This window comes from Rutidosis leptorrhynchoides, chromosome 5 (assembly GCF_046630445.1).
Source record: "Rutidosis leptorrhynchoides isolate AG116_Rl617_1_P2 chromosome 5, CSIRO_AGI_Rlap_v1, whole genome shotgun sequence".
In the NCBI taxonomy this organism is placed as follows: Eukaryota; Viridiplantae; Streptophyta; class Magnoliopsida; order Asterales; family Asteraceae; genus Rutidosis; species Rutidosis leptorrhynchoides.
In genome coordinates this window covers 45,120,846-45,192,934 of record NC_092337.1, presented here as the reverse complement: position 1 = coordinate 45,192,934, position 72,089 = coordinate 45,120,846, and the positions used below count along the sequence as shown (strand labels likewise).

The following is a 72,089-nucleotide window of genomic DNA, read 5'->3' as shown; positions in this document are numbered from 1 at the left end:
CTCCACCACACCCTTTAGATACTACTTATTCCATCGAAGTGGCCGACGGAAAACTCTTAAGTGCCGACACATATTACCGGGGGTGTACTTTGAACATTTTGGGTAAAGAATTTGAAATTGACTTGATACCCATGGAATTAGGGAGTTTTGATGTAATAATCGGTATGAATTGGATGGTCAAAAATAAATCTCACATTCTTTGCGATCTTCACGCAATCCGAATTCCTATCGAGAATGGTGAACCATTGATTGTCTATGGCGACAAAAATTGCACCGGACTCAATCTCGTTTCGTGCCTTAAAGTTCGAAAGCTACTTCGCAAGGGTTGTTTCGCGATTCTTGCTCACGTTAAGAAAGTCGAGGCCGACGAAAAGCGTATCGAAGATGTGCCAATTGTTAGTGACTTTTCCGATGTATTTCCCGACGAATTACCGGGTCTTCCACCTCATCGACCGGTTGAATTTCAAATCGATCTTATTCCAGGAGCCGCACCCGTAGCGCGTGCACCGTATAGACTCGCTCCATCCGAATTACAAGAATTACAAAGTCAAATCCAAGAGTTACTTGACCGTGGTTTCATTCAACCTAGCCATTCACCATGGGGCGCTCCGATTTTGTTCGTCAAGAAGAAAGACGGATCCCTACGAATGTGCATTGATTATCGTGAACTAAACAAATTGACGGTTAAGAACCGATATCCTCTTCCTCGCATTGATGACCTTTTTGATCAACTACAAGGTTCTCGTGTATACTCAAAAATCGATCTCCGTTCGGGTTATCATCAACTAAGGGTTAAAGGGGAAGATGTCTCCAAAACCGCTTTCCGGACTCGTTATGGTAGTTATGAATTCCTTGTCATGCCTTTCGGTCTCACTAACGCACCGGCGGTGTTCATGGATCTCTGAACCGCGTGTGCAAACCTTACCTCGACAAATTCGTTATCGTGTTCATCGATGATATTTTGATCTATTCTAAAAACAAAGAGGAACACAAAGAACATCTCCGACTCGTGCTCGAGCTCTTGAGAAAAGAGCAACTATATGCCAAGTTCTCCAAGTGTGAATTTTGGTTAAAGGAAGTTCAATTTCTTGGTCATGTTGTAAGTGATCAAGGCATTAAAGTCGATCCCGCAAAAATCGAAGCCATTAGTAAATGGGAGACTCCTACTACTCCTACTCAAATTCGTCAATTCTTGGGTCTCGCCGGATACTATCGTAAATTCATCAAGGATTTCTCCCTAATCGCTCGTCCTTTAACCGCGTTAACTCACAAGGAACGAAAATTCGTTTGGACATCCGAACAAGAAACCGCTTTTCAAATCTTGAAAACTAAGCTAACCACCGCTCCTATCTTGTCACTTCCCGAAGGCAATGATGATTTTGTTGTATATTGTGATGCCTCGAAAAACGGTTATGGATGCGTATTAATGCAACGAAAGAAAGTCATTGCTTATGCCTCTCGACAACTCAAAGTCCACGAACGAAACTACACGACGCATGATCTCGAACTCGGAGCCGTCGTCTTTGCACTTAAAATGTGGAGACACTATCTTTATGGAACCAAGAGTACTATCTTTACCGATCACAAAAGTCTCCAACATATCTTCGATCAAAAGCAACTAAACATGAGACAACGAAGGTGGATTGAGACCTTGAACGATTATAATTGCGAGCTTCGTTACCACCCCGGGAAGGCAAATGTAGTGGCCGATGCCTTAAGTCGAAAGGAAAGAGCGGTGCCTCTTCGTGTCCGAGCTTTGAATATCACTATCCACTCCAACCTTAATAGCCAAATTCGGGTAGCCCAAGATGAAGCTCTTAAGGACAACAACATCGCACGCGAACTTTTAAACATTCTCGTCTCCCGATTCGAAGTTAAGGAGACCGGACTTCGATATTACGCCGGAAGAATTTGGGTGCCTAGATATGGCGACTTACGAAACCTCATCCTAGACGAAGCCCACAAATCGCGATACTCGATTCATCCCGGCGCCAATAAGATGTACCATGACCTTAAAGAACGATATTGGTGGCCGAACATCAAAAAGGAAGTCGCTACTTACGTTGCCAAATGTTTGACTTGCGCTAAAGTCAAAGCCGAACACCAAAGACCGTCCGGGTTACTTCAACAACCCGAGATCCCGCAATGGAAGTGGGAAAGGATCACGATGGATTTTATCACCAAACTACCAAAAACGTCGGGCGGTTATGATACTATTTGGGTCATTGTCGATCGCCTCACCAAATCCACGCACTTTCTCGCCATGAAAGAGACCGACAAAATGGAGAAACTTGCACGACTATACATTAAGGAGATTGTAGCCCGACACGATGTACCTTTATCGATTATCTCCGACCGAGATGGTCGTTTCGTTTCTAGATTTTGGCGTACGTTACAAGAAGCGTTGGGAACGCGTTTGGACATGAGCACTGCATATCATCCCCAAACCGATGGGCAAAGTGAACGTACAATACAAACCTTAGAGGATATGTTACGAGCCTGCGTTGTTGATTTTGGGAAAGCTTGGGACAATCACTTACCTCTCGCCGAATTCTCTTACAATAATAGTTATCACGCGAGTATTAAGGCCGCACCTTTTGAAGCGTTATATGGTCGAAAATGTCGCTCTCCTCTTTGTTGGGCCGAAGTGGGTGACGTGCAAATTTCCGGGCCCGATCTCATTCACGAAACCACCGAGAAGATTCTTCAAATCCGAGATAGGCTTCGGACGGCCCGGAGTCGTCAAAAATGCTATACCGACAAAAGACGCAAAGACCTCGAATTTCAAGTCGGTGACCGCGTCATGTTAAAAGTCGCACCTTGGAAAGGTGTCATCCGTTTTGGGAAACGAGGGAAACTAAATCCGCGGTACGTTGGTCCTTTCGAAATCTTAGAACGTGTTGGAACCGTTGCGTATCGTTTGGACCTTCCGCCTCAACTAAGCTCCGTCCATCCTACTTTTCATGTATCTAACTTGAAGAAATGTCTTGCCGAGCCCAATATCGTCGTTCCTCTCGAGGAACTTACTATTAATGACAAACTTCATTTTGTGGAGGAACCGGTTGAAATTGTGGACTACGTCGAGAAGGAATTGAAACAAAGCCGAATCCCGATTGTTAAAGTCCGTTGGAATGCCAAAAGGGGACCCGAGTTTACTTGGGAAAGATAAGATCAAATGCAAAGGAAGTATCCTCATCTATTCGTGAATTCGGAAACGCAAGATCTCGAGGAAGAAACAACGACTACTACGCCTACTTAAATTTCGGGACGAAATTTCTTTTAAGGAGTAGGTAATGTAACATCCCGCCTCTTTCCGTTTTCTTTTCCGTTATACTAATTTAAACTCCGTTATATGTTTATAACATCTCCCGTTAATACGCGTTTTAAAATATTCCGTTTAGGTATTTTCCGCACCCGACTACAAACTCGAGGGACTAAAATTGACACGGGGCAAACTAGTTGACTAGGTCACCTAGTCTACCCCAATCACCACCATTCAACCATCTCTCTCTCTCTCTCTCTCTCTTTCTCTCTAGCAAGAACACACCCAATTTCCAAATTCATTCAATCATCATCTAAATTCGATCTAGGAGGCTTACAACAAAATAAATTACATATTCGTGATCCTCTATTCATCCTCTTCGTTTTGGTACCAACTTCACCTCATTTGGGTAACATTTCTAAAACACTAGATTTCTTTAAATTCGTGTTCTTGACTTATAAAGTTGTTAATTAGCGTCTATGGCTCATTGTGATGTCGTGTATGTAATTTGTATGCTCGATTCGTTGTTTTTGGTGTAACTAGTTCAATATGAAAATTACTTGCTAAATCCTTGATTTTGGATGATCAAATGTTGTTAGATTGTTAAAGTGCATGTTTTAATTGTGTTTCTAGTGTTACTAGCTTCATTATGATGTATAGTTCGATTAATGAAACCTCCTAAACTTGATTATGAAATTTGGTGAATTTAGGTTAAGGTTTCACGAACTTAAAATGGACTTTTAATGATTTGAATGACATGGAATGTTAGTTGTAAGTGTTAGGTTGTGTTGTATGCTTAATTACCTTCGAAACGGCATATTGTTCATGTAATTCGGTTGCCCGAATCATGAAATGCATATTTGGAACTTGAACTTTGATTATGGACGTTTAAATGCGGTTTGGGGTGTGTAAGTGTTGAATTGCTTGATGAAATGTGTCTAGGTGTTTTCCTCGTCAAATTACCTTTTCGGTGATATAAAATACATGTTCTAATTGTTTGCGGTTTGTAATTTGGGTTGGTTTGATTGTTGGTTCGTGCACTTAGAGTTGCAGCAAACAGGGCCTGGAAACCAACCAGGACGCCGTCCAGAAACTCAGGACGCCATCCCACTTCTAATACCTGGACGCCGTCTAGGATATCAGGACGCCGTCCCAACCTTCATTTTGGGACGCCGTCTAGCAACTTGGGACGCCGTCCCGTTTGCCTAAAACTGGCTGTTTGCTTGACCTTTTGACGAAAAATGTTTGGCATGTTCTAGACCTCTAATTTACATGTAACTTGTTTTAAAATGCTTATATATGAATAACTAGCATAGAAAATTTGTCCGAGACCCGACCCGACCATGTTGACTTTTCCGTTGACTTTGACCCGACCAAGTTTGACTTTTTGTCAAACTTAACCAAATACTTATACAACCTTTCTAACATGATTATTTACTTGTATCTTGCATGAAACTTGACTAGTTGATCCACATGCTAATATAATCGAGTCGTAACGAGCCATAGGACTAATTGAACATCTTTACCCTTCGTGACTATCGTTATTGATACAACCTATTTGTTTAGGTCAAGACTAGCATTGTTCTTTGCACACGTTACTTGTCGAAGTACTTTTTGGTTCGTGCATACAAGGTGAGATCATAGTCCCACTTTTACTCTTTTAAACTTACTTTTGGGATGAGAAAACATAAACGATTCTTTTGAACTAAGTGAACACAAGAACGGGAAAACAAACATTCTACATACGAGTTTAGAACGAAAATCCTCAATCCGATTATCATTAGTTACATCAGATGGTGTAAGCGAGAACTTATGTTATATGGCCATATGGGTTGACAACCCTCATCTTTGACGGTTCGCTACCGTCTACGGATGAAATATATTTTCGGGAAACAGTGTTGTTCTAGCACTAATTTATGGGGTATTCAACGGACGGAATGTTAAGCTTTGATAATTGGGTGCTCGTGAATATTAACTTTTAGAATGTACTATGACTTTATCAATATTGCAACTCTTGTGGTTCAGCTTGCTTTTACTCATTTACTTATTTAAACCTATGATTTCACCAACGTTTTCGTTGACAGATTTTCTATGTTTTTCTCAGGTCCTTGAACTTAGGTGATACATGCTTCCGCACATACTTTTTGATACTTGCATTGGATGTCGAGTATACTTGCATACGTGGAGCGTCTTTTTGGCTATTTTAAACTATGTCGCACGTGTTTCATATGAACAATAACTTTTGTTATGTACTTGTCTTGGGAATTACTTTTGTAAACATTGAAACATCCTTTATGAAATGTATGCGACATATTTTCGGTCAAACTTTGTTATAAATACTTATAACCATGAAATGGGACCATACGTAGACGACGCCGTCACTTGACGATTTGTCGGGGTCGCTACAATGGTTCCCACATGTGTTAGGTGACTCACATGGGCTGCTAAGAGCTGATCATTGGAGTGTATATACCAATAGTACATACATCTAAAAGCTGTGTATTGTATGAGTACGAATACGGGTGCATACGAGTAGAATTGTTGATGAAACTGAACGAGGATGTAATTGTAAGCATTTTTGTTAAGTAGAAGTATTTTGATAAGTGTCTTGAAGTCTTTCAAAAGTGTATGAATACATTAAAACACTACATGTATATACATTTTAACTGAGTCGTTAAGTCATCGTTAGTCGTTACATGTAAATGTTGTTTTGAAACCTTTAGGTTAACGATCTTGTTAAATGTTGTTAACCCAATGTTTATAATATCAAAAGAGATTTTAAATTATTAAATTATCATGATATTATGATGTACGAATATCTCTTAATATGATATATATACATTAAATGTAGTTACAACGATAATCGTTACATATATGTCTCGTTTCAAAATCATTAAGTTAGTAGTCTTGTTTTTACATATGTAGTTCATTGTTAATATACTTAATGATATGTTTACTTATCATAATATCATGTTAACTATATATATAACCATATATATGTCATCATATAGTTTTTACAAGTTTTAACGTTCGTGAATCACCGGTCAACTTGGGTAGTCAATTGTCTATATGAAACCTATTTCAATTAATCAAGTCTTAACAAGTTTGATTGCTTAATATGTTGGAAACATTTAATCATGTAAATATCAATCTCAATTAATATATATAAACATGGAAAAGTTCGGGTCACTACAGTACCTACCAGTTAAATAAATTTCGTCCCGAAATTTTAAGCTGTTGAAGGTGTTGACGAATCTTCTGGAAATAGATGCGGGTATTTCTTCTTCATCTGATCTTCACGCTCCCAGGTGAACTCGGGTCCTCTACGAGCATTCCATCGAACCTTAACAATTGGTATCTTGTTTTGCTTAAGTCTTTTAACCTCACGATCCATTATTTCGACGGGTTCTTCGATGAATTGAAGTTTTTCGTTGATTTGGATTTCATCTAACGGAATAGTGAGATCTTCTTTAGCAAAACATTTCTTCAAATTCGAGACGTGGAAAGTGTTATGTACAGCCGCGAGTTGTTGAGGTAACTCAAGTCGGTAAGCTACTGGTCCGACACGATCAATAATCTTGAATGGTCCAATATACCTTGGATTTAATTTCCCTCGTTTACTAAATCGAACAACGCCTTTCCAAGGTGCAACTTTAAGCATGACCATCTCTCCAATTTCAAATTCTATATCTTTTCTTTTAATGTCAGCGTAGCTCTTTTGTCGACTTTGGGCGGTTTTCAACCGTTGTTGAATTTGGATGATCTTCTCGGTAGTTTCTTGTATAATCTCCGGACCCGTAATCTGTCTATCCCCCACTTCACTCCAACAAATCGGAGACCTGCACTTTCTACCATAAAGTGCTTCAAACGGCGCCATCTCAATGCTTGAATGGTAGCTGTTGTTGTAGGAAAATTCTGCTAACGGTAGATGTCGATCCCAACTGTTTCCGAAATCAATAACACATGCTCGTAGCATGTATTCAAGCGTTTGTATCGTCCTTTCGCTCTGCCCATCAGTTTGTGGATGATAGGCAGTACTCATGTCTAGACGAGTTCCTAATGCTTGCTGTAATGTCTGCCAGAATCTTGAAATAAATCTACCATCCCTATCAGAGATAATAGAGATTGGTATTCCATGTCTGGAGACGACTTCCTTCAAATACAGTCGTGCTAACTTCTCCATCTTGTCATCTTCTCTTATTGGCAGGAAGTGTGCTGATTTGGTGAGACGATCAACTATTACCCAAATAGTATCAAAACCACTTGCAGTCCTTGGCAATTTAGTGATGAAATCCATGGTAATGTTTTCCCATTTCCATTCCGGGATTTCGGGTTATTGAAGTAGACCTGATGGTTTCTGATGCTCAGCTTTGACCTTAGAACACGTCAAACATTCTCCTACGTATTTAGCAACATCGGCTTTCATACCCGGCCACCAAAAATGTTTCTTGAGATCCTTGTACATCTTCCCCGTTCCAGGATGTATTGAGTATCTGGTTTTATGAGCTTCTCTAAGTACCATTTCTCTCATATCTCCAAATTTTGGTACCCAAATCCTTTCAGCCCTATACCGGGTTCCGTCTTCCCGAATATTAAGATGCTTCTCCGATCCTTTGGGTATTTCATCCTTTAAATTTCCCTCTTTTAAAACTCCTTGTTGCGCCTCCTTTATTTGAGTAGTAATGTTATTATGAATCATTATATTCATAGATTTTACTCGAATGGGTTCTCTGTCCTTCCTGCTCAAGGCATCGGCTACCACATTTGCCTTTCCCGGGTGGTAACGAATCTCAAAGTCGTAATCATTCAATAATTCAATCCACCTACGCTGCCTCATATTCAGTTGTTTCTGATTAAATATGTGTTGAAGACTTTTGTGGTCGGTATATATAATACTTTTGACCCCATATAAGTAGTGCCTCCAAGTCTTTAATGCAAAAACAACCGCGCCTAATTCCAAATCATGCGTCGTATAATTTTGTTCGTGAATCTTCAATTGTCTAGACGCATAAGCAATCACCTTCGTTCGTTGCATTAATACACAACCGAGACCTTGCTTTGATGCATCACAATAAATCACAAAATCATCATTCCCTTCAGGCAATGACAATATAGGTGCCGTAGTTAGCTTTTTCTTCAATAACTGAAACGCTTTCTCTTGTTCATCATTCCATTCAAATTTCTTCCCTTTATGCGTTAATGCAGTCAAGGGTTTTGCTATTCTGGAAAAGTCTTGGATGAACCTTCTGTAGTAACCAGCTAGTCCTAAAAACTGGCGTATGTGTTTCGGAGTTTTCGGGGTTTCCCACTTTTCAACAGTTTCTATCTTTGCCGGATCCACCTTAATACCTTCTTTGTTCACTATGTGACCGAGGAATTGAACTTCTTCCAACCAAAATGCACACTTTGAAAACTTAGCGTACAATTCTTCCTTCCTCAATACTTCTAACACCTTTCTCAAATGTTCACCGTGTTCTTGGTCATTCTTTGAGTAAATAAGTATGTCATCAATGAAAACAATGACAAACTTGTCAAGGTATGGTCCACACACTCGGTTCATAAGGTCCATGAACACAGCTGGTGCATTAGTTAAACCAAACGGCATGACCATAAACTCGTAATGACCGTAACGTGTTCTGAAAGCAGTCTTTGGAATATCATCTTCTTTCACCCGCATTTGATGATACCCGGAACATAAGTCAATCTTTGAATAAACAGACGAGCCTTGTAGTTGATCAAATAAGTCATCGATTCTCGGTAGTGGGTAGCGGTTTTTGATGGTAAGTTTGTTCAACTCTCGATAGTCGATACACAACCTGAATGTACCATCTTTCTTCTTGACAAACAAAACAGGAGCTCCCCACGGTGATGTGCTTGGTCGAATGAAACCACGCTCTAAAAGTTCTTGTAATTGGCTTTGCAGTTCTTTCATCTCGCTGGGTGCGAGTCTGTAAGGAGCACGAGCTATTGGTGCAGCTCCTGGTACAAGATCTATTTGAAATTCAACGGATCGATGTGGGGGTAATCCCGGTAATTCTTTCGGAAATACATCGGGAAATTCTTTTGCGACGGGAACATCATTGATGCTCTTTTCTTCAGTTTGTACTTTCTCGACGCGTGCTAGAACAGCATAGCAACCTTTTCTTATTAGTTTTTGTGCCTTCAAATTACTAATAAGATGTAGCTTCGTGTTGCCCTTTTCTCCGTACACCATTAAGGGTTTTCCTTTTTCTCGTATAATGCGAATTGCATTTTTGTAACAAACGATCTCCGCTTTCACTTCTTTCAACCAGTCCATACCGATTATCACATCAAAACTCCCTAACTCTACTGGTATCAAATCAATCTTAAATGTTTCGCTAACCAGTTTAATTTCTCGATTCCGACATATATTATCTGCTGAAATTAATTTACCATTTGCTAATTCGAGTAAAAATTTACTATCCAAAGGCGTCAATGGACAACTTAATTTAGCACAAAAATCTCTACTCATATAGCTTCTATCCGCCCCCGAATCAAATAAAACGTAAGCAGATTTATTGTCAATAAGAAACGTACCCGTAACAAGCTCCGGGTCTTCCTGTGCCTCTGCCGCATTAATATTGAAAACTCTTCCGCGGCCTTGTCCATTCGTGTTCTCCTGGTTCGGGCAATTTCTAATAATGTGGCCCGGTTTTCCACATTTATAACAAACTACATTGGCATAACTTGCTCCGACACTACTTGCTCCGCCATTACTCGTTCCGACACCATTTGTTCCTTTTGTTCTATTAACCCCTGGTCCATAGACCTCACACTTCGCCGCGCTATGACCATTTCTTTTACACTTGTTGCAAAATTTGGTGCAGAACCCCGAGTGATTCTTTTCACACCTTTGGCATAGCTGCTTCTGATTGTTGTTGTTGTTGCGGTTATTATTGTTGTTGGGATGATTGTTGTAGTTGTTGTTGTTGTTGTTGTTGTTGTTGTTGTTGTTGGGCCATTTGTTGTAGTTGCGATTGATGTTGCGATTGTTGGGATAATTGTTGCGATTATTGTTGTAATTGCTGTTGTTGTTGTATTGGTGATTCTTATCACCGTTTTCCTCCCACTTTCTTTTGACTTGCTTCACATTGGCCTCTTCAGCAGTCTGTTCTTTAATTCTTACTTCAATCTGGTTCACTAGTTTGTGAGCCATTCTACATGCCTGTTGTATGGAGGCGGGCTCGTGTGAACTTATATCTTCTTGGATTCTTTCCGGTAATCCTTTCACAAACGCGTCGATCTTCTCTTCCTCATCTTCGAATGCTCCCGGACACAATAGGCACAATTCTGTGAATCGTCTTTCGTACGTGGTAATATCAAATCCTTGGGTTCGTAACCCTCTAAGTTCTGTCTTGAGCTTATTGACCTCGGTTCTGGGACGGTACTTCTCGTTCATCAAGTGCTTGAATGCTGACCACGGTAGTGCGTACGCATCGTCTTGTCCCACTTGCTCTAGATAGGTATTCTACCATGTTAACGCAGAACCTGTGAAGGTATGCGTAGCGTACTTCACTTTGTCCTCTTCAGTACACTTACTTATGGCAAACACCGATTCGACCTTCTCGGTCCACCGTTTCAATCCGATCGGTCCTTCGGTTCCATCAAATTCCAAAGGTTTGCAGGCAGTGAATTCTTTGTAGGTGCATCCTACACGATTTCCTGTACTGCTAGATCCAAGGTTATTGTTGGTATGTAGCGCAGCCTGTACTGCGGCTATGTTTGAAGCTAGAAAATTACGGAATTCCTCTTCATTCATATTCACGGTGTGTCGAGTGGTCGGTGCCATTTCCTTCAAAATAGTCAAATGGAACAAGTTAATCATACAGAATATTAAGAGTAGTTAATAGTATTTCGTAGCATAATATGAACTCATTTATAAAAGCTTTTTCTTCATATTAGCGTTTTATAAGTTTAAATTCGGGTAGTACCTACCCGTTAAGTTCATACTTAGTAGCTAATATACAATTCAACTACTACAATTCTATATGAAAAACTGATTATAATAATATTTCGCGTTCAAACTTTTATACAATATTTTACAAACTTACAATACCGCTTATTTTACATAAAGCATTAAATATAGCACACAATAACTTTGATACAAGATAGTTGTGAAGATAATTCTAGCTAGTACACAAGTCATTCAGCAAAGGCAATAAAGACACGTAATTCATACGTCCAGAAACAAGTCATGCATTCTGGTTTTACTAGGACTACTTCCCATCCTTGGTCTTGTGCAACATAACCGTTATGGCCGTTGATAAGACAGCGTGTTGTAACGTCGTCAAAGGGACGAGGGTTACGTAATGTCCAACAGTCCCGTAACAATCTAAAAACCTCATTTCTTACTCCAATTACCGACTCCGTCACTTGTGGGAACGTTTTGTTTAATAGTTGTAGCCCGATGTTCTTGTTCTCACTTTGGTGAGAAGCAAACATTACTAATCCGTAAGCATAACATGCTTCTTTATGTTGCATGTTAGCCGCTTTTTCTAAATCACGAAGTCCAATATTCGGATATATTGAGTCAAAATAATTTCTTAACCCGTTGCGTAAAATAGCATTTGGGTTCCCCGCAATATATGCGTCAAAGTAAACACATCGTAACTTATGGGTTTCCCAATGTGATATCCCCCATCTTTCAAACGAAAGTCTCTTATAAACCAAGACATTCTTGGAACGTTCTTCGAATGTCTTACAAACTGATCTCGCCTTAAATAGTTGTGCCGAAGAATTCTGACCGACTCTAGACAAGATTTCATCAATCATGTCTCCGGGTAGGTTTCTTAAAATATTGGGTTGTCTATCCATTTTGTGTTTTTATACTGTAAAATAGAAAAGAGTTAGATTCATAAAAAAAATACTTATTAATACAAGCAATTTTTACATATATCATAAAGCATAAGCATACTATATTACATATATTACACCACACGAATACAACTATCTTATTCCGACTCGCTTGTTTCTTCTTCTTCGGTTTTGGTTCGTTTTGCCAAGTTTCTAGGGATATATGATGTTCCCCTAATACGAGCCGTCGTTTTCCACATTGGTTTAGAAAAACCTGGTGGTTTAGAGGTTCCCGGGTCATTGTTACAACTTAAGGACTTCGGGGGTTGACGATACATATAAAGTTCATCGGGGTTGGAATTAGATTTCTCTATTTTTATGCCCTTTCCCTTATTATTTTCTTTTGCCTTTTTAAATTCAGTTGGGGTAATTTCTATAACATCATCGGAATTCTCGTCGGAATCCGATTCATCGGAGAATTGGTAATCCTCCCAATATTTTGCTTCCTTGGCGGAAACACCATTGACCATAATTAACCTTGGTCGGTTGGTTGAGGATTCTCTTTTACTTAACCGTTTTATTATTTCCCCCACCGGTTCTATTTCTTCTTCCGGTTCCGATTCTTCTTCCGGTTCCGATTCTTCTTCCGGTTCCGACTCCTCTTCCGGTTCCTCTTCGGGAACTTGTGAATCAGTCCACGAATCATTCCAATTTACATTTAACTCTTCATTATTATTAGGTGAGTCAATGGGACTTGTTCTAGAGGTAGACATCTATCACATAATATCAAACACGTTAAGAGATTAATATATCACATAATATTCATATGTTAAAAATATATAGTTTCCAACAAAAATGTTAAGCAATCATTTTTAAAGAAAACACGGTCGAAGTCCAGAATCACTAATGCATCCTAACAAACTCGATAAGACACACTAATGCAAATTTTCTGGTTCTCTAAGACCAACGCTCGGATACCAACTGAAATGTCCCGTTCTTATTGATTAAAAACGTTCCATATTAATTGATTTCGTTGCGAGGTTTTGACCTCTATATGAGACGTTTTTCAAAGACTGCATTCATTTTAAAGCAAACCATAACCTTTATTTCATCAATAAAGGTTTAAAAAGCTTTACGTAGATTATCAAATAATGATAATCTAAAATATCCTGTTTACACACGACCATTACATAATGGTTTACAATACAAATATGTTACAACAAAATAAGTTTCTTGAATGCAGTTTTTACACAATATCATACAAGCATGGACTCCAAATCTTGTCCTTATTTAAGTATGCGACAGCGGAAGCTCTTAATAATCACCTGAGAATAAACATGCTTAAAACGTCAACAAAAATGTTGGTGAGTTATAGGTTTAACCTATATATATCAAATCATAATAATAGACCACAAGATTTCATATTTCAATACACATCCCATACATAGAGATAAAAATCATTCATATGGTGAATACCTGGTAACCGACATTAACAAGATGCATATATAAGAATATCCCCATCATTCCGGGACACCCTTCGGATATGATATAAATTTCGAAGTACTAAAGCATCCGGTACTTTGGATGGGGTTTGTTAGGCCCAATAGATCTATCTTTAGGATTCGCGTCAATTAGGGTGTCTGTTCCCTAATTCATAGATTACCAGACTTAATAAAAAGGGGCATATTCGATTTCGATAATTCAACCATAGAATGTAGTTTCACGTACGTGTGTCTATTTTGTAAATCATTTATAAAACCTGCATGTATTCTCATCCCAAAAATATTAGATTTTAAAAGTGGGACTATAACTCACTTTCACAGATTTTTACTTCGTCGGGAAGTAAGACTTGGCCACTGGTTGATTCACGAACCTATAACAATATATACATATATATCAAAGTATGTTCAAAATATATTTACAACACTTTTAATATATTTTGATGTTTTAAGTTTATTAAGTCAGCTGTCCTCGTTAGTAACCTACAACTAGTTGTCCACAGTTAGATGTACAGAAATAAATCGATAAATATTATCTTGAATCAATCCACGACCCAGTGTATACGTATCTCAGTATTGATCACAACTCAAACTATATATATTTTGGAATCAACCTCAACCCTGTATAGCTAACTCCAACATTCACATATAGAGTGTCTATGGTTGTTCCGAAATATATATAGATGTGTCGACATGATAGGTCGAAACATTGTATACGTGTCTATGGTATCTCAAGATTACATAATATACAATACAAGTTGATTAAGTTATGGTTGGAATAGATTTGTTACCAATTTTCACGTAGCTAAAATGAGAAAAATTATCCAATCTTGTTTTACCCATAACTTCTTCATTTTAAATCCGTTTTGAGTGAATCAAATTGCTATGGTTTCATATTGAACTCTATTTTATGAATCTAAACAGAAAAAGTATAGGTTTATAGTCGAAAAAATAAGTTACAAGTCGTTTTTGTAAAGGTAGTCATTTCAGTCGAAAGAACGACGTCTAGATGACCATTTTAGAAAACATACTTCCACTTTGAGTTTAACCATAATTTTTGGATATAGTTTCATGTTCATAATAAAAATAATTTTCTCAAAATAACAACTTTTAAATCAAAGTTTATCATAGTTTTTAATTAACTAACCCAAAACAGCCCGCGGTGTTACTACGACGGCGTAAATCCGGTTTTACGGTGTTTTTCGTGTTTCCAGGTTTTAAATCATTAAGTTAGCATATCATATAGATATAGAACATGTGTTTATTTGATTTTAAAAGTCAAGTTAGAAGGATTAACTTTTGTTTGCGAACAAGTTTAGAATTAACTAAACTATGTTCTAGTGATTACAAGTTTAAACCTTCGAATAAGATAGCTTTATATGTATGAATCGAATGATGTTATGAACATCATTACTACCTTAAGTTCCTTGGATAAACCTACTGGAAAAGAGAAAAATGGATCTAGCTTCAACGGATCCTTGGATGGCTCGAAGTTCTTGAAGCAGAATCATGACACGAAAACAAGTTCAAGTAAGATCATCACTTGAAATAAGATTGTTATAGTTATAGAAATTGAACCAAAGTTTGAATATGATTATTACCTTGTATTAGAATGATAACCTACTGTAAGAAACAAAGATTTCTTGAGGTTGGATGATCACCTTACAAGATTGGAAGTGAGCTAGCAAACTTGAAAGTATTCTTGATTTTATGAAACTAGAACTTTTGGAATTTATGAAGAACACTTAGAACTTGAAGATAGAACTTGAGAGAGATCAATTAGATGAAGAAAATTGAAGAATGAAAGTGTTTGTAGGTGTTTTTAGTCGTTGGTGTATGGATTAGATATAAAGGATATGTAATTTTGTTTTCATGTAAATAAGTCATGAATGATTACTCATATTTTTGTAATTTTATGAGATATTTCATGCTAGTTGCCAAATGATGGTTCCCACATGTGTTAGGTGACTCACATGGGCTGCTAAGAGCTGATCATTGGAGTGTATATACCAATAGTACATACATCTAAAAGCTGTGTATTGTACGAGTACGAATACGGGTGCATACGAGTAGAATTGTTGATGAAACTGAACGAGGATGTAATTGTAAGCATTTTTGTTAAGTAGAAGTATTTTGATAAGTGTCTTGAAGTCTTTCAAAAGTGTATGAATACATTAAAACACTACATGTATATACATTTTAACTGAGTCGTTAAGTCATCGTTAGTCGTTACATGTAAATGTTGTTTTGAAACCTTTAGGTTAACGATCTTGTTAAATGTTGTTAACCCAATGTTTATAATATCAAAAGAGATTTTAAATTATTAAATTATCATGATATTATGATGTACGAATATCTCTTAATATGATATATATACATTAAATGTAGTTACAACGATAATCGTTACATATATGTCTCGTTTCAAAATCATTAAGTTAGTAGTCTTGTTTTTACATATGTAGTTCATTGTTAATATACTTAATGATATGTTTACTTATCATAATATCATGTTAACTATATATATAACCATATATATGTCATCATATAGTTTTTACAAGTTTTAACGTTCGTGAATCACCGGTCAACTTGGGTAGTCAATTGTCTATATGAAACCTATTTCAATTAATCAAGTCTTAACAAGTTTGATTGCTTAATATGTTGGAAACATTTAATCATGTAAATATCAATCTCAATTAATATATATAAACATGGAAAAGTTCGGGTCACTACATAATATATATATATATATATATATATATATATATATATATATATATATATATTCATATCCATTTATATATTTATTCGTGAATAGTCGAGCATAGTCAAAAGGGTAATTGAATGTATGAATATAGTTCCAAAATTTTCGAGACTCAACATTACAAACTTTGCTTATTGTGTCGGAATCATATAAAGATTAAGTTTAAATTTGGTCGAAAATTTCCGGGTTGTCACAGGTTTTTACCGTTCATGCTCTCGAATTGGGTCGGATTTTCTCCTGAGCAGCAGCTGAGGGCGGATTATGCAACTGCGAGAGATGAACACGTGGGTGGTTTAGCCCCCCTGAATGATCCCGAACTACTATTCAAATAAATAATTAAAAAAAATGTAGGGCTTTTAAATGATTACACATATCATAAGATTTACTTTCGAAGAACTTATTTTTTAAGCTACTTTTAATAAGTTCTAGTTCTTTAGTTATCAAACAAGATTTAAAAATCAAAAACTTTACTTTTTAAAGCTTTTGTAAACTCGCGATTAATGTCATCCAAACAAACATGTCTTTAATATAAAATTGAGATAAACATGAAAGGATGCAGATGAACCTATTCATTTCCCATTTAGTCATAGACATAAATTTACAGTTATGCCATTAGATTGTTGAATTATAATATTATATTATTATAAGTATAATCAAGGACAAAATAGGTAATTAAGTATATATATATCAAAAAGTGGTGTGTGAGGATTAATTTTTTTTTTTTCGAAAACTTTTTTTTTTCCAACCATAGCTCTAGAACTATCATTAATATAAAAAAAGACTCGCACATTAATACTTTGCCATGTAGTAGTCAAAATTAATCAGCTTATACAAATAGATTAAAGATGAATACATCTTAACTAGTGGAATGACTCGTGGAATCACGTGTTTGTTTAAACGAAACTGTAAAATTACAGGTTATTTAAAATAAATCTTCTAAAAAATCTAAATAAAGAACTTTTATAAAAAAAAAGTTCATTATTGTTAAATGTTAATGTATAGAAGTTACATATTTACTTCTATGATAACATATACAATAAACCCATCTTGACCAAGATGCAATTCATCATTTGTTGATATAGGATATTTCTTCATACACCTCATCTTGTACATGCAAGAACCTGAGAAAAGTCCATACAACATAATATTAAGTCCATAATATGATCACAAATCCCACAAAAAATTCCACTATGTCAAAATTGCAACCACATAACACATTTAAATCTAAGTACCTTACACCATAGTGATTTATAAAAAATTACACATTTAAATCTTAATGTTTTGTACCTTACACCGATTCCACGGGTTTGTTTAACGAAGCTGTTTAACTATTTATTTAAAGTCATTTAGAATATACTCCATATAAAATATAAAAGCATGATCATTAAGAATATACTCCATATAAAAGCATGATCATGCTACGCTTTGGGGGACTTGCCTTTAAAAAAAAGCATGATCATGCGTTGAAAGTAAACTGTAAACAATTTACTTGGAAATTATAGCATAACCAATTAACCATCATAATCAAAATGTCATAGTATATTCTTTTTGACCGTATCAAAAATAAGGTTAAGCTATAACTATAAATCACCAAGTCAAATTACAACCTTAAAGTTCTGAAATCATGTACCACGTATGATCTAAACGTATATATTAATAGTTACATATGTAGATTAAAAAATTGGCATATAATTAAATTATAAACGCAACAATATACATACCTTTTCATCTATGAGAATCATTTCAAATAAAAAATTACTCTTCCAAAAGCTTAGTATCTTGACCTTTAGCTTCCAAGAGTTTTTGAGAGTATCTAAATCATGAATGTAGTCATACGTAGTTGTCGACATTATTTGCTTACCCTTTGGAGTCTTGATAAAAATTGAATTAAGACGTTAATTTTTTTAATGTGTTAATGAGTATTTATATGTACATTATGAGAGCCGTAAATAAATCTATAACTAATAACTAATAAAGAATTAATTTGTTTGTATATTTTTTGTTTTAATTACGCATATTTATATAGATAGGAATTATTGTGGGAATAATTGTTTATAGTTATATAGTTACAATTTTAGTTTTTAAAAAAAAATCCGTATTCTAAAATACTTTTAATTACGCGGAATTATTTTGGGAATAATTGTTTATAGTTATCTAGTTACAATTTTGGTTAAAAAAATAAAATTCGAATTCTAAATTACACTTGGTTTAAAATTCAAAAAGATTGGTTTATATTTCAAAAAGATTACAACAATTATGTTTGTTGATAATTTGTATCTAATTACTTTGAGATTTCCGTAAAAACAAACTAATACTTATCCTTACGAATTTTTTATAAAAATTTGTATAAATTTCAAAAATATTGCAGTAATATTAATATTAATTAATATTAATAGTAATTAATATTAAATAACGTGAATTGGGATTATATTTTTTAAAAGAATCACAAAGAGTAAAGAAAAAAAAACTAACCTATAGATATATAGATATTAACGTGAATTGGGAAAGAAACAAATCCGCATATTATTAACGTAATTATACTAACCTTTTGTATTTTTTTTGTTTTAATTATGCCTAATTATAGGAATTATTGGGGGAATAATTGTTTATACTTATCTAGTTACATTTTTGTTTAAAAAAAATAAAATCCGTATTATAAAATCAACATACAAATATACGATTTTATGAGTTTAATTATTTTAAATAAAAGTAATTAATTTTTATGACATCATCAAGATGTTCTCAAATTTTTTCTTTTTATTTTTGATTTTTTTATAAAAGAAAATAACTTAATTATCACATCATCATTTTACCATTATAATAGAATATATATATATATATATATATATATATATATATATATATGTATATATATATATATATATATATATATGTATATATATATATATATATATATGTATATATATATATGTATATACTAGATTTTAAGAGCCCGTGCGTTGCACGGTAGCTCTAAAAAATAGTTTCATAATCGTTATTATTTATACAACATTGTTTGTTGTTGATAGCCTTGGGATGGTTTAATGGTTACCTAAAGTTTTTTTTGGAAGATCTTTGTGACTCTATAGTCCATTCGAGACAGTATAATAACCAAAAAAATAATCTCACCCCTACATCTCATTTGCCTTCACATTCTTTCTGGTGTAAACCTTCCATACAGCTTAAATGCTCTGATTGAGCTTGTCTTGCAAGATGAATGTGGTGGGTTGATCTTTAACACCCATGGTCTTGTTACTTCAATATATACGATACCAGGGTAGGTGGTGTCAAAAGCATTAACTAAAGTTTTAACAAACTACTGTCAGTGTACTACACATTAAACAACTAAATCATTTTTTTCCGATGCAGTTATTTCGTGCTAAGTATCTGATCCACAGAGGACTCTTTTCGTTGTTCACTGGGTCGGGCCAATTTTGTTTACAGTTGACTCTTAATACTGCTCTGGGGGAGGTGGTATTGTGAGGATACCTGAACCTGCGTCACACTAATTGTCAAACGATATGGGGGATTAGATATTTGTAATTTTTGTTGGTAATTGATGCAGTTGAAGTAATTGTCGTACCTGTAACGAGAATGTAAAAATCGTTAATATTTTTTCGTTAATTGTATAACCTGATTCGTCTGGCTGATTTTGTAATGATGTCAAGATGGGGACTGGAGCAAGTGTTGGTTGCTCAGGTGTGTCATTCAGTAATCTGCAGGGGCGACTCTAAGCCTTGGGGTATGGGGTCCTATGACCCCACTACTTCAAAAAGAATTTATACATTGTATATCTCAAATTGTATAGGACACCACTAAATTTAAGTAAGGGACCCCATATATATATTGAAAATTTATGGTTTTTTGGAGGTAAACAACCACTAAAATACCCTTCAAATATAAATAGCTTTGAAATTTTTTTTGAGGACCCCATTGGATTTTCATCCTGGAGTCGCCACTGGTAATCTGTCAACAATGAATTCTTTGTAGCCGTTGAGTGACTCGATTGTATTAGAATTGAAAGACATGTGACTTTCATTCTATTGCTTGTACTGATGGTGAAACCTCATGAGCCTGATCGACCGGTCGTAGCCCAAGTAGGTGGAGTGTATTAAAGAGAGTGAAATTGAATGGTATTTTATGTCACTCTCAAAGGATATCTGCTTTGGCTGAGGTGCCTGTGAATGGGAATGAGCCCGCAACCGGCTTGCAAGATCGATGTCACAAATCTTGAGTTTACAGTCAACATTTGCCAAAATATCTTTAGGTTTTAGATCTCTGTGAAATGTGTTGGCTGTAAAAGTAATTCAAAATCAGAAACCATATGAAAAAATACAAGTATAAATTATAAATTATAAATATATAAATATAACAAATTATTAACCACTTGAAATGAACACATTAAGTCAAGTGTTATGTAGAAACATCGTATATAATATGTATGTACGTGTTTCAATCCTTGTAGAAGTTGCTAAAGGAAAAATGATAATGTTATGGGGTTAAGTCATCATTCGATTCAATAACCCGATGTAAATCAGATTCCATCGGCTCAAACAACACATATGTATCTCCGAATTCTCGTCTCGAAAGCGGTAACAAATGTGCCTAATTTCCACAATGTCCGAGTGACGAAGTAGCCTAAAAAGCTTTATCTCGCGATGAAAGCGAGGTGCATTAGATACATGTTCCAATATATAATTTATAATTAATCCTTTTTAGAACCATAGCTTTCTTTGCCTATTAATTCCTATATCTTTATACCTACTTCCTTCACCCAACTTTATATTTAAACCATCAAATGCAAATCATAATTTATGTTAACTTAAACATATGCCTATTAATCTATTATAAATTTATAACATTAACATATACAAACATAAACTAATATATCGTCTATGATAAATTGATAACCCATCAATCAACCTTTACAAAAAAAACATAATATCTAAACGTATATCATTAATCATTAATCATTAAACAACATTAAAAGACAAGATAATGAAACCATTTAAAGATTACCTTTCTTCCTTGATCAGGCTGCATCTCAGGGGAAAAGCAATAACCTGGAAAAAAGCTCTGAAATACTCGTTTAATCGTTCTGCAGTAAGAACAAATCATTGTTAATCAAGGTATTGAATTCAGTGCAACCAACCATGAAAAATAATATAGCCATCAGGAAAAGAAAAAGGAAAAAAGGAATTACCATATTAAATACTCCATAGTAGACTATTATAGCATTATACAATGTATTGAACTAAACTTAACTTATGATGTTAACAATATAAGTAAACACAAAGTTCACCCATAAACCCCCTTAGACATTTGCATACTATAACTAATTCCCATAAAAAAGTACATAAAACACACAACATCTGATATTTGTAAGTACACGGGTACTTACATAAAGATCAAGTGGCATACAAAATTTCTAAAAGGTCCGATCCTAAATTTGTGGCATACTAAACTTAACGATTTACCTCTCTTATAGACCCATCCAAGGATTTTCCCTGAATTTCATTAACACTTCGGAGGTTGATCTGTGACCGAATCGTTGTAAGCCTTAGTTTCTTTGCGACGTCATTGTAACCGATGGATTTGAAGCCTTTAGATTAAATGAATAGCGTGTGAAAATAAAATAAAAAATGGATTATATATAAAAATCTACAGATTAAGCTGCAGTATTGTTAGTATAGATTAAATGAAGCCAAATACGTTCAACACACAAATCCGAAATCTGAAATCATCATCATCACAAATGATGAATATATAAATAACAACCAAATTAAACAAAATAAAAGCCAAACCTTTTCATAATAATCAGATGATGATGCTTAAAGCTGATGATTTCTTTAATTTACAGCATATTTGTAATTTACAGTTCCCTAATTCCATGTTCTTAGCAATTTCAAAAGCAAATTATAAGAAAGTACAGAGAGAAATACCTATTATCATAGGCGATGTAATATAACTGATTGAAGAAGTCGATTAAGATAATACATGAAGGTAAAACACATGATGGTTGCTCTCACCTTAGTTACTCCACCCTCATTCTTCACATTTTCAGTTAAAGCCTTATACTACCCTATATAAATCATATTCAATGCCCTATTTAAATCAATTACCTAAAGCTTTATGTACTTTTCAATTTAATTGTTGGAGGTTTTATTAAATTTGTTTCGTGTAGGGTAAAATAATCGATAGCCGGATAAATCACTGAATCGTGGTATCACTTTCCGAAAGTAATTATTCGACCCTTATAGCCTGGGTTACACGAATATCACTTTGGGATAAGACAGAGATTAAATTCTTGTTTTGGCAGAAACAAGAATTCCTTTTGCAGAAGAATATTTTGGTGTTCGTAACTTGTGTCTTTTTCTCATGCATATTGGTTAATATATTTATAAACACCCTTAATCATGAAAAAGTCTTTTATTAAAATCAATTGGCCGATTGATTAATAAAAGTATCTTCTATAATATTCAAAAGTGGTTACAGGAAGAATATTTCTATAAACAAATATTATCACTTCCATCATTAAAGTAAAAGTTGTTACTTTTACAATAAACAAATATTATATTTTACAAGTATCAAAGCATGAGTGATCACTTTATAATAAACAAGTATTATTCCTTCAACCACTAAAGCAAAAGTGGGTGCAAGAATAATTCTTCCGTAATCACTCAAAATTGTGTTAAGTGTTTTCTTACTGCTGTCTCTTAAGAACCAGCACTGCAAAAAGGACCAGCAGCGCAAAAATCAGCAAACAGGACCAGCAGCGCAAAAGTCAGCATACAGGACCAGCAGCGCAGAGGAACCAGCAAACAGGACCAGCTGCGCAGAACAACCAGCACAGGGACCAGCTGCGCAGAACAACCAGCACATGGACCAGCTGCGCAAAACAACCAGCACAGGGACCAGCTGCGCAGAACAACCAGCACAGGGACCAGCAATGCAGAACAACAGCACAAGGACCAGCAATGCAGAACAACCAGCACAAAACACTTAGTCAAATTTCAGCTTACTAAGAAAACTTAGTACTGAAAACACTTAGTCAAATTTTAGGTAGACCAAGTCATGATAGTAAATAATGGAAAACCACTTTTGGGTTTGGGTAATCTATCACTTAATGGGTGTACACTCCGTACCTCCAAACCCATTTACAAGTGTAGATTAAAACCCAAAATTACACTAAATTTACAACAATCCTCCCCAATTTAGTGCAATTCGTTTCATGAGAATTAAACAAATTAAAACAAAACTCATGCATAAATGAAAATATCTTGAAGATTGAATTTTCACCTTAGTACATTACACATTTCAAATATTCGAGAATCGGGGTGTTCTAAGAATTGAACCCTTCAACCCATTTGAATAACTGAAAATAACATACACATAAGTTTTCAAATACTCTAAAGCTATCCTGACACTTTACAAGCCATGTGTCCATATCCATTCATGAATGTATCTAAAGCAAAAGTCCAAGCTTTGTTGAAGCGGCAAAACTTCACATTCACATAGGTAGTTTATTTCAGTCATGCACCTGCTATTGCACTTTTTCAAATAAACCATTAAGAAGCTAAACTTCATCCTCACCTTCAACAGGTCCGAGTACATACCTTACCTTGGGATGATACAAAATTTTGTACTCCAAATTTCTAAGTATAAGCCTTCCACATTGAATTCAACTTCTAATTTTCATCAGAAGGGAATTGGGTATCTTATAATTAGAAATTTATGTGGACTTTAAACCCATCCCCACAGCAGACTTGTTCACCAAGTCTCTTGCCAATTCCTTCGTCAAGTGATCAGCTAAATTCTGTTGTGACCTCACGAACACTATAGAAATCACCCCATTCATGATGAGTTCACGAATCATGCTATGTCTGACACCTAAGTGTCTAGACTTTCCATTGTACATCTGGCTATAAGCCTTTGCCAATGTCGCAGCACTATCACAATGGATAGACATGGGTGCTATAGGTTTAGGCCATAATGGTATCTCATGGATCAAGTTTCTAAGCCATTCTCCTTCTTTACCAGCAGCAGCTAAAGCAACAAACTCATATTCCATCGTTGAGTTGGTAATACATGTCTGCTTCTTAGAAGCCCATGAAATAGCACCTCCCCCAAGCAAGAACACCCAACCACTCGTTGAAGAATGATCTTCAATATTGGTTATCCAACTCGCATCAGAATATCCTTCTATTACCGAAGGAAACCCATTATAAGATAAACTATAGTCCATAGTTTTCTTTAAGTACTTCAGTACCCGCCTAATTGCTTGCCAGTGATGAGTACTAGGATTACTAGTATATCTACTCAGTTTTCCCACAGCAAAAGCAATATCCTGCCTTGTACAAGTCATGGCGTACATCAAACAGCCAATCACCTGAGAATACTCAAGTTGTGATACAGCTTCACCTTGATTAGGCATAAGCTTCTCACTTGGATCAACAGGGGTACTCACAGGATTACATTCAAAGCAATTGAACTTTTTCAACACCTTCTCAATATAATGAGATTGACAAATCGAAATTCCTTTGCTTTCACGTTTGATCCTAATGCCAAGGATAACGTCAGCCTCCCCCATATCTTTCATGGAGAATTTTGATGACAAAAATTCTTTTGTTAAATCAACCTGACTTTGGTCAGTCCCAAAGATTAACATGTCATCAACATATAGACAAATTATAACTCCTTTACCAGAATCATCAAATTTACTATATACACATTTATCTGCTTGGTTTAATTTAAAACCACTAGATAAAATCACTTCATCAAACTTTTGATGCCATTGCTTAGGTGCTTGTTTCAAACCATATAAGGATTTCACAAGTTTGCACACCTTGCCTTCATTTCTTGGCATGACAAAGCCCTGAGGTTGGTTCATATAAACCTCCTCATCCAATTCACCATTCAAGAATGCTGTCTTCACATCCATCTGGTGAATAACTAGATTGTGAATCGTAGCCAAAGCAATCAGCAGTCTAATGGTAGTGATACGTGCCACGGGAGCATAAGTATCAAAATAGTCAATTCCAGACTTTTGTCTAAAGCCTTGAATGACTAACCTTGCCTTGAATTTTTTAATAGTTCCATCCACCTTCATCTTCTTTTTGAAGATCCATTTGCAACCCAAAGGTTTGCAACCAGGAGGTAGATCAGCTAACACCCATGTGACGATTGCTCCAAATCCATATGGACGAACACGTCATTCATTGATTTCATTGCGAGGTATTTGACCTCTATGTGATACGTTTTGTAACATTGCATTCGTTTGAAAAGGTATTTCATAAATGAATATATAAATTCCAGTTTTTTTTACATCTGATGATTCCTACGTATAGACAATCACCATTTAAATGGTTTACAATAATACATCTGTTGACAATACAGTCAAAATAAGATACATGGTAATGGTTTGATGAATGCAAGTTTCTTGTATATAGCATGTATGACTCCAAGCACATAACTTGTATCACGTATGAGCAAACAGCGGAAGACTTCTAGAAACCTGAGAATAAACATGCTTCAAGTGTCAACACAAAGGTTGGTGAGTTCATAGTTTTAATATTACACATAATCCGTATATCAATGTGGATTACAAAAGTTCAGTTGTTTTATTCAAAACGTTTATCATTATGTTTTAAATAAAAGGTGGATCACAAGATTTCAGTTGTTTCATCCGAAACGTTTATCAATCGGTTCTACAAAGTTGAGAACCCTGGTAACTAAACTTTAACGTTTATAATAAGTACCCCTCGTTTAACATGCAACCAACATGTACAATACACGCAATCCAACGTGTACTAACTTCAAATAGCATACGTCTGTTTTATAGTTCAGGCTAGAGTTTCTTTCTATACCTGGAACAGACGGGGATGTCAAGCCCTATGGATCCATATAATACTACTCGCGCCCACCAGTTCTTATAACCGGCAGTTACTAGTTACCAAAGCTAAGGGATTTTCGGTTCAAACTCGGTGTAGAATTTAGTATGTACTTGTATCCATTGCGTTTAAAATAAAGTGCATGTATTCTCAGCCCAAAAATATAGATTGCAAAAGCAATTAAAAAGGAAGCATATGAAACTCACACATATAAATATTGTATATCGGTTAATAAAACATTTGCATGTATTCTCAGCCCAAAAATGTAGAGAGTAAAAGGGATCATATGAAACTCACAGTTTAATATTGATATACATTATTGCAGGAAAGCACGTAGACGCATCGGAGATGATAAACACGAGGTTTGATTCACAAAAATACCCCCGAACATTACCCATAACCTCCATGGCAATAACCCATAATTTCCTTAACTCTATCCCGCTTGAAAACATATTTTGAAAGTGACACGCTCATGACCTCGTCGTAGTATTTTAGGTATAATACTAATAATAATAGATTAATATTAATCTTAATAATAATAATAATAATAATAATAATAATAATAATAATAATAATAATAATAATAATAAATAATAAATAATATTACGGAGTATATATATATTTGTGTATGTGTGTGATTTAAATCGAGCGAAAACACTGGAATTTATAGATGTGGCCTGAAATCTGGAGTCATGCGACTCGCATGGAAATGGCCTTCTGGCCATGCGACTCGCATGAGGACCAGGGACAGCTCACATTGTTTTGGCTCCTAGCTTGTCGACATAATATAAAATAAATATAAATATATAAATAATTAATATAATTATTTATATATTATATTTTATTCTTGTGCATAGTAGACTAGATATTTTTGGTCCGTTGCGTCGGGCGTTTCTTCTTGACTCGGGTCCCGGTTCCGGATTTTCAGACGTCCTTGCGTACTATTTTATATCGTGTACTTTGCGTTCCGCAACTTGTACTCTTGTCATTTTTAGACGTTCTTCATCAATAATTTGAACCTTTTTAATTGTATCTTGTACATTTGAGCATTTTGGACCTTTCCATCTTCAATTCTTCGTTTTCGCCTTTTGTCTTCGCACTTATTAAATATAAACGAATATTACTTGAATATGGAACAATTACAACTAAAATCCTGTCTTTCTTGGGGGATAATGCTATGAAATATATGTTCCTTTTTAGCCTTATCAATAGCCTTAAATTATCCCTTAATTATATCACTCAAAGTGTATCTTAAACTTTCGAGTGTTTTGGTCATTTACTTCTATAAATCATCGTCTCGCTATTTGTTAAAATACATTTTTATAATAGCGTTTTACTGTAGCAAAGTCAAATTTTACTGTAGCAATTTACTGTAGCAAAGTCAATTTCACTGTAGCAAATAGTGATTTTCGAAAACACTGTAGCATTTTGAGTAATGTGGCAATTTGAAAACACTGTAACAAATTAGTGTTTAACTGGTTCATCTTAAACGCTTTAGTTAACTTATCTAAATATCAATCGAATCAATAAACGAATGTTACTATCGTTTACTAAATAACTTGAAATCATATATATTCAAATAGATATATAAACCAATAAGTTTAATGTATGGTATCATGCAATTAAAACTTTGTTACGTTTTCAAGTTATAGTATATATATGTATCTATTTACATATAATGGTTCGCGAATCGTTGAGAACAACCGAAGGGTAATTGAATAGTTCAAAATTTTGAGATTCAACTTCATAGGCTTTGCTTATCGTGTCGAAATCATTAATCATTTAAGATTAAGTTTAAATTTAGTCGAAATTTCCGGGTCATCACAACCCAAGTGTTATTGCCCATGATAGAATCCATCTCATCATTAATTGCCTCTTTCCAGAATGCAACATCCTGAGACCTCATTGCTTCATCATATGTTTTAGGATCATCATCAACATTGAAACAATACGAATATTGGGTAGACACATCATCCCTAGAACCTTCAACTAAGTATAGTTGAAAATCTGGTCCAAATGATTTAGGTTTCCTTTTTCTTTTGCTTTTCCGAAGCTCAAGTGACTGATCAACAGCCTTTTCAGAGACTTCATCATTACAATCCTTATTGATTCCATTGTTACTTGGAATCATATCCTTTGGTCTAGGTATAGATGAAAATCGATTTTCATCAAAGATTGCATCCCTTGAATCAATCAAAGAATTGATTGAGACAAACTCATTAGGCTCTATTACATAGAACCTATATGCCTTGGAATGTTCAATATATCCAACAAATATGCAATCTATACCTCTTTCACCTAAAATTTTCTTCTTGGGATCAGGTAGTCTTACAACCGCCCTACAACCCCATACCCGAAGATAATTCAAGTTAGGTTTTCTTTTATTCCAAAGTTCATAAGGTGTAATCTTGTTTCTTTTGTTATGAACTCTATTAAGCAAATAACAAGCTGTTAACATAGCTTCCCCCCAAAATCCTTCACTTAAACCCGAATAGGATAACATGGAATTAACCATTTCCTTAAGGACCCTATTCTTCCTTTCAGATATACCATTTTGTTGTGGAGTATAAGGAGCTGTGGTCTCATGGATAATACCAACGGATTGGAAATACGATTGGTCAATGTATTCACCTCCCCTATCCGTTCTAAGTCTTTCAATCAAAGCCTTTTGTTGTAATTCTACTTCAGTTTTAAATATTTTAAATTTATCTAATGCTTCATCCTTAGTATGTAACAAATAAACATAGCAAAATCTAGAAGCATCATCAATAAAAGTCACAAAATATTTCTTGTTCCCTAAAGTAGGAGTAGCATGCAAATCACATAAATCACTATGTATTAATTCCAAAATTTCAGTATCACGATGTACATTTTGAAATGGTTTCTTAGTGATCTTTGTTAACATACACGTTTTACACTTTTCATTGTTCATGTCAAAGGCCGGTATTAATCCATCTTTAGACATATCTTGCATTCTTTTAAAGTGTACATGTCCTAGTCTAGCATGCCAAAGTGTAGAATTATTTATGCTAGAAGTAGATATAAAAGCAAAATTAACATTCAAGTGATTAATGTTAAGTCTAAACATTCTATTGCATAAATAACCAAAACCAACAAACATACCATGTTTTGACAAAACAAACTTATCAGATTCAATCACTTGTTTATAACCACAACAATTTAACACACTACTGGAAACCAAATTTTTTCTTATTTGTGGTACATGCAAAACATCAAACAAACAAATAGTTTTTCCAGAACTAAAACACAAATTCACACTTCCACGTCCATGAACAGAGGCTGTTGACTCATTTCCCATATGAAGAATTGATCCATCAGTCACGGACTCGTAAGTCTTGAACCAAAATCTATCCTTGCATACATGGGTGGTGGCTCCCGAGTCAACCCACCACGCGACATCATCATCCTGCACAAAATAAGCCTCAGATATATATGAAACATAATAATTCTCATTTGAATTATTAAATATATTCTGACCTTTCGAGTTGTGGTTGTTTAAACCATTTCCCGAACCGCTTGTGCTAGATCCTTTGGCATTATTATTACCAAAAATAACCTTGCAATCTTTTTTCATGTGTCCAGTTTTACCACACTTCCAACAAGTCAATTTAGACTTCTTGTTCGGATTAGCCTTGTTATAACCTTGATGTTTACGTTTGCCCTTTTTGTCATTATTACTAGTGAACTTTTTATGTTCCACCATATTGACAACAGACGTACCAGCAACTTCGTTGCTCTTTGGCTTGTCATTATCCTGCAACCTGAGGGATTCCTCAATACGCAGATGACTACCCAACTCAACAAGAGTTAACTCCTCCTTCTTATGTTTCAAAGAATGTTTAAATTCTTTCCAAGATGGAGGTAGTTTATCAATTATGCTTGAGACTTGAATAGACTCATCCATGTTCATCTTATGTTGTGTGAATTGACCAAGTATACGAATGAGCTCATTGTATTGTTCCAAGACCGGTCTAGAATCGACCATCTTGTAATTATTAAAATTACTCACAAAGAACTTTTTACTAGAAGCATCCTCAGACATATACTTGGTTTCTAAACAGTCCCATAGTTCTTTAGAAGATTCAACATTTAGGTAAATATCAAAAAGGGAATCAGCCATACCATTGAGGATTAAACCTCTAGCGATGTAGTCATCGTTCTCCCACTTGCACCTTTTCCGAATTTGTTCAATAGTGGCATCATCACCATGATCTTCAGGAATTGGTGTGCTGAGTACGTACACCACACTCATGCTGCTCAGAAAGAAGTGCATCTTCTTTTGCCATCTCCTAAAATCAATTTCCTCAAACTTATCAAGTTTGGAGAAATTCGCCGTCATGTGTTTCATCGTAGCCGCCATCGATTATAACGAATAATTACTTTCGATTGTTGGAGGTTTTATTAAATTTCTTTCGTGTAGGGTAAAATAATCGATAGCCGGATAAATCACTGAATCGTGGTATCACTTTCCGAAAGTAATTATTAGACCCTTATAGCCTGGGTTACACGAATATCACTTTGGGATAAGACAGAGATTAAATTCTTGTTTTGGCAGAAACAAGAATTCCTTTTGCAGAAGAATATTTTGGTGTTCGTAACTTGTGTCTTTTTCTCATGCATATTGGTTAATATATTTATAAACACCCTTAATCATGAAAAAGTCTTTTATTAAAATCAATTGGCCGATTGATTAATAAAAGTATCTTCTATAATATTCAAAAGTGGTTACAGGAAGAATATTTCTATAAACAAATATTATCACTTCCATCATTAAAGTAAAAGTTGTTACTTTTACAATAAACAAATATTATATTTTACAAGTATCAAAGCATGAGTGATCACTTTATAATAAACAAGTATTATTCCTTCAACCACTAAAGCAAAAGTGGGTGCAAGAATAATTCTTCCGTAATCACTCAAAATTGTGTTAAGTGTTTTCTTACTGCTGTCTCTTAAGAACCAGCACTGCAAAAAGGACCAGCAGCGCAAAAATCAGCAAACAGGACCAGCAGCGCAAAAGTCAGCATACAGGACCAGCAGCGCAGAGGAACCAGCAAACAGGACCAGCTGCGCAGAACAACCAGCACAGGGACCAGCTGCGCAGAACAACCAGCACATGGACCAGCTGCGCAAAACAACCAGCACAGGGACCAGCTGCGCAGAACAACCAGCACAGGGACCAGCAATGCAGAACAACCAGCACAAGGACCAGCAATGCAGAACAACCAGCACAAAACACTTAGTCAAATTTCAGCTTACTAAGAAAACTTAGTACTGAAAACACTTAGTCAAATTTTAGGTAGACCAAGTCATGATAGTAAATAATGGAAAATCACTTTTGGGTTTGGGTAATCTATCACTTAATGGGTGTACACTCCGTACCTCCAAACCCATTTACAAGTGTAGATTAAAACCCAAAATTACACTAAATTTACAACATTAATGACAACACATCTAACCCAGAAGCTGATAATTATGTTTAACCTTAACAATCAAAATTAAAAAATTAGCATAAAGTTACCTTATCTTCTTCAATTCTGCTTGACACACTTACAACGGCACATAATCAAGCAACCATAATAACTCGTATACTATTTTTTGATGATTTGGTATAATGATTTCAGAAAAGGAGGTGTCTGTAATCGAACATCCTTTCGTTTAAAGATCGTATATCTTCAAAATCGCTGCTCCGTTTGCAATCGAACATCCTTTCAATGCTTGTTGTTCTGGCTTTTCAGTTTCCTAAAACATCGTTGACTAAAATGGTGATCAATCCCAAAAAAACCCTAATTTACAGAATTAAAAGAAAAAAATAGTTTAAAGATTGACATACCTCTACCTAATTTAAAGTGTGCTTGTCTGGTTGACCTAATTATAGACTTGTAGTGGCCGTCAAACGCAATGAGTGGCCGGCGACGGTTCCGGCAGGTTTTAGCAAAACCGGAGATTATATACAAAATTTATATCAATAGGTGCATAAAATTGTAATGGATAAATTAGTTGTAGTTGCTTCGTCAATAACGGCAGTATGCGGCCATTTTCGCCGGCGAAACGCTGAGGATTTTAGAATTTCGAAGAGAGAGGGGTGGGTGGTGAGCGGTTTTTGTTTTAGTCCGTAAATTAATTTTGCTGTGTAAATAGTAGCATAACGTGGTGTTTCATTGAGACACGTGTTAAATTCTGATGATTAAAAGAATTAATCCGTAATTAGCATACTATTTACATGTGGAGGGTATTTGTCAGATTGAATGTCAGAATGACACATCAGCTCTAACCTTTACGCTTTGTAAAAGTTATATATATAATATAATATAATATATATATATATATATATATATATATATATATATATATATATATATATATATATATATATATATAGAGATGACGGCTCTCATAATTCGATTTATTTTTCAATAATTTCTACATAAAGGAGCTGTATTTAAACCAAAAATATCTATAAAAAACAGTAGGATAGAGTGAATGGATACAAGCAATTTGGCCATACATCGTCCACGTATATTCAAATTCCTTCTATTTCTAATTTTCTAAATCCAATTCCAATTTCCCCTCGGATCCTAACCCTAATTCACAAATTCATCTCTCACTTTCCACATTCAAATCAAATTAATTCATACACTAATTTCACCACTAATTATGCATTCAGTAAGCTTAAAACTGTTTATCCATTATAATAATAACAATGAATCCAGACATACGCCACCTGGTCGCGTCACTTTTGGCGCCGGAGATCCTGTTGTTAGGTTGAATTGTGGCGCTAAGGTCAGAAGAAATTGTAGATTGATTGCATGTGCGTCGGAGAGAGACGCCGGTGCCGGTGCCGGAGCTGAGGCTGGTGGAGCTGAGAGTCAAAGTCAACAGAATACCAATTCGTTTTTTGCTCGGAGTCAAACTTATGCTTTGATGAAACAGCAAATGGAACTTGCCGCCAAATCTGAGGTCTGGTATATGTATTTATTGTATAATTTGAATTTGAGTTAAATTTGTATGAAGTTCTCTAATATATATGATTGATGGTTGTTTTTTTATAATAATTATTACTTGATTTTAAGGGTCTGTTAAGTGAAGAGTGACGGAAATGTATATTTTTTTTTTTTATAATAATTATTACTTGATTTTTTGATAGTAATTACTTGATTTTAAGTGAAGTCTCACCGAAATGTATGCTTGTTTAATGAATTTGTGCTTAAAATGATTGATTTGATGATCATAATAATAATATAATTCCTTAAATGTAGAATTATGAAGAGGCTGCTAGGCTTCGCGATTCTTTAAAATCATTTGAAGAGGAGGAACCTGTTTTACGTCTACGCGGTTTGATGAGGGAAGCTATTGTAAATGAGAGGTTTGAGGTATTTATATTGATTTATTTACCTTTTAAATTCACTAATCGCACATGTATGTGTAGTCACTAATGTTCTGCAGTGTCATTGCTTAAATTTTAATCTGTTCCAACTTCATGTCTTCTACCTCATTGAAAAATTTAAAGTATACGCTTATTTTCTTTTGTTCTTTGTTTTCTTCTTTAATACTATACCATTTACTAATACTATTTTAGGAAGCCGCAAGATACCGTGATCAGATAAAAGAGATTGCTCCTCATTATCTATTGAAGTGTTCAAGTGATGCAACTACCTTGGTACAGTTACCAACTCTGTATCACTTTAAGTTGCATTATTTTCGATTAATCCAAATCATTTTCATCTTTCTGGGAAAAAATGGATTAATATGTGGATACTATTGGCATGGAACATGCTTCTCTCTTATTCTTTGTATTGTTATTTGTTGTCAGTTGCCCTTTTCCGGTTGGTGAAAAATCAATAACAAATGATGGGGTTTACGTTCTCAAAAGTAGATAACTTGATTCTCTTAATTTGCGTGTTATATTAACATGATATGCGTCAATAGAGTATTTACAACATATATTTTGTCGCTTAGTGGATTTAATCCTTTTCAATTAACAAGTGATGGGGTTTTGGTTATTCGCTTATTTGGGAGAAGTAGTTAACACAACCCAAGTTTTTTTTTATCTTTATACTATTTGACCAAATAAGAAGCTATGTTTGTACCACCGAGGCATTTCCTAAGTGGTATACCGGGGGCAGCCTGTTTACCTCAACGAGTAGGCGCAAGTTCGATTCCAAGGGCCGGGATCTAATTGGTACTGCCAGTAATTAGCTTCTCGGAGGGGGTTTTCCCAACCTTCAACCGTAATGCCAGGGTTGTTGCGATTTGGGTTTCCTCCTAACGCGTGTGTGGGTGACATATGATCGCGAAGGTGGTTAAGTCCTCTCTGATGCCGATACTGTCGTTAAAAAAAAAACTATGTTTTAATACTCTATGGATTTTATGTGGGGTTTCAAATGGTGGGTTTTTTAGAGGTCCTGTCAGTTTAATTCTTCTCAATTAACAAGTTTCGGGTTTAGGTTATTCCGAAAAATTACTTTTAACACAACTGAATCTTATTATTTAACCAAAATCTCAAATAAGTTGCTTTGTTCTGATGCTTAAATGGACTTTATGTGGTTTTAAATGTTAATGATCAATTCAGGGGATCCGGGTTCAAGTTAGGAGTGTGTACATTGAAGGGCGCAGCCAACCTTTGAGAGGCCAATACTTCTTTGCTTATCGAATTAGAATTACCAACAATTCAGACCGCCCTGTTCAACTTCTCAAAAGGCACTGGATAATTACTAATGCTAATGAGAAATCAGAGGATGTTTGGTATAATCCCTCTCCACTGACATGTATTTCCATTGACGAGTTTCTTATCTTATTGACTTTTTTTTTTTTTTGCCATGAATTCTCCTTTTTTCAGGGGCATTGGGGTTATCGGTGAACAACCGGTTATACTTCCTAATAACAGTTTCGAATATTCATCAGCATGCCCATTAACCACCCCTAGTGGTAGAATGGTGAGTACATGTTTACATCCTGCATTATACTTTCTAATAATAATAATAATATAAATAATATATTTATTTTATTTTTGGACATCAGTTTGGGATCACCCAGGGGACTTAACCACCCACACGTTCATCTCCCGTAGTTGCATAACCCGCCCCTAACTACTGCCCTGGAGGAAGCCCGGACCAATCCAAGGGCATGGCCGATAAACCCCCCCTCCCCGCTGCCCCCACACTAAGCGAAAGGCGACCTGGGTGGATACTTCAGGTCAGGGATAACATTGAGTGCAATGTTGCAGTCTTTATTGATTTGTTGATGGTATATGGTATATGATGACATTTCAGGAAGGTGATTTTGAAATGAAGCATATTGATAAAGTAGGATCGAAGACATTCAATGTGGCTGTTGCGCCCTTTTCTCTTTCAACGTTCGGGGATGCTACTGATAATATATGAGGCATACCCAAATGATACTTTAGCACATTCTGCTTTACTTAAATTTTGCAGAAGTTGATCAGTCAAAGATAATACACATAGGCTTGGGTTGGGTATCTGGTAAATGTCAGCTGTAAGAATGTTGTGAAATTTTCTTCGAAGAACTCAATTGTAGAGTTAATGTATAGATTATAAATTTTGATATAATAAATTTGAAGTTTGAAGTTTCGTGAATTGTATTCCATGAGTGGTGAATCAAGAAGTTGCCATTAAAATGTTTTGTTAGATTGTAGGTATCGCCGGCTAAGCTAGAGGAGATAGAGGCACGAAGACGATCCTTTTTTAAATAAATGCACAGTTTGATTTAGTTTGTGGTTTTGATACAGATCTAATCGGAACAGCCTATGTATGCATACGTGTAAACGTATATAGTTGTTTGCATACAAATTGCTAACCCTGTGGTGTACATTAAACATTCTTTTCCTTGTGTGCAAGGTGCTAACATACATACATAGGCATTTTGCATGGCTACTACAAATGCACAGGAGGCTATTGACCATTTTAACTAGGGTCATCTCAATGATTTTCGAGTAAAAAAATGCGCTTCTAAACGTTAGTTATTATTTTTTGATATATCTGGATATCCGATCTGCTTTGCGAACTTACTAATCCTAGGGTGACTTATTGCTTCGGAGGTTTTCCGGAGTAATCAACCGAAAAATCGAATACATATAATAAATACCAAAAAAGTTATCAATTAAAAAACTTATGCAAACAACCATAGTAAATTTTTTATTCTCAAATAGTTACAAAAATTAGTTACTCCGTATTAAATAACAGTATCCTCCTAGCATCACTATTATTATTTTCACCGACATTACTTGTGGCTTTTTTGAACGTATATATCTAAAACCTCACATTGAGACTGATCTTTTTCTTTTTAGACCTTTTTGATATTCACGAGTCATGAGTTTTAAAAAATATTATAATAACTAGTGAAATGACCCGTGGAACCACGAGTTTGTTTAAACGAAAAAGTTTAATGATATGTTTTAGGTATTAAGTGAACGTAAATGTTAACGTTATTTAGTTTAATGACCCGTGGAACCACAGATTTCGACTAAGAAACTTGTCAGCTGAACATATCATCAAACACCAAAAAAAGGATATTAAACAATCCACATCCAATCATAAGAGATAATATTGGTTGTCATTTTATTTTAAAAAAGTAAAGCAAAATATAAATTTAGAATTTGTTTACTTCTGGCTAGCTTTTATACCTTCTCGTACTCAATTCAAAATAATTAATTAAAATAATTCAAAATTATTTAATTTTAATAATTAAAATAATTATTAATAAGATTTAACAATAATAATTAATTAATAAGATTTAATTTTAATTCAAAATTATTTAGATTAATGATATCACCCATCATACTTAGATTTTTTATTTTTATTTTATTTATTTTTGTTAACAAATGAATTAGCCTAATAATGAAATCATCATTATAGGGTTTTAATATTAACTATAGATAAGCAAAAAAAAGTACCGGAGTAAACTATATAAAATTAAAAGCATTATCACTACAAAAGAAGATGGCTCAATTCAATTTCAATTTATAATTTATATGGTTAAACAAATTTAAATATTAAAACTAAAATTAAAATAATAATCATCATGTATTCATACACTCATCCTTAATAACAATATTTATTATAAATAAAATAAGATCACGATCAATATTCAATGCAACTAAAACTATGAAAAAACAGAACGATTATTCTATTAATAGTAACCTAAGGAGCTTTACTTTAGGCTTCCGTGTCCGTGTTAGTAAATGGCAAAGGATGTTGACAACAGATTACTGAACTTTTTTTCTAGAACCACAAACGAAAGCAAGTTTACTGGTCTGACTTAATTTGGTTTGGCTTAATAACTTCAAAATTCAGTTCAACAACATCGAACTACTAGGTACCTGCCTTGTTTCGTCATGTGGACTTAAACAAACTCACATAAAAAAACTCACACGTAACTATTTTCGACTCTAACCTAAGTTTTATTTGTATGCAAAAGTACTACTACGTACCAGATAAATCACTGTTCTAATTTGTAAGAGACAAAAAACGTGTAATATATTGAAATCAACAATTGGGAGTGCATCTCATTCTGTTTCAATGTAGTTATAACAAGGGATTGAATGTGCTTCAAAAGTTAAAATTGAAAAAATTTGACTATTTCCACTTCAGACTATCAATGTCCTCAAGTCAAAATTTACAAACAACTTGACACAATTTTACAAATGCAATTATACAAACAACTTAAAGTGATGAGTTTGGTAAAGAACCCATTGGGATAACTGTATCATGGTCTTTAGGCCCCCAAAACCTCGCGGGACTAGCCTTTGACAACAAACCCGAGAGGTATCCAAATGAAGACGTAGACTCTGTATCCCGAACCGAATTTTTTAGAGCAATCCGCACCTCATTCGAGCTAGCATTTGAGCTTCTCGTGGATGTGGTCCCCAGATCTACACCACAGGGACAAATAGCAATCTTCTTGAAGCAAAACTTGTGGTATGCCAGTTCACAAGATTTACACCTTTCCACCTCACCATCCTGTAAAATAGATGTACCCCGTTGATTAAAATGAAATGATCACTTTTCTCAGTTTCTGTGGTGCTGGCGGGTGTATTTCATTATTATAACGGTACTTAAAATGTTGAAAATCAATGCAATGATCCATTGACATGGATATAAGAGATGGCAACTTTGACTCATTTACTTTAAGCATAGGTTGCTTTAGGTTATGTTTTACCTCTTAACATGTATGATCAAAAGATATTAGCTTCAATAACGGGTCAAATGGGTTGCATCTTCCAAAGTCTGTTTTTAAAGTTAAAACCTACTAAATCATTCTATTCAAAAAACTAAAAATCATCATTCAAACAAAAGAAAATCCAAATTTTTGAACAAAACCATCACAAGATAGCCTAGTGGTTCGGGTCCTAATCTCCTTACAAGAGGTCTCAGGTTCAAACCTCATTAGCAACATATTTTGGGGTGGCCGGGAGAACCTTAATCGTTTACCTAAATTTTTGAACAAGAAATGTTTAGGGAGAGCCCAAATTGATCCATACCAAAATACCCATTTTCACATGTTACCCAATCAGCCTGACCCACCCCATAGTGCCACCTCTTATAGCTATTAGCTATAGAAAGATATCTTCAGAGATGGTTTACCTGAAAGGGGAAAATGAGAGAAGATGGATCATCACATACTAGTCGAGCACCACAAGGAACTCCCACATCATAGCATATCAAACATTCATCAGTTATATGATTCACAATCTTTTTCGAAATAGTTTCTAGCATCACAGGCAATGCTGCAAGAATAATATGAACATCAAAAGATGAAGTTGAGGGTATTTTTGTAACTATATATGCCTTGGAATAACTTTTGCTATGTTACTAAAACGACTCCGTAAACCATAGGCCAATTAGATAACATAGATCTGTAAAGGAAGCTAACCTGCAAATACTCCTTTGGAAAGATCAACAAGATCCTTTAGAGCAAAGAAGTCACTGCTTTCAAGAACGTATCTCCTGGATCCAACTCCTTTGTATATGGTCTTACGAAACGGACAACGGACGTATGGAAGCATACGCCCGATTCTTTTCCTAACATTTATAACGTGCTGTAAAGGTGGAACTTTGGCGAACAGATGAGGGTTCACAGCGCTAACACAAAGCATCGGCTAAAAAAAGGAAACCACATATACAAGTTACTAAAAATATAATCAGTTTCTAAATTGTACAACACATGACAAATACATCCACATTCATGATCCAATAGTTGATTCATAAAACGAAGACAAAATTACACGGCTCGTGGTTTCATTATCCAATCTTGTATGAAATTGCATTCCAAGTCCCTAAACTTTTTGTTTGCATTCCGAGTCCCTGTGGTTTCATTATATTTCACGGCTCGTCCCCCCGGCTAAGAGTCGTTTATTTTTTTCAACAACAAAACCCAATACCACATGAGTGGTGTATGGGGAGGCGAGATGTAGACAATCTTTCCCCTATCCGATAATAAAAACAAGTCATTTGTCCACCCAGAGTGAGAACACTCTCAAAAGTAGAGAAAGTCATCCCTCTCTCTATTCGACGAATAAAGAGACTGCTTCCGAGTGGACCTCCGACCAATAAGTAGGAAATTTTTTACAAAAAAATAGTAAAAGAAGTTAAAAATAAAATACTACCTCCATGAAAAAGGTAAAATCAAATTTCCATGGGTTTTAAATCCTGCCTGGAATTCAATTTAGGCTCTAAACGGCAGTCAAGACGCCAATAAATCGACGCTTGCTGTTGACTCAAAAATAGAGTCGTTTATTTTTTTCATTAACTCATAACATGTGCCGAACATGTGAGGGAAAATAGGCACTTTTAAAAGACGAGAGACAACAAACGTTCCTGTTGTTTGTAAATGAAGAGATTAAATGAGAAATCAGGTAGTATTAAAGATAGAAACGAGCTAAAAATGACCTATTTTTCCTCAGGCGTGCTGCAGGGGTTATGAGTCAACAAAAAAAAAAATAAACAAACGTCATCCGGAGGGACGAGCCATTAAAAGAAAAGAAACGAAACCAAGGGACTCGGAATGCCAAAAAAAGAAGTTTAGGGAATCAAAATGCAATTTCATACAAACCACGGGGATGCGCTGTGTAATCTTGTCTAAAACGAACCATCACACTTTTAAGGTACCAAAAGATATTACACTGTAGTTGACAATTGACAAACTGATTAAAAGGTCATAGAAGAATACATTATTATAAAACATACTCAAAGTACCTTGTCATGAATAGAGTCCAGATACGATTTAGCCAGCTGTGAAACTGGATACTCTGTAAAATCCCACCAATGCAAAACTCTAGCGGGCAAGATTGCGGTTTCATTTACGTGGCAAGATGAACAAAAAACCTGACCACTGTACTCACAAACACGAGGCTTGCCCCACCCAAGTGTCTGTATAAATTCCCATAAACGCGTTTTACCTTCATCAAAATACTTATGACAACCTGCACAAGTATAATGTTGTGCTTCGAGCATCTGTTTCATTGATTTATGAGGCCTGATTTCAACGATAAGTGATATCGACTGCCCCAACGAATACACAGGCTTGATTTCAGTTTGTGACTGAGATACATTTGTGTTAAAAATATGGGTCGACCCGTTCTTTGGTGGGGATATAAACCATATCATAGCATTAGGAAGACTCGATGAAAACTTGGAGTGTAAAATAGAATTTAAGCATTCTTGAATTAAAACGCTTCTTTCCGAAACAACATCCGGTGAAACATTCCCGAAATATTTTCTGGACTCACGGTCAACCTTTGACCAAGGAGAAGGAAGGTTCCAACCTTTGTTGGCGAATGACGTTTTTAAACGACGATAAAGAGTGAAAAAATCACGGTACCGGCGCTCGACCTCCCACTGATGGGACCCACTCCTCACCCTTAACTTGTAAACAGTGTATTCCTTAACTCCTACCAACCGTTCACCCAATGAGACGTCACCCTTTTTCTGTGTCGCACCACTTACTTCGATACCGTCGATTTTGTAAGGGTTTTGAGGCATCGAGTGAGAGTTTTCGATACTAGAAGTTGAAGCGGTGGGCCCACCGTCTCTTGAAGGGAGAGAAACATGCGAATGATCAAGTTTCCTACCACGAGTAAACCTAGCTGCAGGTGAGTTGCTAGAATCGAGTAGTATTTCTTCCATATCTAAAACAACTTCATCATAGAATTCATTTAGCTCATAGTCTTCTGTCTGTGAAACATATCAAAGCCAATTACTATGATTATATTATACTACAACAACAACAACAATACCCAATCCCGCTATGATTATATTATACTATCAAAGAAAAATACATAGAAACTGTTTTTGTTCTTCTAGTTATACAATACAATATATATAAAGCAGAACAAAGCAGAGTCACATAGCCATAAAGGTAAAGACTTTTGAATCCTATACCGCAATTTAACTTGCACACGTCGTTCTATCAGGAATGTAAAATACACTACACTTTACAAGAACAAATGGTTTGATGTGTTTTTAAGTTCTTGCTACATTTTGTGTGCAAACCTATTAAAATAAGGGTTTGGCTATATATAAACAAGCACAAAATACTAAGGGAAACACGAAATATTAAGGGTGTTATCTTTTAAGTGACTTTTTTTTTTTCCTTCTTTCCAAATATTCATCCTCTCTTTTCTGGAAATCACCCAAAAAAAAAAAAAAGAAAAAAAAAAACAAATGAAGACAACACAATGTTTTCAGTCAAATATTGCCAAAAATATGAGGAATAAAGTGAAATCAAGTCTGACCTTATTTGCCACTTGAACATCTTCCGGAGTGTTTAAAGATACTAGACTCGCAATTTCTTCTTTCTCTACATTAATATTAGGCGATGACAACAGTGAATATGGGTTACAGTCTTTGGACACTTCGGGCAGTTTTGCTACATTGTATTCAGCATCTTGTGTCAAAGTCAATCGAACATGACCAAGTGTAAGATTTTCAACGATTCCATTTGAATCAATACATTCGGGTTCCGTAGGGCACACGTCCACTAACGGGGCCTTCTCCACTTGAAAAACATCCTCCAATTTAAGCACATTAAAGTTGTCTTCTTGTTTGCCAACAACAAACTTATCTTTCATCATGACTTGTTCTGGTTCTTCTTCCTCATTCTTCAAAATATCAATACACCTTATAGAATGAGTATTACAAACATCACTCTGATTAGGCATATCAAAGGTGGATATCGAGGTTTGTTCTTTACTTACAAATTCACTTTCCTTGTGTCCTTGAACCTGATCTATAACAAATAAATCCTGACCATTTTCCAATTGCGCATGCATGAAATCATCCAAATCATCTGAACCATACGCTACCGATGACGTCATCATCAATGTTTTCTCACCATCTTTTTCCTTCTCCTGTAAATAATTTGAGTAACCTTTAGAAGGTAAATGACCCGTTTCCTCATTATCCGTACCGTACCCATACATCGAACCTTCAGATTCTGAATGTTCTAACCGAGATGATGTTTCCCCTTCAGAAAGTTCATCCACGTCATCGTTGACTTGGTCAACCACACTCACAAGGGACCCACCACCTTCTTCCATCCCTACCGTTTCCACTTGTCGTAGCACTGTTCCTGCACTAGAACTACTTTGCATATTTATTGAACTGGTATCGTTATTCCACATAACCAAACCACCTTCATCAGCCAGGTCCGAAAAAGAAGTTTCCATTTCATCATACGCGTTCATTTCACAAAACCCCTTATCGATTTTCTTATTCAAACCGCTCGTGTGACTACATTCACCTAATCTTCCCAAACCTAACGGTTTTATATTCTCAAATTTCCCACCTAAACTAAAACTCTCCGGACCACCTACATCACCAAATCTTGAACTTTTTACCGACACGATATCAGAATCAACAAAGTCATGAAATGTACCAGCAGAAGAACCACATAAACTAGGTGTCCCAATTACCGAATTCGCACTACAATATCTATCAAACTCTGATTCTCCACAAGACGAGTAACGAGACGAAACCGGCGACACCTCATTACTTACATTAACCGATAAATTCGGTTCCAAAACCTTCCAATTCAACAACTTATCATCATCAATTTTATCATTCAAGGAGACAGTTTCACTAGTCCCCTCTCCACTCATCATCCTATTTAAAAAACACACACATATTACATATATATGTATATATACATATCAAATTAGCAACTATTGCAGTTTTAGGTTAAAATTACCAATTCAATAGTTCATTTGTACTCTTGATCTTCTGACAATACAAATTTTGAAAACTAGTAACGTCTGAGATAATTAGAAAACCTAAAATTACAAGCTGAATTCGATGTAATTGAAGGATCTAAATCTAATGATTGTATAAGAAAACGTTGATTTGAATCACGAAAGTGAGATCAGAATCTGGAAATTGAAGGAGGTGCAGATACAATGACTAGGGTAAATCATTTGAATGGATCGTACCGATACAGATACATAGAATTGAAAACGAACCTGGTGAATCAAGTGAATGGTGTTCTTCGAGAACGATGTTTATTGTTGTTACTGGATGCCTGGACGTTGTTGTTGCTTACTTTAACACGAAAAGTGTGTGTAAAAAATAAAATGGATATTAATTCGTTTATTTTTTAATAAATAAAGAAATTAGTCAAACTAATGTACAAAATTTATACGGAGTAATTGATTGATGAATTAGGGTTCCCTGTGTAAAATTACGACTTATCAATTATTATAATTATATTACTTTAGAAGATCCTAATGTAATGAGATTAGGTAATGTTATAGTCGTTGCACATGTCATTTTATTTTTTCTTTTTAAAACCGAAGTTTTACTTATTATCTTATACAAATTCTGAAATATTTTAGAATGGTGAGATCATGACAACCAACACTCCGAAGTAGAGCGGGCTCAGTGGCTTGGAGGTTGCGGTCAAGGGTTCCATTTCTCACTCTCATTACAAACCACCGGAGACCAAACGATCCAAAATGGGTCATGTTTATGGCTCTTACGGAGTTACGGTGTCTCGAACGTCATAATTCAAAACGACAAACCAACCATCATATAAACATGCTCGTTAATCCGTAGTATATAGTACCTATTAACCAGGGCCGGCCCGTGAAATTCAGTGGCCCAGTGCGAAAAATGAAAATAGACCCCCTTAATTAAGAAATTCTCTATTTATATATATCTATATATAAAAAATATATCACTACATGATAAAATGGCCCCACTGATACACTAAAAATTTGTGAAGAAATCATAAAAGTGGGCTCCTCTAAAAAGTAAAATATTCCCTTTCATTTTTGTCCCGTGAAAATATATACCTAAATACACCTTGAATTTTTTGGGCCTCAATAAAAAGAAAGCTGAATAATCGTTTTTGGGCCCCTAATTTTGATGGCCCCTGTGCAGTTGAACAGCCTGCACAGGCATTGGGCCGGGCCTGCTATTAACATACTCGTCACCATACCCATTAATGACTAAACGCCACCTGAAACAACCTAAGCCAGACAATACCCATTTTAAAATTTTGATCAACAAGCCAAATGTTGGAGCAGAACTCAATATCATAACCAACAATCAAAGGGCAATTGGTCTAGTTGTATCGATGTCCCCCTTCCAACTAAAAGTTTGAAGTTTGCGAGTTCGAGTTCAAGGGTGAACATATATATTTATTCGTGGTAGGCATGTGAGTTACTGAGTTTGCATTGGAAAACAAATATCATAACCAGCAGAACAAAAGGAATGTCAAATTGGGAATGTATAAAATGTTCAGATCCCAAAACATTCGATGTTCATCCTTATAATCTTATTACATTATTAATATCGATACAATAAGGACAATAAATAAGAACCAAATTTTAAACAAGAAAACAAAATTACACTCCTTAACTACTACGCTAACTCCTTTAACCAGCCAACAAAATTTGGATCCACAAATCATAATACCTGGTTTTCATCACAAATTAACCTTATATTAGACAGCATCATCTATTGCTAATAAGAATAAGATGTCCTACACTACATACTACATTGACACTCTTGTAGTGACAGTTGTATTGTTAACCATGTTTGTATGGATCAGGGGGAAAAAACTCGTTTGTATGTTTCAGGTGATGCTATTATTCATTAGTGTTCCCTCCAAGCCTTTCAATCGCAGCCCCAACATTGGGCTTCACATTGTTGTTTTCGTGAAGAACAGGGCTCTCTTCATTTGCTTTGTCAACTAGTTTCAAATGAAGCCAACCTGTCACCAAAGTGTTCGTGCACAATTACAATCAATCAATCAATCACTCACTATAATGTATGTCGAGTGGAAAAACTTTTTTAGTGCATGTTTGGTGATAATAATCGCAAATGACTAAAGTTGAAATTCCCTCTATGTTTTGATGATTAAAACGTGATTAGCAAAGTGTTTATCTTAATTATTAGAAATTATATATACTTGCATTAACATCACATGAAAGACATGGGCCAAACTGACAAGTGAAGGAAGTGGAACTGTGAAAAGCGGGTCCATGGACCACACACGGTCGGATCGCGAGTCAACCGTGGTGCCGCTGAACCAAATCCACTTTGTGTGGTCAGTGTTCGGGTCAACCACGCGTTTCTCTGTTTCATCCTTTGAGTCAAGGCTAGTCAGCTCTTAGTTGCTTTATATTATATGGGTTTGATCACACTAATTCTATGAAAGTGTAACACATTATAAAACTTCAAGTTCTTTTATAATCATGGTCAAATGTTTTTTTTAAAAGTATAAAAATGTTTTATTAACATGAAATAGCAGGAGGAAGTCTTTTGTGAGCCTCTACTTTTTGAATTAAAGTCAAACAAGAAATCAAAATGAAACCTTTAGACTTTTATCATATATATTCTGTTACCTAACCAACCCACCCACCCATCTTGCCACCTTTAATCAAATGCAAGGTAAGTCCAAGCCAAATATGATCTTAGTTCAAGTTTAAGTGTTCACTTTTGTTCAACAACTCAATAAGTAACAAATTAGCAATAGCTTTAGATAGCCAGTCAAACAAACCTATATGAAATTAAATGAGCAATTTAATTAAACTTTTAACTTCATTAAATGTTCTAATTCAATTTTCAAACAAGATAAGGACTCGGACAACTCACCTAAAGGGAAGCAGAACGTTGCGCCCAAAACTGAACCCAACAGCACGTTCCTTCCACGCCATGCAAGTGATCCAGGCACTGAAAAACATGAAATTAAACACATTAGTTTGATAAATATGAAGTTTTTGATTTTGGCATAAAAAGGGTTATAAAGACGTGTGTTCGTTTTTTTTTTTTTTTGAGATTCTTACTGATTAGACCGAAAGTTGCTGCGGTTGCAGAACCAGCTCCAACAATATTATAGACGTCATGAACTCCTCTTTTATCAGCTAGAATATTTTGCAAGCCGTAAAATGCAGCTGTGAACATGCCAAGCCGAACACCACCTACAATCGAACCACGTGTAATTCTAATAAACCTTTTCTCCATTGCATCTCTCATTAATCGATATTGTTCCCGCTTGTCAGGTGTGCTCCCTAGTTTTAATGTCACTTCCGCATCCTTGCTCTAATACAAAAAAAAAAAAAAAAAAAATCACTTTTATTTTGATTATTCAATAATTCAAACATATTAAAGTGATAAAGAGGCAGCTTAGAAGTATTATCAATTATTGTTTCAATTATATTATAAGAATTAGAAGTTTCAATTTGCTAAACTACTAGAATTTTCTGAAATTGGCTACTGATTTGGAGGGTTCCTATAACAGAAAGGTATCTATAAATGTAAATCAATTATAGTTTCACAGTTAAATTTATCAAATAGTTGCTCATTCTTAAGATCATTACTTTCACAAATGATAAATCATGCATTTCGATGAACAGTTAATACTTGTGTAAAAAAATACTTACAACGGAAGCAGAGGCTTCTTTCATGCCTCCATATAACAAGCCAGCAAATACTCCAACAACCGTTGCTGTACCCCAGTTAACAGTTCCAGCCAATTTTGAAGTTCTCTGCGTTCAAGGCAAAATAAAAAATAGTTAAGTTTTGGTGACATATTAATTAGTTATAAACTTATAATCAATACAGCTTATACATAATTTGGATCATCTTACACATTCAGGCTATAAAATCACTAATTGTTCTGGCTCAAAATCACTAATTTTCCTATCGCGATCATGATTCAAGTTGAATGTGCCTTACTATTTGTAGTATCCTTCTTTAAATGGAGCACAACATCACAACCCTAAATCCAATATCTATACACTTAAGCTACAAAACGTTAAACCTATTTTTGTGGCTCAAGGGATAAGAAGCTAAAGTTAAACTTAATTTGAGTAACTTTGTTACAAATTTCTAACTATACTCATCTAAACCCTAATAATATTACCACAAAACAAACAAACAAACAAACACATACATACATTTATAATATGGAAATTAGATAAAGATAATTAACAATTCTTACATCATATGGAGCATTTTCTAGTGGTTCTTCATTGGCTTCCATTGTCAATCAGATATCAGTTAAAATTAAAATTTCCCTGTATGCAAAATTTATTCATAGAAATGACTAAACTTCATGATAATGGAAATAAAAAAAACAAAAATAAATATAAATAAGCTAGAATAAATTTAAGTGCAATTAACTGCAGTAATATGAAACTGGATCATGTAAAAACACAACATGATACTGTGATTAAGTTTATCGATATATAATCGATAATAACAAGTATATAATTTAACTAAAGATCTAAGAGTAACTAACATGATACCAGATTCTAGCGATGAACAAAATGTTGAATTGGTAAAGTTTTGGGGGTCTTGGGTGAACCGCCAAGTTATGATTAGGATGACCCGTTTAAAATAGAATTACTTGGCCCAATTTCAAGGACCTAGTGGCCCATTATCAGAAGTTGGGTCAATACATGAATATTATACGGAGTAAATGGTTTATAACTAGTTTAAGTGGCCCGCGCGATGCCGCGGGGCCTTTCGGGTTGCATATTCATAGTTAATAAAATATTTTGCTACGGATGTTTTTAGATACACGTAGTTATTACCTAGTATACCTAATGGCCTATGCGATTTAAACGTCAGGAAGATTGCGTAGAAAAAGGGAAACAGAACCATCGATATGATGTAGTTCGTTTGGGAAGTTTATTATAGGTGTATGTATATGTATTGAACATAGTCCGATGTATTTAGCGTTTTTTAGAAGTGTCCGTTTCGCGTATACTTAGTCCCGTTGTGTTCGTAAGATTTTTTTGAGTTGAACGGTAGGTTCGGAATAATTTAACGCGTGGTTAGCGGGAAGATATGTCCCGTTGAAAATTTGGGTCAACTTTGGTTAAGGTTTTTAATTAAAATAATAAATTTACATTTTGTACCCCTGATTTGGGGGTTGAACTTGAAAGTTGTTTAAAGTTTGGGGGTATTATTTTTTTTTCAATGTCATTTGGCAAACGTGGAGGGGTTCAAAACGACCAAAACCCCCACACATCTATCTATCTACTACGTATATATTATTTTATTATTATTATTATTATTATTACATCTTATAAATCATGAAACTAAATCTGACGTGTCAACTCATAAACACTTCTTAATCCCTTTTACTTACGTATTATCCTAGAGTTAATCCCAATTAACGCTAATAAAATCTATCTAGTATACACGCAGAAGAAACCATAAACCCTATTCTGTCACACCCATCCTCTTCGATTCATGTATCAATCAGATGCGTTTGATAAACGAATTGGTCAATCAAATAATCAATCGCCACAACAACCTTTCATCATCTATCTTCTATCCGACAATCTCATTATAATCCTCAATCAATCAGTTTCTAATGATAAACGAAGAAATCAAGCGCCTGAGGAACCGTTCATCATATATCTTCGATCCGAAAATCCCATCTACGAATTCTTCTAACCAGGTATTTAAGTAATCGTGCCTTTTAATATTCATTGGTTGAGAACCCTTCAGATAAATTCAATTTGTGTTTTCTTGTGTTTTATAATTATGAAGGTTTGTAATGTAATACATATTATCCTTTACAATTCATATTGTTAATCTCTTTAAATCTAATCCAAAATTATATGGTATGTGCTTTGGAGGTTGATTATCTATCTTGGACCAATTTAATAGAGATTGATTATATATGTTGTAATCCTTTAAATGTGATATGAGTTTGAAGATATGATGATTTAGACAATTATATAGTTTCGTTATCAATCAATGAACTAAATCTAATCATTCTATATGAAGTAATCCTTATTTATATTCAAATGTGTGCCGGAGGAGGATAATGAAACATCGATGGCATGTGTGAAAGACATACGTCCTGCTTGGTTACAGTCTTCTTGAATAATTGCATTCTGTTTATTTTGAATTTTATCTACTTGCACTCATAATGGTGAAGCTGGGACTAAATTATCTGACTTTTATACTTAGTAAATCATTATCATCTTCTTTTAACCACTAACTACCATAAATTTTTATATGTGATCAAAGAGGGTAAAAAGACAAATTTAGTGTGCACAATATGATTTTTCAATTCATACAATTTTAATTCAACACTTGTGCATCAGTTATGCTGTATACATCTTAAACTTGCAGTATGTATACAAAAGGTACATACTTTGTGCACAAGTCTTTTTTAATTTATACATTTGTTTCTTTTTTGCTACTTGAGATAACTTTAATTATAATTAACTGCAATTAACCCATTCATGAGTGATTGGGTCATATTACCACCATTTATGTTTATGAATTTCTTGGATACATACACATATAACTTTGAAAAATTTATTATTCAAATGTATGAAAAGTCTAATACGCTTACTCTTCGAGTTGACGATTACTCACTCAAAAGTCCCGAACGAGTACTCACCGAGTAGCAATTTTTGCAACATTGATTATGTTTAATTTTTTTGCAATACATTGAATTTGGTAATGAACTTTGCATTTCTTCTTTTGTAGTTTGTGTTGTGTATGAAAGTAGATAGTAACTACATAGAACTCGATGCAAAGCTATCGAAAGGTGTTTTGTTGACCCGTCATCCAGGAACAGGGAAAATATTGTCTTCATTGATGAAATGATGTTGTTACGTGGGTGAATTTTGAATTGTGAGCGTGACCAGACACTAAACCAGGTAATGTTTACTATCTTGCTTTGACTTTTGAGGTCAAACTTATGTTCAACCCGCCAAGGAACACTTTAGTGTGTGCACAGGTGTAGTGTCAACCTTATGTAGGCTTAACCTCATCTCCAGTTCCTTACAACCTTATCTAGAGATATACATTTAAACCTTTGATTTAAAGGTGTCAAGATGAGTTTGAAATATGTCACTTATAAGTAGTACGAGTGTTTATGGGTTGAGATGGGTTCACTTTAATACATTTCTTTTTCCTTTCCATATGTTTATTTCGTGTATGAAAATATTGTGATAATTACGATTAAATAAAGAACAGTTATGTTGCTATAGTACAAGTCTTTGATCAAAAACAGAGGTGGTGTGCTTCTTTAAATTAGACATCGGGCAGTTTTTAACTTGATTAACTCATTAACATATTTCCTTTCTAAATAACTGATAATTTTTCCGATATGCAGCATCGAGATAAAATACAATCTTAATAAACTTATCCATTAGTAGATAGTATGTCTGGAAAACGTGTCGGGTTGCCTTAATGATAAAATGGGTTTGGGTCATAACGGGTCATGATGTCAGCCTTAAATAGATTAAACGGGTTGGGTCGAGACCCGGGTCGGTCTGATCGGGTCAAGACCCATTTTCTTCTGTATTTTTTAAAGTTAGCATAAATGAAAGAATAGCCCTATAGTAGATATGCTGCAATTGGCACATTTAATTTTCAATGGGATAATGTGTTTATTTTATAGATTGCTATACACAAGTCTAAGCAATGATCTATTATGTTTTTATTAGCTTTTTACCAAAATGGATGGGTTTGATAAAGAGTAAAGTGTGGTGGTTACAGCTGCTACAAACCGACCCGAAACATTGGATTCAATCTTGATGAGACCTGGTTGGTTTTCGAGAAAAGTTGGTGTAGATGAGCCAAACGAGGGTGGACGAAAAGACATTTTTACCATTTACTTAAGAGATGTCCCGATGCAAGTCTTTGACTATATTTTAACTGTGTTAGCACAATTAGAGGTTCGGGAAAGGTATGCTACATATCTGCGTACTTAAAGGTGGCAATTTCCACCCATTCTCTTATGTCAGATGTGATTTGAATCACGTTTTATACTTATTTGGTCACATGGGCTCAATATTATGTCTACAGAGTCTCGCAGTTAGTATTATATGTTTAAAATATGTATTGATTAAAGTTGATCCATGATTTTGGTTATATTTTACAGACAACTGCATTTCCTTGCATACACTTGAGATATTGTTGTTTTTTACAAAACATAAGCCTGCAATAAGGGTTCTTACACTTACCCATACAAGAGTAGGAATTGCAATTGATCGATGCTTTTACTTTTATGTTGCTTCTCACCGAATATTATTGTCACCGAATCTTGACAAATTCGGTGATTATACCCATTTTTACGCTACAATGTCAAATTCAGATACATCAACCAAATTATAAAATGATGATTATGCAAATTCATCATTTAGGGGAGAAATGTCATACGGTTGATGTATGACTCTTGTGCATGTACGGTACAAGACTCGATATTAAGGAAAGAATTGTTTATTTGAGGGAGAGCTAGAGATTTGAAGAAGATTCCACGTCATATGGGGAGCTTAAAGATCAAGCTAACATACCAATAGCCAATGATCGAGCATTTGATGAGAGTCTATGTACTTTGAAGGGGAGCTTCTAGAGTTTCGACACTTCGTCTCAAGTCAAACAAAAGTCTAGAGAAGATCTTTGATTCTTGAGCAACAAAGTTCAAAACTCATGTTTCATTGTGTTCATGAAAAGTGATGAGTAATCATCACAACACACATCTAGGTGAGATTGTTGGGTCACAAAGTAACCCACATTGACATGTGCATATGTGATGAGTTTAGCAATGTAAGTGAGCATAAGTATGAAGTATAAATACTTATGCAACACTTTTTAGTCACTTGAGACCTTCACTTAAGATACTCATTTGAAGGTGTAAACCTTCCCAATTCTCTCTAATATACATTTAGAGACGAGAGTTAAATTTGCGACATTATCTTGATCCTTATTAAGTTAATAGTTGAAGAAAGTCGTAGATTCGAAGAAAGTCGTAGATTCAATCGTAGCTACAATTGAATTCATGTGCTAAATGATTGTACAAACTCATATTCACTTTATATTGTTATATCATATTCTGTGTTCATATATTCATATTCAACATCATAGACACATATTCATATCATAACCTACCGCTCAAAATCGGATTCAACCCCAAACAATAAATTGAAGTTGAGAATATCAATATGAAATAATAATAATAATAATAATAATAATAATAATAATAATAATAATAATAATAATAATAATAATAATAATAATAATAATAATAAACCTTGTATAGCTCATGTGGTAGTGACATGCATCTCTTAGCGAGAGATCAGGAGTTTGACTCTCATGGGGTGAATCATTGCACACAATGTTGTCCCTTTACCCTTGAATTCCACCTAAGGGTACCTTCCTCACATCACGTGGGTGGTTAAGTCCCTCTGGATGATCCCGTACTGCTGTTAAAAAAATAAATATAATAATAATAATAAGGTGAGTTATTATTTCTATTTTTATAAAATATAGCTCAGAAATCTCAAACACGAATTTTCTATCAACTACTGTAATTATTGTCTATACCTCTTGATCTAAACCAATAATTTTGTGGTGATATACACTATTTTGTTGCAATAATAATAATTAATAATAATAATAATTATGATAATAATAATAATAATTATTATTTTTATTATTTTTATTATTATTATTATTATTATTATTATTATTATATTATTATTATTATTATTATTATTATTATTATTATTATTATTATTATACCTATATACTAAAAGGCGTGGCGGAATCCGTCATTTCAGTTATATCGGATTGTCGCTTTGAGTTTGCAGTCACACTAGAATCGGTCCCTCAACTTTGGCTTAACTTACACAACGCCCTCTCGAGTTTACACTTTTTTAGGGGTAGAAAGCGTAAATATATAATTTTATTAAAATAAAAGAAACTAATTCCACCCGAATTTTTAACGGGCCCTATCTTCTCGCTCGGTGCGAGTTAAATTTTTTCGAGACCACCGTTCAACTTGAAAAAATCTGACGAACACAACGGAACTAACTACCCACGAAACGGACATCGTTAAAAAAACACTAAATATTTCGGGCTATATTTCATATCGCTCGGTGCGAGTTAAATGTTTCCGAAATCATCGTTCAACTCGAAAAAATCTAACGAACACAACGGGACTAACTACGCGCGAAACGGACATCGTTAAAAAATACTAAATATTTCGGGCCATATTTTATACATATACATACACGTACAACAAACAACTCAACCTATTAGATATATTATGTACCAAACAACATATATCCTTGTTCGACCGCACGATGAATACAACCGCAGCAACGCGCTGTCGAATTTTTTTCTAGTTATTATAATAAGGTGAGTTATTATTACACACATACTATAAGATATGACATTTGGTGTCGTTCCCACAAAAAAAAAGGCCGTCTAAACCCATGTGTTCACACTACAATTTTTTCTTACCACCCCTTAACTATATTCACCCGTTAAATTCTGCAGGGGTTACAACTATAAATTCTAGGGGTATAAAGCGTAACTCTAATATTAAATCCATAAATACTCCACAACAACCACCACGACTTTCAACCGGCCTTATCTTCACGTTCGTCGGGCGTTACCGTCCATCGACACCACCATTAAACTCAAATTATTTATATGAACAAAATGAAACTAGCTGCGTTGAAAACGGACACTTTTTAAAAAAAACCTAAACACACCGACATACAAAACGGGGCTTACAACATGACCCGTTTTTCCATCTGTAAACACATAACGCTACGTTAAATATAAATATTAAAGCCGAAAGACCCAGCCGCAACGTGCGGCCCGGTCCGGTACTAGTTATCTCTATTTTTAATAAAAAGTAGTTTAGAAATCTCAAACAAAAATTTACTATCAGCTACTGAATGTATAGTCTCCACCTCTTGATCAGGTGATCATATATCTTTGCACCGCTAATATGTCCTGGGACGTGGGCTTCCTCGAGAACCTGCTGCACATCCTCTCGAGGGATGGAGAGGACGACCATTATAGCCCTTCCTGTAAAGTTCACCTTGCTTAGCAAAGAAGCAAAATGTCCTTTTCTTTATTCCAACTACATCTTTTGTTTCAGAGGGGAGGATGATTCAGAAAAGAAATACAATAAATATATTCTCCAGTCTTCATAATATAATGCTCTAAGGCACATTCTGCTGGACATAGGTAGAATTGACATTAGAGGCAAGTTTTCTTAACTTTGTGGTGATATACACCATTTTGTTGCAACAACAACAATAATAATAATAATAATAATAATAATAATAATAATAATTATTATTATTATTATTATTATTATTATTATTATTATTATTATTATTATAAGGTGAGTTATTATTTCTATTTTTATTAAAAAGCATCTTAGAAATCTCAAACACAAATTTTTCTATCAATCTATGGTATGTACAGTCCCCACCTCTTGACCTAAACCAATTACTTTGTGGTGATATACACCATTTTGTTGTAATAATAATAATAATAATAATAATAATAATAATAATAATATAATAATAATAATAATAATAATAATAATAATAATAATAATAATAATAATAAGATGAGTTATTATTTGAAATCTAAAATACAAATTTTCTATCAATTACTGTATGTATTGTCTCTAGTACAAGTGATCAAACCAAAATCGTTAAGTGTAAATAGATTTCGGGTTTGAGTGCTTAATTTGGGAAAAAGAGTAGGTTGATTGTTTTAACTCCAATAATTGTGCAAACCCTGATTTAGAATCTGGATTCCAAGGGCGTAAAACAACTAAGTGGATTTACCTTATTCGATCGGAATCGAATAAGTTAATATCTTAGTGTGGATTAACTCGGATGGTGATCGGAGTACCAATCGGAATTAAGTTAACGACTGGAGTGACGTTGTCGTAATTGATTTTGGCAGAGTAACGTTCATGCATCCATTGTTGTCTAAATGAAGGATTTCACTTGTGTATTTATAGATGTTATGGAGGGAATGATGACGTGGCACATGTCCCTTTCATAGTTGTAACAAACTTGGTCAATCCCGAGGGGTGATGTGGCACATGTCCCTTTCATGGGGAATAACAGATCCTAACGAACTTCCCTAGATTTGCGGGCTGATGTGGCATGCGGCTTGCTTGCATGCTTGTTCCGTGATCAAGTTGTAACGACCCGACTTTTTCGACTTGCTTTTGTACTTTGTGCTTTCTGCGAAACTGCGTATTTGTGTGTACTGAGCTATATTATACTCTGGAAACTTCCTACATGTTGATTACTTTCGTTTATATATTAAAACGTGCCTTTAAGTACGTAGGTTACTTAACTTGATCCCCGGAAGCCTTTATGACCGTTGGTGTCACTTGACGTTTAGAACGAACTGCGCACTGTGTACATGTTTAACTTTTGTAGTAACCGGAATATTACGACTACGAAATACTAATTGTTATTTTATAATAATAATTACTTGAGTTTTTGGATGCTTAATTACGCTTAGTAATTTACTAGAGCACACTAGTTGGTCTTGTTGGACTTTCTACCTTGTTGGACTTTAGACCACCCTACACTAGCTAGTGGACTATTTAATTAGCCCAATTATAATAAGTTAGTGACCCATATTAATGAAAGACAAATGCCCATTTATTAGAGGGAACATACTAGCATTTTTGTTAAGCATTATCCTTAATGTTGCATGGGATCCTAACATAAGCACCAACTTTAGACAACCATTAACCAAAAAGCAAAAGTTTGTCCCCTTGTCCCCCCTCCAAAATCACAGCCACCACCACCCCACCCTCACCTCACTACCTATAAATACAAGCCTTATTTCACCCATTCTACACTTGATCTCATTTGCAATTTACACACACTTACTCTCTAATTCTTTCTCTAGTCTTTCTCACTCTAAAAAGTGTAAGTTTTAAATTTTGTTCTTCTTCTTTTCTTCTTCATAAAGTCGACATCATCATCATCATTTTATGGATCTAGCTTTTAGCTTTTGATCTTGTTATATCTTGTAGATTCAAACTTGGGTTTGAATCCTTCAAGAACATGAAAGATTCAAGCTTTCTAGCTTGGAATCTTCATTTACTTATTAGATCTAGTTTGTAATTTCTTTGTTTTGTTATAAAGATCAAAACTTGTGTTTATGATCTTCATGTATCTTAAAGATCTAAGCTTTATCCTTCAAGATCTTCAAGAACACTAAAGATCCAAGCTTTCTAGCTTAGGGTTCCATTATTATGTTAAAGATCTTAGCTTTTTAGCTTATGGTCTCATTACTTTCATTATTTTGTTAAAGATCTTAGCTTTATAGCTTATGGTCTCATTAATCTTGTAAAGATCCAAGCTTTCTAGCTTAGGGTTTTCTTAATACTTAGATCTAAGTTATTATTGTAGACCTCACTTACTTGGAACCTTTTTGTGTTTGTTGTGATGATAAAGATCAAGTCTTCATCATCGCATGTGATGGAGATGCACAAACTTGTGTAAAAAGGACAAAGGTTGAAGCTTTATTGGATTTATGAAATAAAGAGGCAATCTTGATGTTCAAAACTTGTAGAATGATAGATTTTACTCTTAGTTGTGTGTTGATAGTTGAACCTTGGTCAAAGTGATGCTAAAACATCAAAGAGTTGTACACTTGAAGCTTATAAGCATTAAGGATGAGAACCGTGATGAGCATCAAGCACCAAGAACCTCACCGGAGCACTTGCTTGCTGTTTTTCGAGGTCTGATCTGACTCCTGGACTTCTGGAAAATTGATTTTCAGATAGTTCATTTCGAGTATATGACTTTTCGTTTAGGCCTCGACTTAATCCGATATACGGTTTAGGATTTATAGCCTTCCGAAAGTCACTACGCCTTTGTAACGTTGTACTGAAATTTCTGACCTACTCAGTCAAACGAAGACGAGTTAGGTTCTGAAAATTGGTCAGCGGTTAGAGCACTCACATACGGAGCCATAGCCACTGACTACGCGTCTTTTCGATTTGTATAGAGGTCGTAATAGCTGTTCGAAGTTAGCCTTTTATTTCGATCTCTATTCTTGTTAAACTTACCTTAGTGTTGATGAATGATGATGATAATGATGATGTTGATAATGACACTTAAACTTAATTTATGCACTTTTAAACCTTTTGGGACAACATACTGACCTAGTGACCTTTGACTTAGGTTGACGACCTTTCGGACCGACTTACTACTTGTATACTTTGCATATCGACTTTACCGCATTTATCACTGTGAGTTATAGCTTCCCTTTTTTACTTATACTATTTTTGGGACTGAGAATACATGCGCTTTTTATGATTTACATACTAGACACGAGTACTTAAACTTTACATATGTGTGGGTTATATAACGGCATAAACTTTCCCCTTAGCACGGTAACGTTTAATCATTGGTTTTTGAACCGGTGAACGCGAATATTAGATAGGGATCCAGAGGGTTTGACATCCCCACTCGGGCTAGTCGCGCTAGCATATAACGGGTGTTTGATACTTCGAGGACATACGCACGCGCCAAGTATACTTTTAGGGGGTATTATTATTACGTTAAGTTAGTTACCGGGTGCCCACGGATAAGCATATACTTTTCATACTGTTTGAATACGAAATCTCGTGGTCTACATTACATTACCGGAAAAAATAAACTATAGCTCACCAACATTCATGTTGACTTTTAAGCATGTATTTCTCAGGTGCTTAGACGATGTTGCTTTCGCTGTTAGACTTGCTGTCTTGGTGTTACAGACTTGCTGTTATGGACCTGCTGTGTTAGATTTCCGCTGCATTACTTAGAGACGTCTCAATCATGAAACTTTTATCTTGCATTCACAACTTATGTTATTTGAATAATGGCTTTGTAATGACCTCTGTGTTACGTTATCTTTTGTGAACGCTATCTTTTTATGAATGCAAAACTGGTTTTCAAACAGCATATAGTGTTTGACCGTGTAAAGATCCCGTTGTTGATGAATCATACACGATGGTTTTGTACGGGGCGTCACATTTGGTATCAGAGCATTGGTTGTAGGGAATTAGAGACCAGACCGAGTAGGATTCACTAATAGGACTAATCTACAACTTGCTTTTTTACCTGTTTCTGCGAAACTGCTGCATGCTACTGCTTACTCTTGCTGCTATGAGAACTTACTGCATGCTACTACTTATTCTTGTTACTGCATGCTACTACCTTCTTTTACATGTTACTTCTGTTTAGAACTGTTTTCATTACCATGTCATGTACTGCTAGGATGCTGTAGTGCCTAATTAGGTGCTTGCTATATGTCTTACTGACATGGAAAAAGTTATTTTTCCTTGTTCAGATGTCAGACATGCTGCCCATGACCTTTGACTTCGAGAGTGACTCAGAGACGACTGTTGCCTCGCCTACGATTATTGCTGATTCACCGCTACCCTTTGACGACTCTGGCGATACACCTTCTAGTGGACTCGTGCTTGACCTGATGGATGTCTCAGACGGAGATGAGGATCCATAGGAGATTCCAGCACCACCCAGCCCTAGACTCCCGGGGCCACAACACCATTCCAGTGATACTGTGATCCCTGGGGGAAATGGAGACGGTCCTTTCCGTAATGAGCATGGACATTGGGCTAGACGCACCGCTGATGGACATGTTGTACCGATTCCACCAGGCAGATATCGAGTTATGACCACCGGTCAGACGCTTTCTCCCTCCCGCAATGATCCTGCATTTTCTTCCGATGATTCAGACGATTCATCATCCGATGACACCAGCGAAGAGGATCCCGAGGAGGAATATGAGGAGGACCCTGAGGAGGATCCCGTGCAGCCACCCTCTACCCCGCCGAAGAAGCGGTATCATTTCGATGGTACTATTATTCCAGGGGTTAACGGAGGTAAGCAGTTCATGAACGCACGTGGACTGTTGGTTAGAGTCACCGCCCGCAAGCGGGTTGTGCCTGAAATGACCCGTTCATATACATTATAAACGATTCACAATAGTTGATTACATCGTGAGGTATTTAACCTCTATATGATACATTTTACAAACATTGCATTCATTTTTAAAAGACAAACTTTCTTTTCATCGAAAATTGACAGCATGCATACCATTTCATAATACATCCAACTATAATTGACTTAATAATAATCTTGATGAACTCAACGACTCGGATGCAACGTCTTTCGATATATGCCATGAATGACTCCAAGTAATATCCTTAAAATGAGCTAATGCACAGCGGAAGATTTCTTTTAATACCTGAGAATAAACATGCTTTAAAATGTCAACCAAAAGGTTGGTGAGTTCATTAGTTTATCATAAATAATCATTTCTAATATTTTAATAGACCACAAGATATTCATATTTAGAAAACAATCTGTGCAGGTCTGCTCATTGCTGTAAAAATCATTCATATGAAGAACACCGGAACCTTTCAAACAACTCACCAACGGTAGCTAATGCGTAGTGTAATGACAAAATCATCTCACCGTGGTAGTTAATACTATATAATTTTACAACGGTAGCTAGTGCATAGTGCAATGCAAAATCATCTCACTGAGGGTAGTTAAAACGTTAGCTAATGCGTAGTGCAATGACAAAATCATCTCACCGTTACTAACTACAAAATCGAATACAATACAATATAATACAACGGTAGCTAACGCATAGTGCAATGCAAAATCATCTCACCGAGGGTAGCTAAAATGGTAGCTAGTACGTAGTCCAATGCAAAATCATCTCACCGTTACTAACTACAAAATCGAACCATTTCGGTAGCTAACGCGTAGTGCAATGACGAAATCATCTCACCGATGGTCGATAATACAATCTTTATATAAGTCGAACCTCTGAATCCAAATAATTCTATTATAGAATGTAGTTTTGAATATTTGTGTCTATTTCGTCAAACGTTTATAGAAGCAGTTCATGTATTCTCAGTTCAAAAATATGTATCTAAAAGCATTTAGTAAAACAGTTATAAAATAGCGCATGTATTCTCAGTCCAAAAAATGTAAAGAGTAAAAGGGAATCAAATGAACTCACTATATTGTATTTCGTAGTAATTAAGCATATGATGGCATTGAACAAGTGCAAGGTTGGCCTCGGATTCACGAACCTATATATATATATATATATATATATATATATATATATTTAAACACATGATGATAACTAACCAGTTTTTGTATTTATTTTATTAATGAAAATCTTATATTAATAATTTATTAACTATATTAACTTATATATTTTAATTACTTATAATTTATGTATATATCAAATTTGAAGTATATGATATGTCATTTGTTGTAAATACCTTATATTGATGTTTAGTATATAATATTATGTATTAAAACTTTATGTTATTATATTTGTAATATTTATTTGTTCTAATAATAATGATATTACTAATCATTTTATCAATGATAATAATATATATAATGTAAATTTTAATAAAGAATAAGATAATATCTTTACTAATAATGTTAAAAAGTGATAGTTTTAACAAAATGATACTTTGATAATTTTTTGTTATAATGACACTTCTAAAAGAATTGATAATAATAATAATAATAATAATTTTTAATAACTGTAATAATAATGATATTAATAATAATAATACTTATAATAATAATAATAATGATAATAACAGTAATTTTTAAATAAAACGTAAAGTTTAATAATAATGATATTGATAATGAAAATAATATTTTGATAATAATGTCTAATACTTAATAATAGTAATGATAATAACAATAATAACAATCTTATTACAAATTTTTATTTTTAATAATATTACTACTTAGTGATATTATAATAAGGATAATATTATTAGTAATACAATAATAATAATAATAATAATAGTTCTAATTGTAATTATAATACTTATACTAATAATATCGATAATGATAATACTCTTAATATGATCAATGATACTTCTAATATATTAGGGGTAATAACAATTATCATAATAATAATAATAATAATAATAATAATAATAATAATAATAATAATAATAATAATAATAATAATAATAATAATCATATAAATTAATAATAACAATAATAAAAATAATTGTGTATACCCTTTAAAGCTTTGTGTAAAAAGAATTGTCCTTGACCGGGCTCGAACCCGTGACTACTCGCTCACCTGCAAACACCCAACACCACTCCTCTAACTTTGTTTTTCTGTGATTATACCCCGTAATAAAATACATAACTATATCTATCTGCTTCTCTCCTTCTTCTTTATCAAATCAATCGATCTAACACTTTTCCAACCTCAATTTAATTGTTTGTTTTATGACATGTACTAACAACAGGCGCGACCCATAAGAGTGTTTGAATTAAATTAGAAAAGAAATTTAAAAAAAATAATGGCAGTAACAGCTGGATAACTTCACGAAGAAACAACAAAACTTCAATGGTGATTTTGAATTCAAGGCTATTTTGACTTACGATTATAACATGAAACAGGTCTCAAATCCTTCCTAGAAACTTCTTAAATCATCAATTTAACATGAAACATAAAAATGAATTCCAATTTTACCAAGAATAAACCGATTGACTTTTTTTTTAACTTTGACTTCGAAATTCAACATCAATTTGAGAAATTAGATCGTGAAACTTTCCAGATAGTTTTAGTAAAAGATTCTTAACAAAGCTACATTTATAAATTTTTTAAATTGATTCGAATTCAGGCATTTGATAAAAAAAAATTGACATAACAGAGGTACCTGCTAGTTTCTTCCTTTTTCTGTCTAAATTCACAATTTGAATTTGTTTAAAACTGTTGTAATTGTTATAGATGGTAAGAAGTCGACTGGTTATTGTTAATTACATGTGAATGATTGTTTGATTTATAGGAAGATAGTGTTCGACCAATTCAATCAGTGAAAAGAAGGAAAAATAAATAAAAAAAATAAAACAGATTTAGACCTTTAACCGAATTTGGTTGTACATGGGGATTTGATTCGATTTTAGAGACAATAAACAAAAATCAGCATAGTAAGATAGAGATAGGCAATTGACACTACTTCAGAATTCGTTTGATTTATTTATTTTTAATAAATAATGAAAATAATTTAATAATAATAATTCTATTAATATTAATAATAATATATGATAATAATACTGATAATATTGATTAATAATAATAATGTTTATAGTAACATTAATAATAATAATCATACTGATAATATTAATAATACTTACATTAGTAATCATAATGATAATAATAATAATAATAATAATAATAATAATAATAATAATAATAATAATAATAATAATAATAATAATAATAATAATAATAATAATACTTGTTAATAATAATAACGATAACAAAAATTATAATTTTAATAGTAGTGTTAGTTTAATAATAATAATAATAATAATAATTTTTAAGAATAGAGATAATAATAATAATATGATAATATTGATAATAACAATAATGATGACAATAATCATAATAATACTAATAATAATATAACAAATTACATGTAACAAATTTCATATTATAATTTTAATGATACTAATAATACTAATAATAATAATTAATGTAATAATAATATAACAATTATATTTTAACTTGTAATTTAATTATATTAATATCTAATGTTATTAATTAAGTAATATTTAATAATTATCATATAATAACCTATTTTGAGTATTAAATTCTTATACATTTTAATAAATATACTTTATACATATAATAATAATAATTATTATTTACAGAAATCATATATATTTATATATAGATCCATTTTAATAACAACTTTATTATTTTATATAATATTTTACATATTTAATTCAGATGCTTTAACTGTATTCTGTAATTTCAAATCATTATATATACTAATATTTATTTTATATATACATATACACACATTTATTTACAAACACTTGTTCGTGAATCGTCGGGAATAGTCAAAGGTTTAAATAATTACATGAACAAAGTTCAAAAGTTTTTGAGATTCAATTTAATAGGCTTTGCTTATCGTGTCGAAATCAAATAAAGATTAAGGTTAAATTTGGTCGAAAATTTTCGGGTCGTCACAGTACCTACCCGTTAAAGAAATTTCGTCCCCGAAATTTGATAGAGATCATCATGGTTGACAATAAGTACGTTTTCATGACGAATATGAGTTGGAAATTAGGGTTTTATCATTATTGGTTAATATAGATAAAACGATTCAATTATGTGAACCGTACAAGTGAAGCTGTCACAAAAGATTGAAATGAGATAATAAAGATTTGTCGTAACCTCTGATGTAGTCAAGGCTGATTTTCGGAATTCCAGGGATTTAAAAATAATCTTCGAAATCTATATGAGATTCGATTCTTTGGTAGTTGAAGAAATTAAGATCTCTCTAATTAAATGCAGAAATCTGCCTTGATTTCTTTTTCAGATATTTCACTATAAATCCACTCTCTTCGTTTCCTTATTTCCATAGCTCATACCTTCTAATTTTTTGTTTTCTCTTCTCGACTTTAGGTCAAGCGAATAATGGTCTAGAATTCGTAGGTATGAAGTTTCAAATGAACATGACTAACGTTCTAAGAGAGAAATTGTAATAACACGATCTTGATTGGTTAAATTACCATAATTTATGGGAAGATAGTACTATCAAGAAAATATGTTCTTGATATGTTTATAGATTAGATAGAATGTAAGAGTCGTGTAACATGGCACATGATAACGTTATAGTCTGTGAATCATCATGTATCATTTAGAAACTCAGCATGACTTACTGTAATATAATCACGTTGATCAAGTGTCATTATATTATACTAACTCATGCTTCAGTTCCCTACACTACTTCAAAAACATTCAAATTTTAAATTTGAATTTTTCAAAATTTAGAAACTAAAACAGTTTCCTTTATGAGGTATCACTGATATCGTGAAGAGATAAATGATTTCAAAATACTGATTGCTGATTCTCGGTAATTGGTATGGCAATTCTTGTTACAAGATGCAGATGAGTATATGATATGGTTTTAATGAACAAATATAACGATTCTTCAGAGAAACTTAAGTCAATGAGTAATGAAGTTGCTGGTAGGTTTATTGCTAATGTGATGAGATATAAACGGTTCCCCGGTAACGATGACGAAAGGTAAACTTATATATCAAAGTTATAATAAGGCTTATTCGAATGAAAAGTCAAAATTGATTTGCTGAAGCTGTGACAAAATTGGCTACTTTGGAAAGGGATTGCAAAGTTATTTTCGGTAATAACAACGCCAAGGGAGCTAGTACAGATACATGTTAAACGTTTATTCAGGTTCCGAGAGTTTTTCAGGTGCATAACTATATGCATAAATCTTTCTTCTCGTAGATGAAGTGCGGTTGGTTCATCCTCTTGATTGAGGTGTTTTCAAGAATCATGAAAGGTTTGAGCGCAGATTGTAATCATAAAGATACAAATGAGGTTTAAGATGAAATTAAGTGGCAAACTTGAAGAAATGTTTAGTTTCATATGTTATAATCAATGTTTTAATTTATTTTAATTGTCCAATGTTAGTATCCCACAGTTATTAGTCCACAGTTATTAATTATAATATTCAAATTAATTAATACGTATCGTGACCCATTGTATACATGTCTCAGACTCGATCACAACTCAAAGTATATATATTATTTAAGAATCAACCTCAACCCTGTATAGCGAACTCGAGCATTATAGCATATAGAGTGTCTATGGTTATTCCAAATAATATATATAGATGACGTCAATATGATATGTCAAAACATTGTATATGTGTCCCGATTTATACGACGATATTTAAAGTGCGTAAAATAAATAACAGAAATTAAATGACGATAAATAAAATTGCGAGAATTAAAATTGCGATAAATAAATTACGATAAATAAAATGTAATACGGAATTAACAGTTAGCTAGGAATAGTTAGCTAGGATTTTGTTAGCGTGGATTCTTAACAAAATTCCTCATAGTTAATTTGTCGGTTTCTAACAAATTTTATTTTGTCAAATGTTTTCTTCATTATGCCACTTGTTGGATTCTGATAGGTCAAAATCCAAATATGAAATTGAATGAAAATGGTTATTCTGCAGTGAACGGATACGTATATCTGTGGATGTAAGTAGGATAGTAAATGACTGTTGAATCAAATTGAAAGAATGTACAGTGTAACTTATTAATGTGAAATCTAAATATTTCTCGGGTATTACCTACCCGTTAAAATATTTTCACCGTTAACAGTTTGTACAAAAGAATTCTTAATTACAATCTTCATGGAAACATATATACATATACATTTTCTTCAGATGTAATATAGATTTAATGAGTTAATATGATATTAAACTCATTTGATTTATATTAGAACAAGAATATATAATCTCTAAAACATTAGAGATTACACAATCGCCCTGTTGAACGAAGATAAATGATGTAGAACAATACATAAAACGATGATTATACTCGAGGTACAAAATGAGATGTTGAGGCATGGATTGTTGATGGTACTGGTGCTGTTTATTGATCGTATTGTTGGTGCCGGTGATGTTGCTGAAGCTGGTAAGTTTTGCACCATATTCTCCAAATTAATTACTCGAGCGCGAAGTTCGTTGACTTCTTCTATTACCCCGGAATGATTGACGGTTGGAACGAGCGGATGAATAAGGTTCAGAATTTGGGATATCATATAATCATTGTGGGATATCCTAGCAATGAGGGTGAATATGGTGTTTCGGACAGGTTTGTCGGTAAGTGCTTCAGGTTCTTCACCAAGAGGTGAATTCGGTTGGTGGAAGGGATCGCCTTATTCGCGTATCCATTCATTAAGTCGACTACGAACCCATCCCCAATTCATCCAGAATTGGTGATGACTGATTTGTTGATCCATTCCGGTTATACTGCTTTCGGAGCTCAAGTGTGTTTCCATATCGGAATAGCTATCGGAATTCGAGGAACTTGAACTAGTGGCGAGTTCCATTTCGTATGATTGAGTAAAGGGTTTTTCAATATGAAATGATTTTTGGATATCGAATGAAATTCTAATTACATAGAATACCTATACATAGTACAAAAGATCCCGTAGATTACAGAGGGAATTAAGGAAACGTGTCAGATAAAGTCTACAGTAACAGATACGCTAAGATATGGATTAGCAGATACGCTAAGATATGAATTTGTCTATACACTATTCATGCAATCAATGCAGTAAGATGTGTCTAGACTAAGAATGATAAGCAGGTAATTTCCTAAGGATGATAAGCAGATGATTTCCGACTAGAAATGATAAGCAAAACTTTTGACATGCAGACACGGTCGAAGTCCAGACTCATTAATGCATCCTAACAACTACTAGTTAGACACACTAATGCAAGACCTGGCTCGCTAAAACCACCGCTCTGATACCAACTGAAATGACCCGTTCATATACATTATAAACGATTCACAATAGTTGATTACATCGCGAGGTATTTGACCTCTATATGATACATTTTACAAACATTGCATTCGTTTTTAAAAGACAAACTTTCTTTTCATCAAAAATTGACAGCATGCATACCATTTCATAATACATCCAACTATAATTGACTTAATAATAATCTTGATGAACTCAACGACTCAAATGCAACGTCTTTCGATATATGCCATGAATGACTCCAAGTAATATTCTTAAAATGAGTTAATGCACAGCGAAAGATTTCTTTTAATACCTGAGAATAAACATGCTTTAAAGTGTCAACCAAAAGGTTGGTGAGTTCATTAGTTTATCATAAATAATCATTTCCAATATTTTAATAGACCACAAGATATTCATATTTAGAAAACAATCTATGCAGGTCTGCTCATTGCTGTAAAAATCATTCATATGAAGAACACCAGAACCTTTCAAACAACTCACCAACGGTAGTTAATGCGTAGTGCAATGACAAAATCATCTCACCGTGGTAGTTAATACTATATAGTTTTACAACGGTAGCTAGTGCGTAGTGTAATGCAAAATCATCTCACCGAGGGTAGTTAAAATGGTAGCTAATGCGTAGTGCAATGACAAAATCATCTCACCGTTACTAACTACAAAATCGAATACAATACAATATAATATAATACAACGGTAGCTAATGCGCAGTGCAATGCGAAATCATCTCACAGAGGGTAGCTAAAACGGTAGCTAGTGCGTAGTGCAATGCAAAATCATCTCACCGTTACTAACTACAAAATCGAACCATTTCGGTAGCTAACGCGTAGTGCAATGACGAAATCATCTCACCGATGGTCGATAATACAATCTTTATATAAGTCGAACCTCTAAATCCAAATAATTCTGTCATAGAATGTAGTTTTGAATATTTGTGTCTATTTCGTCAAACGTTTATAGAAGCAGTTCATGTATTCTCAGTTCAAATATATGTTTCTCAAAAGCATTTAGTAAAACAGTTATAAAACAGCGCATGTATTCTTAGTCCCAAAAATGTAAAGAGTAAAAGGGAATCAAATGAACTCACTATATTGTATTTCGTAGTAATTAAGCATATGATGGCATTGAACAAGTGCAAGGTTGGCCTCGGATTCACGAATCTATATCATTTATATATATATATATATATATATATATATATATATATATATATATATATATATATATATATATATATATATATACTAAACATTTATATATAAATATACATCTTACTGCATTTATATATATATAAATATATATATATATATATATATATATATATATATATATATATATATATATATATATATATATATATATATATATATATATATATATATTAAAACACATGATGACAACTAACCAGTTTTTTGTATTTATTTTATTAATGTACATCTTTTATTAATAATTTATTAACTATATTAACTTATATATTTTAATTACTTATAATTTATGTATATATCAGATTTGAAGTATATGATATATCATTTGTTGTAAATACCTTATATTGATGTTTAGTATATAATATTATGTATTAAAACTTTATGTTATTATATTTGTAATATTTATTTGTTCTAATAATAATGATATTACTAATCATTTTATCAATGATAATAATATATATAATGTAAATTTTAATAAAGAATAAGATAATATCTTTACTAATGTAATGGTCGTGTGTAAACATGATATTTTAGATTATCATTATTTGATAATCTACGTAAAGTTTTTTTTAAACCTTTATCTATGAAATAAAGGTTATGGTTTGTTTTAAAAATGAATGCAGTCTTTGAAAAATGTCTCATATAGAGGTCAAAACCTCGCAACGAAATCAATTAATATGGAACGTTTTTAATCAATAAGAACGGGACATTTCAACTAATAATGTTAAAAAGTGATAGTTTTAACAAAATGATACTTTGATAATTTTTTGTTATAATGACACTTCTAAAAGAATTGATAATAATAATAATAATAATAATTTTTAATAACGGTAATAATAATGATATTAATAATAATAATACTTATAATAATTGTAGCGACCCGACCAAATCATGTTTAACGGCGCCGTCTACTTAGGTCCCGTTACGTGGTCGTAAGTCTTTAACAAGACGTTTGACCAAAATATGTCGCATTCATTTCATAAGTAAAAGGATGTTTCAAGTTTACAAAAGTATTTCAATGACTAGTTATATTACACAGTTTAAAAGTAGTCAAAAGACGCTCCAACTATGCATGTATACTCGACATCCAAGCAAGTATCAAAAAGTAAGCGGAAGCATGTATTCTTAAGCATTCAAGGACCTGAGAAAACATATAGAAAACTGTCAACGAAAACGTTGGTGAAATCATAGGTGTTTTAGTAAACGTTGCGTTTGAACCACAAGATTTAATATAAGATGATTATCAAAATCATTTGCATTCCAAAGTTGTTATTTGTTTCGCGGGCACCCAATTATCAAACTTAACTGTTTTGTACCCTGTTACGTAGTGTTAGAACATACACTATACTCAAAAATATATTTCATCTGCTAACGGTAGCGAACCGTCCGAATGAGGCTCGTCAAGCCCATGTGATCACATAATATAAGTTCTCATTTACACCCTGCAAGTGTAACTAATGATAATTGAATTGAGGATTTTTGTTCAAACCCGTACGTGAAATGTTCGTTTTCGTACTTGTGTTCAAAGTGTAAAAGTATGATACGTATATGTTTCTCATCCCATAGTTTAAAGCATAAAAGTTGTTTGAAAGATGGGACTATGATCTCACCTTGTGTGCACGAGTAATAAGTACTTCAACAAGTAACGTGTGCAAAGAACAATGCTAGTCTTGACCTAAACAAATAGGTCGTATCAATAACGGTAAACACGATAGGTCAAAGATGTTCAATTAGTCCTATGGCTCGTTACGACTCGATTATGTAGCATGTGAATCAAATTGTCAAGTTTCATGCAAGATACAAGTATAGAAACAAGTTAGAAAGATTGCATAATCATTTGGTTAAGTTTGACAAAAAGTCAAACTTTGGTCGGTCAAAGTCAACTAAAAAGTCAACACGTTCGGGTCGGGTCCCGAACTATTTTTCTGTGCTAATTATTCATATATAAGCATGTTAGAACAAGTTTCATGTGAATCGGAGGTGCCTAGCATAGAAAACATTTTTCTTTATAAATGACAAGTGGACAGCCCACTTTGGCGCGCCGCGCGAGGATATGGTTCGCCGCGCCATTACCTGTGCAGGAATTCTGGCATTTTTCAAGTTTAATGCACGAACCTAACTTCAAACAATCACCATTTATGACCCGCAAACAACTAAACACATTTCATCAATCGCATTTACTTTTACAACAACCAAAAAATACATTCAAAGCTCCTCATATAATGCATTCAAGTTCATAAATGCAAATCGATGATTCGGCAACCAATTTACATGAATGATATGCCGTCTCGAAGGTAATCAAGCATACAATACAACCTAACACTTACCAATAACATTTCATGTCATTCAAAGCATCAAAAGTCCAATTCAAGTTCATCAAACCCTAACCTAATTTTACCAAAATCACTAATCAAGTTCATGAAGTTTTCTAAAGCAACCTACACATCAAATTGAAGCTAGTGATACTAAGAACACATTTAATACTTGCACTTTATCATAACAACAACATTTAAGCAATCAAATCATCAATCAAACACAACAAACTTTCAAGTTCATGCTAGTTACTAAAAATAATAAGATCGAACATATAAATCATATATTCATGTTAGACTTGAGCCATAGACACTAATTAACAACTTTATAAGTTAAAAACATCAAGAACACAAAATCTAGTGATTTTAGAAAGTTACCCAAATGAGATGTAATCGGTATGGAATCGAAGAGAAAGTTGCAAGGATTCCAAATATGTAATTTGTTTGGATTAAAGCTTGCTAGATTTGATTTGGATGATGAATATTTGTGATGAAGTTTGAGAGAAAAATATGGAAGTAGTAAAGAAAAAGGGAAATGAAAATGAAAAAGAAAGGGAGGTGGGTGTTGACTAGTCAAAAGCTAGTCACATCTTTGCTCCCTTGGCGAAACTAGTCCCTCGAGTTCGGTTGCGGTTGCGTGAATTTCCTAAACGAGATATTTTTAAAACGCGTATCAACGAGAGATGTTATAAACATATAACGGAATTTTAATAATTTAAACGGACAAATAAGCAGAAAAAAGGAGGGATGTTACATTACCTACTCCTTAAAAGAAATTTCATCCCGAAATTTAAGTAGGCGTAGTAGTCGTTGTTTCTTCCTCGAAATCTTGCGTTTCCGGAACCGGGAACAAGTGAGGGTATTTCTTTTGCATTTGATCTTGCCTTTCCCAAGTAAACTCAGGTCCTCTTTTAGCATTCCAACGAACCTTGACAATCGGGATTCGGCTTTGTTTCAACGTCTTGACGGAGGTGTCCACAATTTCAACCGGTTCTTCCACAAAATGAAGTTTGTCATCAATAGTAAGTTCCTCGAGAGGGATGATGATATCGGATTCGGCAAGACACTTTTTCAAGTTAGATACATGGATGGTAGGATGAACAGAGCTCAATTGAGGTGGAAGATCTAAACGATAAGCAACGATTCCAATACGCTCCAAGATTTCGAAAGGACCAATATACCGCGGATTAAGCTTCTCGCATTTCCCAAAACGGATTACACCCTTCCAAGGTGCGACTTTTAACATTACTCGATCACCGACATGAAATTTGAGGTCGTTGCGTCGTTTGTCGGTATAGCTCTTTTGACGACTCTGGGCCGTCCTAAGCCTATCTCGGATTTGAACGATTTTCTCGGTTGTTTCATGAATGAGTTCGGGTTCGGTGATTTGTGTGTCGCCTACTTCGGCCCAACAAAGAGGTGAACGACATTTTTGGCCATATAAAGCTGCGAATGGTGCGGCGTTAATACTCGCGTGATAACTATTATTGTAGGAGAATTCGGCGAGAGGCAAGTGCTTATCCCAAGCTTTTCCAAAGTCGACAACGCAAGCTCGTAGCATGTCTTCCAAGGTTTGAATTGTGCGTTCGCTTTATCTGTCGGTTTGCGGATGGTATGCGGTGCTCATGTCTAAACGTGTTCCCAACGCTTCT

General features: G+C 34.1%; 3 protein-coding genes and 1 long non-coding RNA gene across 8 annotated transcripts; 2 read left to right on the top strand and 2 right to left on the bottom strand.

Annotated features, from left to right (window-relative positions):
- Positions 1-32,730: 32,730 nt before the first annotated feature.
- On the top strand, positions 32,731-36,036 carry LOC139847494 (uncharacterized). The gene is made up of 6 exons (XM_071837166.1): positions 32,731-33,207; positions 33,507-33,620; positions 33,827-33,907; positions 34,820-34,992; positions 35,087-35,183; positions 35,520-36,036. Exons 1-6 carry the CDS (start codon positions 32,905-32,907, stop codon positions 35,628-35,630), a joined length of 879 nt encoding a protein of 292 aa, XP_071693267.1. The 5' UTR covers positions 32,731-32,904; the 3' UTR covers positions 35,631-36,036.
- Positions 36,037-37,765: 1,729 nt separating this feature from the next.
- On the bottom strand, positions 37,766-43,797 carry LOC139847306 (uncharacterized). Of its 2 annotated transcripts, XM_071836981.1 has the most exons (6): positions 42,461-43,797; positions 41,999-42,364; positions 40,461-41,438; positions 39,139-39,364; positions 38,850-38,992; positions 37,766-38,225 (listed from the first exon to the last, which is right to left on the bottom strand). In XM_071836981.1, exons 1-6 carry the CDS (start codon positions 43,364-43,366, stop codon positions 37,929-37,931), a joined length of 2,916 nt encoding a protein of 971 aa, XP_071693082.1. In that variant the 5' UTR covers positions 43,367-43,797; the 3' UTR covers positions 37,766-37,928. The 2 variants fall into 2 exon arrangements, with proteins under 2 accessions (XP_071693082.1, XP_071693081.1); XM_071836980.1 differs by having other exon boundaries at positions 41,999-43,797.
- A 1,183-nt stretch (positions 43,798-44,980) lies between these two features.
- On the bottom strand, positions 44,981-48,089 carry LOC139850263 (uncharacterized). Of its 4 annotated transcripts, none has more exons than XM_071839846.1 (6): positions 48,014-48,089; positions 47,707-47,782; positions 47,147-47,251; positions 46,550-46,805; positions 46,359-46,436; positions 44,981-45,474 (listed from the first exon to the last, which is right to left on the bottom strand). In XM_071839846.1, the coding sequence occupies exons 2-6, from the start codon at positions 47,746-47,748 to the stop codon at positions 45,350-45,352; spliced, it is 606 nt and encodes a 201-aa protein (XP_071695947.1). In that variant the 5' UTR covers positions 47,749-47,782; positions 48,014-48,089; the 3' UTR covers positions 44,981-45,349. The 4 variants fall into 4 exon arrangements, with proteins under 4 accessions (XP_071695947.1, XP_071695949.1, XP_071695948.1 ...); XM_071839848.1 differs by having other exon boundaries at positions 48,007-48,068; XM_071839847.1 differs by lacking the exon at positions 48,014-48,089 and adding an exon at positions 47,889-47,954 and having other exon boundaries at positions 47,707-47,811.
- An 863-nt stretch (positions 48,090-48,952) lies between these two features.
- Positions 48,953-52,427, top strand: LOC139850377 (uncharacterized). The gene is made up of 3 exons (XR_011760013.1): positions 48,953-49,176; positions 50,223-50,395; positions 51,188-52,427. It is a non-coding gene; the product is annotated as an uncharacterized lncRNA (long non-coding RNA).
- The last annotated feature ends 19,662 nt before the right edge of the window (positions 52,428-72,089 follow it).

Bases quoted from the DNA above. Each gene is read 5' to 3' on its own strand.
- LOC139847494 (XM_071837166.1), top strand. From the start codon at position 32,905: ATGCATTCAGTAAGCTTAAAACTGTTTATCCATTATAATAATAACAAT. The intron at 33,621-33,826 runs GTATTTATATTG...ATACTATTTTAG, and splicing joins TTGTAAATGAGAGGTTTGAG to GAAGCCGCAAGATACCGTGA. The intron at 33,908-34,819 runs GTACAGTTACCA...TGATCAATTCAG, and splicing joins CAAGTGATGCAACTACCTTG to GGGATCCGGGTTCAAGTTAG.
- LOC139847306 (XM_071836980.1), bottom strand. From the start codon at position 43,366: ATGATGAGTGGAGAGGGGACTAGTGAAACTGTCTCCTTGAATGATAAA. The intron at 39,365-40,460 runs GTACTTTGAGTA...TCCTTTTTTTAG, and splicing joins TGGACTCTATTCATGACAAG to CCGATGCTTTGTGTTAGCGC. The intron at 38,993-39,138 runs GTTAGCTTCCTT...TTATTCTTGCAG, and splicing joins TTCCAAAGGAGTATTTGCAG to CATTGCCTGTGATGCTAGAA.
- LOC139850263 (XM_071839846.1), bottom strand. From the start codon at position 47,748: ATGGAAGCCAATGAAGAACCACTAGAAAATGCTCCATATGAT. The intron at 47,252-47,706 runs GTAAGAATTGTT...CCTTGAACGCAG, and splicing joins TAGAAAATGCTCCATATGAT to AGAACTTCAAAATTGGCTGG. The intron at 45,475-46,358 runs GTGAGTTGTCCG...CTTTGGTGACAG, and splicing joins AACGTTCTGCTTCCCTTTAG to GTTGGCTTCATTTGAAACTA.